The following is a 72,089-nucleotide window of genomic DNA, read 5'->3' as shown; positions in this document are numbered from 1 at the left end:
ATCAACAGAGTTAAAAGAAAAACTGTAAGTGGGCCAGAGTTAGCCAACAAGGCTAGTTTTCGTCCGTTGTCCCTGGCCAGATGTTAAAGGCAACCTAAAAGCCAAAAAAAGGGGCAACAATTAAGTACTTTCAAGACACAACTTACATAACAATCTAGTAATCTATCTAGTAGTAAAAGCTCATAATAATAACAAGTAAAACAGGTAAGAAGTCTGACATACAACATGACAAAAGCTCATGGCATGCAGACATAACATGCAGACAGAGAGAAGAAGAGCGAGAGGAAGCAAGAGAAGAAAGCACAGCTAGAAGCACATGCAAGTAGCACACAGAGCTAAAACATTAGCACAAACAAACAATATCAGACATTACAAGACAGGACATGAAACGGCATTAGGCAAGAGAACCAAAGCTAACAAATAAGCAAACAAACAGAATAAAAAACAAAAACAAAAACAAAAACAGGACATATGATTACAAGCATTGAGAAACAGCACAAATAGCCTAATGATTGATTAGTGATTTACATGATTAGTGATTTATATGATTAGCGATTACATGATTAGTGATTACATGATTGATTATTAATTAACCACTGCTTTAACTGTCTTTTAAAAGAATAGTGAGTGTTTGATTCTCTAATAGACCCTGGTGTTGAGTTCCAGTCCTGCACTGCTTTTACTGAGAAGGCAGCTTGGCCAAAGACACTTTTTCTCATGGGAACAACACAGTCTCCTCGAGCTGATCCTCTGGTTGCCCTGTCGTTGATTGATCTTTGGGTTATGAATGTTTGGAGAGGAGGAGGAGCAGTATTGTGCAGTATTTTAAAGACCAGGCAGAGATTTGCATACTTTATTAAATTATCCCAACTCAGAAGATCATGCTTTTTTAAGATGAGGCAGTGATGGTGGGAGTTAGGTTTTCGATCTAGGATCTTAAGGCTTTGTTTATATAATGTTTCAAGCGGTTTGAGAGTGGTCTTATTTGCTTGTGCAACACTCGTCAAACAGTATGTTAAACGTGAAACAATCATTGCATTTACATAAAGCTTTGCTGCATCCATGGTCATGAAGTTTCTAATAAATCTTAAATTGGATACACTAAATTTAATCTTATGACAGACTGTCTTCACATGGGATTTAAAGGACAGCTGTTGGTCAATCAGTATGCCAAGATATTTGTGCTTATTTACAATTTGAAGTTTTTCACCCAGTAGAGTTATGTCTGGATCTGGACTCGAAGTTGACTTTTTTGAAAAGAACAGTCCAACTGTTTTACTCGTATTTAATTTGAGGCAAGACTTATTTAGCCATGCTGTGACACCATCCAAAGCCTTGGTAAGTTTTTCTGCGGCCTGTTGTTTTGAGCTGCCATGTGCATATATCACCGTGTCATCAGCATAAAGCTGGGTCTCAACTTCAGGGCATACAGAGGGCAAATCATTTATATACAAACTGAACAAAAGTGGTCCTAAAATGGATCCTTGCGGAACACCAGTTGGACAATTTAAAGCATCAGATAAGTGGTTGTGAACCTTCACATGTTGAATTCTATTGTGCAAATATGACTTTATTAACTCAAGGGCTTCGTCTGAGAAATTAAATGTGGAGAGTTTGGAAATGAGCACTTTATGATTTACAGTATCAAATGCAAGAAAGCAGTTCGCAGAGTCTGTGGAGTAGTGAGTTCTAAACCCAAATTGCATTGGATGCAATGAAAAGGGGCTGTTATTTAGATGAGATGTAAGCTGTTCAGCTATCCACTTCTCTGCTACTTTAGATATTACAGGTAGAATACTGATTGGCCTGTAGTTAGAAATATCCTGAGGGTCACCTGATTTGTAGATAGGTGTCACAATTGCTGTTTGCCATGCTCTTGGAAATACCCTTTGTGAGATGGACAGATTGATATTTTTTGATATGGGGGAAGCTAATGAGTCCTTGAGGCTCTTAAGCATTGATGTGTCCATTCCGTGGATATCTTTAGCTTTAGACGATTTAAGTGAATTTATGATCATTTTTACTTTGCTCTCTGTGATATGAGCAATTTTAAAAGAGGGCAGACTAGCATTCACTGGAGTGGGATTCACACATAGGTTGGAAAAGGACTGTGCAATCTCTGCAATAGAGCCAGTAAAATATTCATTGAATTCTCTTGCCTGTTCCTCTGGATCTTGTACAAGTTTACCACATATTTTTAATTCTAGTTGCTTACTGCACCTTGGGTGACCAGTCCCTGTCAAATTCTGGATTTGTTTCCATATAAGTTTGGTGTTGCCATTTGCCTCTTTAATGATATTGATAAAGAAGTTAGCTTTAGCTTTTCTTATCTCTTTGGTAACCTTATTTCGTAGTGCTATGAAATTACGTTTGTCATATGCCTGTTTAGACTTAAGAACCTGTTTCCATGCACAGTCCCTCTCTTTCATCAGTTTTAGTAAGTCAGAGTTTAGCCATGGCAAAGACCTCTTTTGATTACTTTTGGTTTTGACTTTTTTGGTAAACTTAAGGGCTATCTCCTGAATTTTGTTTAATAATTTACTGCTGTCTTCGTTCGCATTCTGTCCCAGTAGAAAGTCCTCCCAGTTTGTTTGTTGTATAGTATTTTGAAAGTTCTCAAGTTCACCTCTAGGGATCCTAAGCTGCTCAGAAGATGCATAACCACTCTGAAATCGTTTCTTTGAAAGTTTTCTTAAAAAAGTTGTGGTCTGAGAGCCCTGTTACGAAGTTAAAAGTCTTTGTTACTCTCTCTGGTCTATTGCTAAAAATCAGATCGATCTGGGTTTGGGATGAGGTAGTAATTCTGGTAGGCCCATTGATCAATTGGGTGAGGTCAAAGCTATCTGTAATTTGTTTAAGGGATTTCCTACTTTTCTTATCTTGCCAGTGTACATTAAAGTCCCCCATTAATATTATTTCCTTACTGGAGTTGCACTCTTTAAGAGTATTTTTCAGTCTTTCATAAAAATCAATGTTTGAGGAGGGTGGGCGATACAGAACTATGAGCACAAAAGACATTTGAGGTGAGAGAGTTACAGTTAGACCTATACATTCAATTTCATTATCAGAATGCCATTTAATTTGCTCACAGCAAATAGACTCCTTCAGATAAACCATGACCCCGCCCCCCTTTCCCTTTGACCTGTCTCGTCTAAAAACCTTGTAACCTGGTACCTCTATTGCAGCTAATGGGGAATTACTATGTAGCCATGTTTCAGACAGGGCTAAAAAATCTAGGTTGGAATCATGAAGAATATGGTGCACTTGGTCAATTTTAGAAATAACACTGCGAATATTCAGATGACCCCCTAGGAGTCCTCTGGGTTTGGATTGTGAATCCCATATAATTTTAGAGTGGTTAACAGTTTTAAAAATGTTTAATTTACGATGTTTTTTGATAGCAGGATTCACACACCGGCTGTCAGAGTCATTGCAAGCTTTATGTGGGGAAATTGTTGTCCAGTGCTTTTTGTTTGTTGTTGTTGTGGTGATGTTGTGATTACTTCCGTGTTGTTTTGTGGCACCGTACTCACTCGTTACCGGGACTGACACCTTAGCTGGCACTGGACGTTCATTGGCAGATGGAGTTATTTGTTCTATAACATTCCCGATATCCAGCGTTGGTAATGCAGACCCACTCGCACTCGCGGAGTTATCTTGCGTCGTGCCGCCGGATTCCATGGATGTTTGTTTCAAACACCTGACGCTTGCTTCGGCTACTGCCTGGAGCTCCCTCCCGGTCGCGAGGCCTCCGTCCACCGCCTGGCTCTCCTCCGCCGCCGCCAGCACTCCCCCGCGGCCCGCAGAGCCGAGACACCCGGCACCCGTCCCGGTCACCGCGCGGTGGTCCATCCCCGTCAGGAGCCCATCCGTCGCCCGGCCTCCACCCGACGCCGAGATCCCAGGGCCCGCGGAGCACACAGAAGCAGGAACACCAGGTTGGTGCACGAAATCAATGCCTGTGAATGTTCTGTGATTGCGTACCTGTCGGTCCAGGATGTTCGTCCCCCGCTGCGGTTTAATGTTGGCACCGTTGGCGTTGCTCGGGCCGGGGCACTGGTGGACATCTCCGGATAAGAGTAGGCATAACGCTATTATGGTGTAGCTGTCCTTGTGGCGTTTGCCCTCAGTTTTATGGAGTTTGTTTTGATAGTGGCGTGGATGAACAAACAAATTGATGAGAACGGTTCTTCCAAAGCCGAAGTGTTTTCCAGGTAGCGTATGAGTTGCTTGATTTGCAAGCAGACTGGGCTTGGTTTCTAAAAGCGGACTATTGTTTAAAAAGTTTAAAATAAGTCCGTAAGCCAGGAGCGCTGCCAGCACACCTGACGTGCCTGCCGCCATGATTTTTCATTCATAGTCAGTTTTCCTTTACAGATCTGGAAAGTATACGTCTAGATAATGTATCAATGTCAGACCTTCCTTTTGTATGTTCCAGGAAGCTACAAATCAAGATGAAGGATAATTTTATAGCTACAAATATATGCAAGTCTTTGAATAGCATACGTAAACATTTTGGACTTAGTCAATATTCATTTTTAGCACCCATTGCTAATAACCCTGACTTTGAATATTCTTGTGTAGATGTGGGGTTTAGAGATTGTAAGGCTGCTTGTATCACAAAAATTGATTATATGGGTGATGTACTAAAGTCTTTTCAGCAACTACAAGAAGAGTTCAATCTCTCCCGAATACACTTTTATCGTTACTTAGAAATCAGGAGTTATTCAAACTCAACTCCATTTACAAAAGTGGCAGAAAGCTGAATATTCTTGATAGTCTTATCACTAAAGCAGCAACAATTAATAAGAAAGTGATGACTTATATATCTGACCAGTTGCTGATGAATGATAAGACTACAATGAATATTTAAAAAAGCTGGGAAAGAGACTTGGGTATTCACCTAGATGACCAGACCTGGTGCAAAGTTTTGTATAATGCCAAGAAAATTACTAGATCAGACAAATCACATGAAACATAAGATAATTAATAAACTGCATGTGACTCCTTAAATACGTAGTAAATATGATGACTCATGTTCTGCAGCATGCAGGAAGTGTCTAAAAAAACAATTAGGCACTTATTTTCATTTAATATGGTCACGTCCATTGATTAAAATATTCTGGTCTACTGTTCAAACAAAGATAGAGAACTTTCTTGGCATTAAAATAGTAATGGATCCTAAACAGTGTATTTTTGGTATCAGCCCCATGTCCTTGTCTGGTCGAACTGTAAAATTGTTAAATATCATGTTGTATGCTGCACGCCTTTCGATCCTGCAGGGTTGGCTTAATGTACATCCTCCTACAATATCAATGTGGTACGATAAACTACTATCAGTTCTTCCTTATGAATGGTTATCTCATGTACTGCAAGCAACCCTAGATGATTTTGTTAAAGTGTGGTCCCCGCTTAGTATTTATTTTGGTTGGTTGAGCGAGTTTTCAGGAAAAGTTGAGCGTGCACAGAAGGGAGAGATTGAGAGCAAGTATGCAGTGGTCTGACAGTGCAGCAAGTGTGTTATCATGCCCTCAAGGAGGTGTCCAACAAGGCCCGAGCCATCTCACTTCCTCCTCACAGAGAACATGACTGCTCCATTGACCTATTTCTGGGAGCTTCTCTGCCCAAGGGTCGTCTCTACTCCCTGTCGGCACCAGAATGCAAAGCCATGGACCGATACGTCTCCACCTCTCTCAAGGCTGGGATCATTTTGGCCTTCCTCCTCCCCTGCTGGCGTGGGGCTCTCCTTTGTGGATAAGAAGAACAAATTCCTTAGTTTTCCTCGTGTTTTTTGACCTGACTTTTGCCTCTGCCTGATCCCTTTTTGTGTATGTTTGCCCTGTTAACTGATCTCTTGTGTACCTTCAATAAAGACTTTTTAAAAAAAAAAAAAACCTGAACTGTCTCTAGTTGTGCATTTGGGTTACGTCTGGTGTGTCTGATCTTGTCACTGGCTTGTGGATACAAAGTTGTGCTGCTGGCAAGTTGGCCATTTCGGTGGCTATGGGTTTTCCATGCCATTTCTGGCACTCCACGCATTGCTGCTGATGTAGTCAGATCCAGTGGTTGCTCATCAATAAGGGGCGCTAGGACACCGCCCCACCTGTCCTACATGAAGAAGAATCATATGGACCTTCATTGAATGAGACTTAATGTTTTTAAATGAGCAACCTCAATATTAAACAGTTAGTGAGTAAAGTGTATAATCTGCAACAAAAACATAGATTAAAAATGTTCTACATTGTGTAAAGTTACACAAATTTGCTGGTCATTGACTTTCACTGCCCCAAGGTCGTGATAGACACTGTGAAAAGGAATTAACGTTGGAGCAGATGAAGTAGAAGTTCATAGAGACTTGGAGGAGCCTTGTGTGATAGAGTGAGTTGCGGAGAATAAATCAAAATGGAGAAAGAAAGTTAAATTCTGAAAACAACGCCGTTTGAGAGGAGAACACTGCAGGAAAATCCTAGAGTGAAAGAGCTCAGATCAGCCGGACATTGCAATAAAACAAGCACAAGAAGAAGTACACTCCGTCTTTTTCATTAGGCTAATTTGCTAAGAAGTTGTGGCTAACTGTTCCATTTTCAAACTGAACTGTCAGAACTGAACCAGCATGGATCTAGTCAGGTATGACAAATTTGAAGCACTTTGCAGAAAAAGTGAAAAGGCAGAGCCACATGGAAAATGCTATGTGTCTTGGTATATTTGGTATAGTAAATATTGCTGCTCAGCTTGATGAAGGTTACAGGATAGGGATCCAAAGACAGCATGGAGGTTGACAAAAACAGGCACATTTTTTCTAAAATAATAGACTGTGTTACGTTCTGTCGTGCTTTTTTAGCTAGCCCTGTGTGGCCGTGATGAAAGTGAATGCTCAGAAAATCTGGGCATTTTCAGAGGCATTGTAGCATCACTAGATGCAGCAGTACAAGAACATCTGCAGAATGCCACTGTGTTTAAAGGAACAGCTAAGACAGCACAGAATGAACTCCTTGACTCCATGCTCTCAGTTTTGAGAGAGCACATCACATACGAAATCAGGAGTGCTGACTTTGTTTTATTTCATTTTAGTCATTTTTCAAGCTAAAATGTCAAACATTTGCCGTTTCCAGCTTCTTGAATGTATTTTTTCGCTGCTGTTCTTCTTGTCATTTATGATAGTAAATGAAGAGTCTTTAGGTTTTTCGACTGATGGTATGACAAGCAGGGCTCTGGGAATTTGTAAATAAAAAAATGTTTGCAAAACTTCTTGAGTTTTTAATGAGGGTCATTTTAATGTGCTTATTATACTTTTTTGTGGAAAAACCATATCGGAAAAATATTACTGTACAGTACAGTACTGTTTGATTTTTTTTTTTAAATAGACTGGTGTGATGCACCTGTAGGGTGCTTTGGTGCATCCAACTGGTTATAGCACTTCTGACAAATTACTTTTACATACCCCCCCAAAAATTATATCAAATTATATCACAGCCACAAAACAAAAAACCCACTCAGGACCAGGGTGTAGGAGCTGAGGATGTGTTAAAATTAAACAAAGTATGTTGTCAAAATACAGTAGGTTTCGGTATTTTTCACTATTCCACTTTCACAGTAATCTATAGTTTTAGATTAAAACACATTCATTTCATAGCACATGCACTCAGTTAAAGTGCAGTGCTGCTGTCTTGTGACAGAAATACTGTGGACAAATAATGATACATGATGGTCAATAAGCACAGGGCATTCATTCATATTTAGATATTGCTCATTTCATGATTTCAAAAACAATCATAGAAGACATACAATACATTTTTACCAATGGTACTTATACACGCTATGTGATTATAGGTGGGTTTGTTTTATTCAAACTGGTCAAAATGGCAATACCATTAAATGAAGACTAAATAGTGTTGTCTGGAGTTTAAAGCGCAGTGGCAACTCCTAAACGAAGCATACAACTTCAGTCTGCCTTCTGCCTGCCAAGAAAGCTTTCTGAATTTCTCTGTGAAATTTTCTAAATAACTACCTAGCATCTGACATTTTTTTTCAGCAGAACATTTTCTACTTAAACTAGTGTTTACAACAAAAAACTAAGCTTTGGAAACATTATGTTTTTTCCCTTCAAACCTCTGACTGAATATGTTAATATTTGTATTTATCTGTACACCTATTGTTTTTTATTATTATATATTTAAAAATGGAAAATACTAAAGTCCGAAACACACAAGGTAAAGTAAACCGTTCAAGTGCTGTCCCTTTCCTATTTGTACCATTTGCAGCCTCTGTCACTCAGCAGCCTCTCTCACTCAAACACTTACCAGGTGATGAGTTCCAGACAACTCAAAACGTTTTCCAACTTCCTACTAGAACATATACAATGGAACACCAATTGAAGTCTAAATTCCTACTTGTAAACTTGGGGCACATCAATCCAACATGACTTCATGGGGGACCAGTTGTCTGACGACACACAACAATGGCAGCACCCTTTAGAAGGGGCTAGGGTGTATTTGTAGAATACAATATTTGTTTTAAGTTAGTGAATGAAATATTCAGATATGTTTCCAAGTATAAAAGTGCTGTAAAATGAAAAATATAATGGTACCTCGTGTGTCATTTTCTCTCCTCTAATTTGCTTATAATGCAAGGATACTGCACTGCTGAGGGTTCAATTCTGTGTACACTTACCGAAGAGAAATCTTTTCTCTTTAAAGACAGCCAAGTTTTTTTGTTCACTTTTGGCATCTTTCACCTGGAATGCTTTGAGGATTGTTGCTGAAGATTCTTAGTCATTGAGGTCATGGTAATTCTAAGTGCTATATTGAGGGCAACTGGACAGTTTCTTTAAGAATTTTCACCTTTCATCCAAAAGCCTTCTTCATGTCCAACTAAATTGCGGGGAGTTGCAGGCATTAAGCCATGTGAACCCTTACAGAGTCTTTAAGGTCATATGTTAGTTTTCAACACCATATATGAGTCATTGACCCAACCAGCATTCATGTGGGTCGTTCAGGATAGTTGGGTCCAGGTGTAAATGGGTCTGGGTTATGCCTGGGTGTCCACCCCAAGGACAAAACACCCAGGCATAAGCAGAGTAATGTAGTTTATGCTGTTCAATGCAGCCAAGTTTGGACACTTGGAGGACAAAACAACCCCTCCATAAGCAAATGGCAGGTCAGTCAAGACTCTGCTGTTTACTTTCATCCAGAGCCGGATTAACGCAAAGGCAAACTAGGCACGTGCCTAGGGCCCGATTGGCAGGGAGGGGCCCAGACAGAGGGACCAAAAAAAAAAAAAAACATAAATAAAAATAAAAATAAAATAAAAATATACAAATATCCTATCTACAATTTATTTCAGTGTTAATATATCAATATTTATTAATTAACTAAAGATAGTGATGTTGTTTAGGACTAAGCGGGACAATTAAGCTAGCAGGCAGGCAGCCAGGTCGTTTCTTGAGTAGGCTAACATTCAAGATGCTTTCAGGTGCAGCAAAACGTAAAAAGAAAAAAAAATGAAGAGGAACAAAAGAAGAGACAGCGGGGGACTATACAGAAGTTTCTGTTGGGCAGCCGCCCAACAGCTGTAAACCTGCTAGTGTTAGCAGAGCCAGAGGCCGAGGCAAGCCCGGAGACGCGGCCCGAAGACACAGCAGAATACGCTTTGGTGCCTTCAACATCAGCGCCATCACAGGAGAATGACAAAATGATGGAAGAACAGCAGCCGGCCAGAAAAAGTGAGCCCAATATAGTTTTGAGCCTCTAGACCCAGAAAGGGTATTGACAAGCTATCCATCTGATCCTGCAAAGTGGGACCAAATTGACGACAGGAGACATTGGGATTGGTTCACTATGTACTTTTTTTACACAATGATTCAATAATTACCTTCATGACCTCAATTAAATTACCTGTTCATGAGTTAACTTTTTTCCGTGTATAATGATAAATATTACAAGTTATTGCAAATGAAGTGCCCACAAAGAGACGGAAAAGGCTAGATATAGGCATATATGTAACTATAATTACCCCTTCTAAGATTGTACCGGTTTATTATTATTATTATTTGTTGTCTGCCTCTTGAGCTCAAATTCCTGTGAGCTGGAATGGGCCAGAAACTTGAAACTTGGCCCAATGGTTGGAAATGATGTGCATCAACTTTTATTAAAATATGAGCCCAGTCGGCCAGATGGTGGCGCTGTAGTTAAGGCTTGAAAATGTGTTTTTCAGAAGGCCACGCCCCTCACACCACAAGTCTGATTGACTTGAAATTTGACACACAAGTCAAGCTCAATATGCTCTACAAAAAGCCAATTGGACCATAAAGGTCCGCCTGTCTAGATTTTTTGCTAATTTGCAGAATGTGAAAAACAGTAAAATGAATAAAACTTTTGAAAGATTGACTCTATCAACACCAGATTTGGTATACAGCCTCAGGGGATGAAAATACAAGTTTCTATTATAAATGAGCCAGATTGGTCAAAAAACATGGCCACCACGGACCAATGAATTTCTGCAACGGGCGGAGCTTAGAAATGATTGGCCATAACTCCTACACCCTTTGCCCTATCATCACAAAACTTGGTGGGCAGGTTCACAACGGGACTGGGAATCTGCCTACCAAAGCATTTTGAGCTATAACCTATAGGGGGCGCTATAAATGCCACACATGCGTATCATAAAGACCATTGGACGGAATTTCACCAAATCTGGTATGCATGCTCTAGGGGTGACTATTAACTAATATCTTGACTTCCATGTTGATAGGTGAAAGTGGGCGTGGCCTGTTCGTCATTAACCGTCATTGTTTGCGTTTTAATAATTTACGGCGAGCCGGAAGGACCTAGAGACACGAAACTTGGTACGTCGAGTATAAATGACGTCCAAATGTTGCTCAAAACATCTGATCCCAATCGGCCTAATGGCCTAATTTAAACACATGAAACATTAGCCTACATAACATTTGGAGAAATCTGGGGCTTATCATGGGTATGTGTTGCACAGATCTTTGAGGAACACGGTGGCCGATGTCATCAGCTGCGGGGGATGAGGGTCAGGGTGGCTGGTTTGGGATGAAAGAGGTTAGAAGCCGCAGATTGCCGCTTGAGGCTATATTATTGTAATAATAATGCACAACCAACTGAAATAAGATGTGTAAAATTAAGGCTTAACCCACATATTTTGGCGTTACATGAACCTTTGTTCCCTGTGGGTTATTTTTGTGCAACCTTTAAAAAACCTTTTGGTGACATTCCCTAAGGGTTCTGCAAAGGTTTTTCAACAATTACCTTTTTAGACAACTCTGAGAAAAGTTCCCACTTTTTTTAAAAAACCTAAAGGAAACCATTACATCACCTGAAGATTACCTGTTTGTTGGGTAGTCTCATAAATAAATTGTTTGTCATTAGTATCAAGGGTCTTATAAAGTCTAGGGACAAGATCAATGCTGATCCACGAATTATCTTTAATTAATAAATGGGAAACAACTAGCCCCACTATGTCCCAAAGGTAACCCGCCTACCAGAGCCTATGAAGTTGTCGACAATAAAGTCGATTTAGCGAATGCAAACCAAATCTGATTCGATCTGAGTAATCCGATAAATCCACAATATACCGGCTGTTCATAATATTTACTCTATAGCAAAGTTGGGGGTCGAAACGAAAGGCTATTCCTAAAAACACTGTGTATGACGCCATTGCTGCGCGACGGACTTAGCGTTAGTTGACATGAGAGCAAAAAACTCTGCAGTGATCCGGCTCCGTCTCGCAGACCATGTAAAGTCGACAGAGATTATTTCTGTCGTTTTCATCCAAGTCGTTTACTTTATTTGCGTTTTTCTCTAACCCGGAAGACCTTAAAGAAATCAAAGTTCGCAGGGAGTTGACATCTGGCTTCTCCACACCTGACTTCATTGAATGAGGTTTAACATCAGTTAATGTTAGCATTTGTTTTGGTTCGATACCCATACACAATTAAACGAGCTCAACTTTAAGTCGGAAGAAGTTGGACAAACATTCATATAAATCTGCAGGTTAACGGTAAGCATACAGTAGCAACCTCTAGCTATGCAAATAATACCTTATCGTTATCTCGGGCATTTTATTTTGTTGTTGCTAACATGGTATGTGCCTAACGTTAGCTAGCTAACGACAACATGGCTAACCAGCTAGTATTTTCGTTCGGCTAGACAACGGATTATTGAGGAACCGTGGTCATTTAAGATTGTTCCTAATGATGGGGTAGCAGTTTCGGTTTCCCAATGTTACTAACAAAACAAGGTTTCGGTTATAGGGAATTGTATTGTGGATTAAGCAGTGGAACTATAACGGTGACACTGCTAGCGCTCAACGCGCACAAGCTAGCCTCGGTAAGGACTATTTCCTGCACGGAAAAGAATTGCTCTCATCGTAGAGCAGCTCATCGTGAGTCTCTACTGCGCAGGGCACAGGCCGCGTCATATTATTCACTATAATTTATAATTCTCCCAATTTATCAGTTATCGTAGCTATTTGTAGGCCCAGTAAATTCACTCACTCGAGCTATCAAGCTATCTTTATCCACTCCCCGACTGCTTGCAGATGGTGATAAGAGTCCGTTTCTGCATGTGAAAGGACAGGAACATGTGTTCTGGATGATGAGAATGGTATCAAGCATGTTGCTTACTTAACGATTGGGCTCTATGCTCGTGAGAGAAGAAGGCTTCAGTTCCTACTAGATCACTTCAGTTCCCACTATTTTGTATAGTATCTCATATCAGTGTGCCGCTGGAAGGTCACTATTACTGTCTAATGTATGACGTTATTCCAAGGAAACGTTATACCATTTCCCGCAAGTTGCGAAAACTTTGCAGCACTACAAAATATTGGACTGGAGTGAAACAAATTCTTAAATTAATAATTAAAAAAATGATTTTGAAATGAATTTAAAAATGGCTGGCTGGCTGAGTTTGCCATGACAGCAGCAAAGTACTGTGTGACACCTCAGACTTATTTTTCCAGACATAACAAATTTCAGATTATCAAACCAAGCTGTGAGGTGACTGTGTGGTTACACCCCTGCTGTAGACTGTTTTTGTTGTTTTTAGGTGACGAGCTGGCGCAGGTCGTGAGCTGTCCGTGGATAATGCGAGACAGTGGCGGTAGCCTGGCCCAGAACCGCTGGCAGGGAGACCTGGGTCTGACTGCTGTGGGGCAGGACGATACAGGAGGAGGTAGGCATTTTATGGTTAATAATATTTACATTCTAGTTAGGCTTGTATTGTTATGAATGTGTATGTATGAATAAATGCTGTAGAAAGCATACTTTCAATTGCAAACTGTCATGACAAAGCAGGCCTTTGAAGGAAAAGCGCACCAGAGATTCCAAAAACTATGAGCATATTAGCTGTAGCAACTAATTATAGTAATTCTGTTTGTCTGTCAGTAAGCTAATAGATTAATCAATCAATCAATTCAAGTGTTCCAGCTCAGACATTGCAATGTAACAATGTTCCTCAGGAGATGGTTTTGCAGTCAGTCATTAGATAGGAGTGGATTGAACAAATAAACTCCCTTTAGTTAACTTTGCTTACCTATTGTGTGTTTAGCAACCAAGAGAGAAAGTATTTAACATGCCATCTTGCTTCTTGCACTAGCAAATTTGCAGAGATGCCAGAATAAATTTCAGGGCAGTGCCTTGTTTTCCCAGCTCTTTTGCCATCGGTGTGTATGTGTTTGTGAATGGGTGAAGAAAATGTCAAACAAATTGTAAAGCCTTTTGTCCATTTTGGTAGAAAAGTATAAATGCAGTTGTTTTAGATTCAGATTATCTTAAGTGAAATGAATATGACAAAAATAACATTTAAATAGCAAATAATGCAGAAACATGTGCTATGCTCAGTTATATGGAATGTAATCAAATTTATAGTAGGTGAAAGATAACATTTGATCAAAGCCATACCAATTATCAAATCTGCATATTGAATCTGAATCCTGGCAAATCTCTTATCAAATCTAATTAGGTTTAGCTTTCAGAATTTCAGTGGAAAAAAGTAAAACTAAAATTATCAGTCAATTGATAATTTAGTAAGTTGACAGCATAAAATTGTGCAGTGATTTCGATTGTTGATTATACATTTAAGTAGTTTTACAAGCAACTATGCCAAGCGTTTCCTAGTATCAATTTTTTTTAATTATGATTTTCTGTTCACATATTGTTTATGAACTTCAACACTGTGATGTCAAAGCCCTACAGTCTGTTGAAATTGAATGAATTTCAGCAATATTTAATTGAAAACCTGTTATTTGCTGCTTATATTTGTGTTTAGGCGGAATTCCTGGAGACCACCTCATAGTCCCAGTGTCAGGACACAGTGTACCAAGCCCCATGCACCTCAGACTGGGGCAGAAGGAGAAGGTATGGACAGGAGAGTATGTAGATGCAGAGGAGGAGGAAGATGGGATGGGCAGGATCGAGGCAATAGGTGACGTGGAAGAAGAAAACAATCTGGATGAGGAGGACGAGCTAGAGTTTGAGGGCAAGGGTTGGGATAACAATGAGGAGGAAGAGGAGGTGGAACAGGATGGAGACCAGGCTGAGGTGGAGTGGGAAATTCCAGACTTTCCCTCCCTGTCCACCCAGCAAACTCATTCACAACAACCCCAACATTATGGACCACAACAGAAGGCAGAAGCAGGTTGTGATGTCACTGAAGAGAATACTGTCTCCCAGGCTGAAGCAGGTGACTTGTTCCGGTCCCACCTCAGCAGGTACAGGGCTCTGAGGAGGCTCAGGCGCTGGCAGCGTTTGCGATCCCACGGAGGCCTTGGATTTCGGCTCACCCTCCACTGGAAGAGCTGGCGCCAGAGGGCCCAGTTGGTATGTTACCAGGGGCACCGGTGGAGCCGGAGAGGACAAAGGTACAGTCTTTATGGCAAGCCGAGGAGGATAAAAAGACACAGGCAATCACCATACACTGATGGAGAGGATGACTGCAACGATGAGAGGTTCCCAGAGTCTAATAGAGGTACTGGCATACACTACATTTACTTCAAATAAAGGCCAGTTGATGTGGACATAATATATTTAAAGTGGCACGGTTCCATATTTGTCTTTCAATTTTCTCTGACATCGCTACTGTTATTTGATAAGAAGACAGTATTTTTGAGTTGTACAACAAATATTTAATTTGATGCGGCCATGGGCACAACATGCTTCATGTGCAACAGTACGCTTCCTGTTTATTTTACAATAAGGGCTCCCACTTGTCTCAATATATGATGACATGTAAACTCCCATACAGGCAGTTATTGGGCCACTTGAATATAATGCAACCAGTATAAAATATTATCATCATAATTAAAAACTCCCAAACAAGAAAAAAAAATTACACTTATTCCCAAGAAGGTTAGGTCTTGTGACTTTCTTGTAAAAAATATTGACCATAAATGCAACCTAAAAATTACGCTTCAAGTTCCATTAGGTCTCTAGTATTTTTGGTCCCTTTTTGACTGAAAGACCGACTATGTTCTTAATCAAGTTTCCATGTTCCGCCATTGTCCGTGCATTAAAGGGATCATTTTGAAGTGGTAATACCGATGCCTGGAACACACTGCCTGCGTGGGCTGCACATGTGCGCAGCGAAACCTCTGTTTTTATTTCGGCACACGTTAACAAGTTAGAGCGGCACACAGCCCGTTTGAGCTGCACGGCTGCAGCAGCATGTCAGGTAGAGATGAGTTATCTCACCTTTTTTTCAGTAGGCATTGGTGGAGTGCTTTGCACACAGTTCACCACCTAATAATGCAGCAACATTTGCTGGTAACGTTTTGCCATGGCCAATTTAAAAAAAAAAATCACAAAAGCAAAAAAACGTTACGTGATTAATCATCTGATCCACTGCCTCAATACATACACGTTATTATAAATGCTTTTGTGACTTTACCATGGAGCCCCCCGCTACCCCCCTATCCCCCTGGGAGAGAATGAGGGAGTGAGAGGGCACCTGGACTTCAGGCAAGAGGTGACCCATGACCAAATTAATATTGTTTACATGGATTAAAGTTCAGTATGTTAGTGATGACAGAAAGGTGATAACTCGCCATCAGACTGACAAGGCTGCAAAAGTTGCTGTTTGTATGATGTATTTTTCTGTTAAACGATAAGAGGCTCACTTTAAACAATAGGGTTATTAATAATAATAATTAATAATAATGATGATGAGAAGAAGAAGTAGAAAAATAGCGTACTGAAAAGTTCTGTAGATGATTGGTTATTTGAAAGAGTAAAACTTGAGAGAAGCTTGGCAAAAAAAAGACACATTGATTTCATAGATTGAAAATTACATTGAAAAGACAAAAAACATACATGTGAATAGAACAGCTGTTCAGATCATCCTCCTGTAAAACACTGTTGGTCAAATATTTAAACTTGATGTCTGCATTAGAGAACATGGTGTGGGGTGAGGCTGTAAATCTTATCTTATTTTTTTAGCATGTGTCAAGTAAAATGCCCTGTAACATGTTTCACAAATTACAAATTGGGAATATGACTTGGCTACAGCTCGAAAAAACATTTGAGCCAAAAGATTTTTTTTTTGCTTTAATCCATGTGTTTATGAAAATGCAGTGTTGTGAAGATATGAGACTTCTACACCGATCGGGCATACCATTATGACCACCTGCCTAATGTTGTGAAGGTTCCCCTTGTGCAGCCAAAACAGCTCTGACCTGTCAAGACATGGACTTAAGACCTCTGAGGGTGTCCTGTGGTGTCTGGCACCAGGGAGTTTTATAGTGGATCCTCTGGGTCCTGTATGTTGGGGGGTGGGGCCTCCATGGATCAGACCTGCTCCAGCATGTCTTACAGATGCTCGATCAGATTGGGATCTGGGGAACATTGTCTTGCTGGGGTGCCACTGCCATCGGGTAGTGTTATTGTGATGAGGCGGTGTACTACTGTCCACAACGGTGTTTGGATGGGTGGTGCGTGTCAATTGGCATTCACATGAATGCCAGCACCCAAGGTTTCCCAGCAGAACATCACATTGTGATGAGATGATCAATGTTATTCACATCACCTGTCAGTGGTTTTAATGTTGTGGCTGATCGGTGTATGGATGTGCATTCAATCCATGGTGCACTCGTTTATATGAGTCAGCTGTGATTCTGTCTGTTGGAGAGTCCAGTCTGTGATGAAAAATCATCAGATTTCTAGTCAGAAAGCAAATGTCTGTGTCCTGCTCATAGTTCAGTTTTAAAATAGCAGCGCAACTTGGAGCCTCAAAATTGCATCTTCTTTCATTCGTTAACCACCATCGAATGTTGGGATATTTTTGAGCAAGTGCAACAGCTAATATAAAAATATATTTATGTTTTCCCTAATTTATAATTCCTAATTAAAAATGCTACCAATGTGCATTTTTGTAAGCTTCTATATTTTATCCTGTTATTGTAATGCACAAAAAAACAAACCGCAAAAAAGACTTAAAGAACATCACACCTTAATGTTTCAGTATGATAGAACCAGCATTACAAGGAATCTAATAATGGAATAATATATATGATAATAAAGGGCTAAAACAAACAAAGCAAATCCTCTTCTTAGCCATAATCCCAGTAAGACAGGGAAAAACCCTATGTTTTAACACTATTTAAACATAGTCTAAACTATTTGTTATAAATATCATGGTTTTTGTAACATCTGGTTTTTTGAGGTGCAGCAGCCCCCTTTAAAAAGTCATGGAAAATGACTTTCTCTTAAAGCACTACTTGACTTTGTGGCTTTTGTCCTTTAAAATAAAAAGGAACATAGTTATTTCTGTAAATTATTGTAAGATAATAAAGATTTAAGCAGTGCCCCTCAATTTTGTGCTGGTGCTCCTAAAATGTTCAGGAAGGATCATCAGTGCTACTAGTGAAAAGAGTTAGTCTGGAGCCCTGCCATTACTAATCCAAAGATTCCACTGGATGCATGTCTGCTGCATTTCGGCTCCAGTACGGTTTTGCTCCGTTGTCCGGCAACCCCCACCGACTGCGGAGTTCCCGCTATAATTACATAATCACGTGCCCGGACCTGGTGGAAGCTAACACATAGACTAGAGTGAAACCTATCAGTTCCGCTGCCGTGGCAGAGCCGCAACGGAGTGGAGCTGGACTGGACACAGATCTGGTGGAATCCAGGGGTAAAACAGTAAAGACTTGTGTAGTTGGCTAAAAAATTTACATAAAACATTAAATCATTGCTTTGCTATGTAAGTGTCCTAAATTAATAGTGTTTTCTTGACGGATTACCAAATTTAAAATCTCTTTCTGAAGTGTGACCTGGCCAAGATTTATTTTTCTATCACCAATTTTACTGAGCCGAGCTGCGCTTATGATGGACCTGCTCCGGAGTAGGGCCAAGCCGTGCCTGCCCCACCTCCAAGCAGGCTGCACTGACATTTCACGCCTGTAACAAGCACTCGTCTCCCCTTCCAATCTATACTCGACTCATGTCTGTGCAGGAAACCTGAGAGAAAGATGTTTTTAAAAGTCTGTGTGTTCAGCTCTCAGTACTTTTTAAGCTTCTAACTGAATTGCTTTAGTGTCTCTCATCCTGTTTGTACTTTCAAACATCTGCTGTGTTTTACTGTTTTGTCGCGTTCACTTTCACGATCAATATCGGCCGATACTCAGGACATATAAGTGATTGGCAGATCGGCATTCAGTAGTCCCATTCACACTGCCGTTTGCATGCGGGGATCCTGCGCCAATTCTCCGCATCCGCCTCTGTGTGAACGTTTAAGATGCGGCGAGGGGTGAAATTTCCCTCCGCCTCTGATGCGCCTTCGGAGGTAGTATCAGAGGTGCATTATTGGCAAACTGAACCAGTGTGAGCGGATAAGCCGGTGGCGCGGAGCGAGGGCGTGTCGGCCTGATGGTGTTCACTGTCTGTTAACTGTACAGGTCCATCACTCAACAAAATATAGAGAAATGTCCCACAAAGCAACGTTACAGGACCAAACAACAGTAACGTAGTAACTGGACCTAGACCCGTCGTCACATTTCTGCCTGAAAAACAGCGTTTGTCCCCGGCAAAAAACTTTAACTCACCAACTGTTTGTCGCAATGAAAAAAATCACCGCGACGTCAGCCCTCCACCGAGACTTCAGTGAACTTTCCCCCAGAAAACAGCCTCCCTCCCCGCGAGTGAAAGAGTCAGACAGCGTCCAGTTTACTGATGGCGATTATGTAATTATGTAATTAAGAGAAAAACGTAACTTTGTCACTTTCCAGGATGTTTGGTGGGTCAGGATCCCAATCACAACACATTATAACAGCATCCATATGATTATAAACAGTCAGTGTGTACATGTTTAGATTAACAGGTAAACACCGGGGAAACACGTTGAAAAAACACATCATCACCATGACGCGTATCGCCACGCCTCTTCTGGAGCCGCGGTGCCGGCTTGCTGTGTGAACAACCAATGGCGGAGAATTGGCGAACCGCCACTGCGGTGATAATGCGGCGTCTCTGTGTGAAAAGGGCTAGTGTTTCCCACAGAATCAGACTTTAAATCTGGTGGTGGCTGTCCAGCTGGGCCGCCATAGAGCATGCACACACAAGACTTCCGCCGACCTAGTCGGCTAACTTCTGGTTTAGCGCCGAGCTAACTTGGATGGGGATAAAATGTAATCGGGCAGCTCTTCTAGGCTCTCCAACCAAATTGGCCAGATTCTGTAAAAGAAGTCATTTCGCGGGGGCTGTGAGACTTTTATTAACATTTTACAGACACGTCTTTCACAATGTTAGCTTATGGGAAAAATCCCCAGTGCATCACATGACGATGTAATTACACGGCTTGGTCACAAGAAAAACTGGCTTCAAGGCCTGGCGCTCTTTGTGGGGACGTGATCTCGATGATATGGCCAGCCGTCTTTTTTGCAGAGGAAGTTACGGTCTAGCCAACTGCGTTAAATAGTCCTCCTCCTCCTCTTCTTCGTTGGTTTTACCAGCGGACTAAAAACCACACCGCCATCCATTGTATAGCAGTATATAACATCATGCTATTCTGTCTTGAGTTGGTGAGAACGGGATGCGCAGCTCCAAAAATAGAAAATCAATATGTTGCGGCCAATGTTGATATTGTGGTGGACCACCACAAATAAAGTGTGTGGGAAACACTGGGCATTAATGCGTTCTAGTCGCCAATTGTGGCGCCAATACCCTGGGGGGTATATCAAAACATCCATTTAAAAACTCTCACACATTTATCTAGTCGTATGCTCATCATTTCTGGCAGAAAGCCCTACAGCCTGTGGTTAAACACTTTGGCGCATGTGCGTAGTGGCCAGGAGTTGCACAGGTGGTTGCTCTGGCACACAAGGTGTGACAGGCACCTTTTTAACAGTCGTGAGTGATCACTGCGGCCCTCTTGGAGCCCGGGCCAGCCCGGCTTGTCCAGAGCAGGTTATTTATGTTATTTAAGTCACATAATGTTATATAGGCTATGTAATTAATTGTGTATTTCAGTTGTCCTTATAGACTTACTCAAGGCGTCTATTGCATTGCTCCTTGGGAGTTATTTGTACTGCTCTGTTGATTGAATGGACTAAGTAAAAGTCAGCCCATTACGCCTCTGTAACTTTTACACATACGGTGCGCAGAATATAGGCACAAGATTCCCGCTTTGAAAGGGCAGTGTGAATGTTAGATAGATTCCGCAATAATGCTGCAAAAAAAGCTCGCCTCTACACTGCCTTTGTTTGTTTGTTCACACTGAACCAAGCAGAAACAGCATTAAGCTGCTCCAGTTTTTAATTTAATATAGCATGCAAGCGTTCTCAACCGACTGTTTATAATCATATGGATGCTGTTATAATGTGTTGTGATTGAGTTCCTGACCCCCACTGTGCATTGTGGAACGTGACAAAGATACATTTTTTGTATTAAATTACATCACATAATCACTATCAGTAAAGAGTGGTGGCTGTCTTGCTGTCACTCACGTAGAGGAGGTGTTTTCAATGGGGGGAAATTCACTGAAGACTCGGCCGGAGGGGCTGACCGTCGCGCTGACTTTTCATCATTAAATTTGATGAGGTTTTTTTTTTACTGTTAATGTTGTTTGGTCTTGTATCTTTGCTTTGTGAGTTGAAGTGTGAGACAACTCTTTTATTAAATGAGTGAAGGAACTGTTTAATTGTCAGACTGTGAACGGCATCAGAATGTCACACCCCTGCCCCGCGCTGCTTGGCTTACCCATACACTAGGGATGCAACGGTAGAGTTTTCCCACAGTTCGGTATGCATCACAGTTTTTGGGCCACGGTAACAGTACGGTTTGGATATCTTAATATAGAACTACTCACACTAGCAAAGGCAATATTGCATGTAAAAATAATTAAAAGCAGATATAGTCAAACCACAAACCTTATTATAAAAATGTAACACTTATCTTAATTGCCTTCCATAAAAAACATATGCAGTATCCAATCAAGTTAAACAGCAAACATTGTACTGTATTGTATTGTATCGTTTGCCTTTGTGTATTGAACCTAACAGGGCGTATTGAACGGTTCGATAAAATATTGAATATTGTTGCATCCCTACCATACACAAAGACGTCATCTTGCCTCTGTTGCGGCTCTGTTACTACCTACGCTGGCAGATCATAGGCGGAAGGAAACCGTCTCCCCATTCCACCTCTGTAACTTTCACACAGATGGCGGGGCAGAATATTGCCGCAAGATTACCGCCTTGAAAAGGCAGAGTGAATTGGGGTCATGTGAGTTGAGCATCGTCTTCAGTGTTTGACAAATATCAGTTAATAAATGGACAACAAGACACGATTGGACAGACAGGACATCATGATTAGATGAGCTACTTTGGTAAACACTTGTGGCAGTGACTTGACAATTCTTGACAATTGATGAGTCCACTGAAAGTGCTGCATTTTCCTTTATATGCCACACAGACGTTTGGGCTCAATTAAATCACTAATAAATTAGTTCAGTGTTTCCCACATGAGACTCATGGTGGGTGGACCATGGAGCCTAGGGCCCTGGAAGATAATTTTGCACATTTTAAAGTTAAATGCATCAATCACTTCACTGTGAGAGAAAAGTAAGAGGCTATCTCATAAATCACACGACCATGAGTGAGAAATTGTGGGAAATGCTGCCTGGTGATAAATCCAGTCCTCACAATTTACTCTAGTACATAGATTTGGCTATACAATGTTAACGCAAGCCTATGAGCTATAGTGAATAGTCAATATAAATCTATTGCGTTTGATCTTGCAGCCTTTTAGTCCTGACTTATAACTAAACCTTGATTAAAAATGTCCCTCATGATTGCTTATGAAGGACATCTTAACTATATAATGTCTGGTCTGTATGGTAGAGGTTGCTGCTGGAAAACATCATTTCAGTGAGTGTCATTTCATGTGGAAAAGGCGTTAAATGTTAGAGATTGTCAGCGCTATTATGCGAGGTGAAAAAACATTTTGGAACAATATGAGACTATGGTGCAGCAAATTAGACTGACTGGCTGCCAGAGTTTCGTTAATTAATGGGAAACACTGTAATTTTAGAGCATTCCAAACACACACTAAAGCAGGCAAAGTTTTTTTTTTTTAAAGTAATGTGCTTATGTCAAATTTTCATGCTGACTCCTTATTTCCTTTGCATATCATTGAATTGTGGCCTTCGTGAGGAGGACCCTAATGAAGGGTTGAAAAACCATTTTAAATAATCAGTATCCATAATCAATATCCATATTTATTAATACTTTCGCTACTTTTGATAACACTAGTACACAGATAAAAAGGAACAAGCCCAAAGAGGGAGTTATATATATATAATTAAAACTGCAAGCAGTGATGAACGGGCCCTCGACCCATGTATGTCGGGCTGAGGTGCCATCGGAGGGCGCGCGCCTAGATGTCTGCTCGCCCGTTGCCTATGGAAAGGTTCCTACCTAAATGGGATCCGTGTCACACAAAACGCAACAGTGACATCTTCAGTGACTTCCTGTGTCCAGTGGGTGGCGCTATGGATATGACACAGTACAGGGGTAGACAATAAAGGAAATTTGCCACTGGCCCGCTTTTGAAGATCACTGGCCCCACCATTGTAACCACTGGCCCAGGAATCGATCCCCATAATAACGAAAAAGAACAATTTGATTTAATAACATTTATTTTAATACTGCAATACTGAGGTCAAAAAGTGCAAATACATAAATCAAAAGTGCAAACAGTGCTGCATTACTCAAGCACAATCGGTTCTTCCTCCATTTCCTCCTCAGTTGGTTGATTTTTGCGCCCCCCTCCTGATGCCCAGGCAGTATATCCTGGGCGTCTGCTTCTGGGCCCTGACTGCCACCAGCTCAAAACAGCCTTCTCTGCATTGAAGGTTTCCACCTTTGGCCCCTCAATGGTCAGGTACATGAGACGAGTGAGACTTTGTGTTGACAGCTTTGACCGCCAGTTGCTTTTGGAAAGAGCGAGCTGTGCAGGTGGTGTGTTTACGTCCCAGGGAGAGCACAGCGCTGGCTGTCTTTGATCGGGATAACGTAACACTATGTGTTAGCGGTAATAACCGAGACGATTTCACAGAAATCATTGCAAAACACAGTACCACAGGGAATTAATGTGAAATTAGATGTTTTTTACCAAACCTTTTTTTTCAAGGCATATTTTTCACTGGCCCATGGATTAAACAGGAGACTCTCCGTGTCAGACAAGTTCTCACGTGCTGACTAAACTCAATTGATAACGTAGCAGCGCGACGAGTCCTTGCTAGCTAAGCAGCTAAACTTTAGCGCCGCTCCGTGTTGAGATCCCGCCCTGTGTGGGTCACTACACTATCATTGGTCAGGCGCACACATGCTGTTAACGATACCATTGGCTGTAGAGTGTGACAATCTGTCAATAAAAATCAGCCAACAGTTCTCCTCCGATCCTCAATGATCTCATAATGTATGTTAAAAAATGAAAATGGCTGCACGCAATCCAAGATGGCCGACTTCCTGTTGGGGCGAGAAAGTAATTCCTGTGTAAATCAGTGAGATCTATGAGTTCTGCAAATTTAATGAAGATTGGAGAAAGTTGTTCACATGACCCTACGTTAGGGGGCGCTATAGATATGACACAGTATTGATGCAGAGACGTATTCAGGGCGAGCCCCTCTACATGTGTGAGCAATTTGATGTAGATGGGAAATTGTATGTTGAAGTTATAAGGACTTCCTGCTTTTGGCAAAGCATCAAAATGGAGTGCACCGTCACGCCCACCAGGTATAACGGAGGCGAAAGCTTTTGATAACTTGCATCTTCAAGGTCTGAGGCTGATCCTGAGTGAATATGAAGTCTGTGGTGTTAAATCTGTAGGAGTTCGTTAAAGTACGAGGCATGGGCCAAGTACTGAATGGGAAAAGCCGTTAGGGGGTGCTACTGAGCTGTGGTGCCGCGCCTGAGGGAAGTTGTGGTATCGAATTAACGTACTCATGGGTTAGAAGCTACGGGCAAAATTTGGTGTGTCTGCGAAAATCCTAAAGTCACGAAAACAGTGTGGGAAAAATGTAAATTGCCGCACGCCATTCCAGATGGCCGATGGCACAAATTTTCTGATGTTAGATGGCGCTATAGAGTCCCCTGGCCACACCCACCTGTTTGCCATGTTGAATTATCAAATTTTTCACCAGATGTAATGTATGTTCCGAGTGTGGTGAGTTTTAGGGTATCTTCAGGCCGCCAAAACTGGGTTTAAAGTCGCGGATGAATAATAAGAATCTGAGCAAATACAATAGGGCCTCGCACTGGTCAGTGCTCAGGCCCTAATAACCAACAAATGTGAATGTCTGCAACATAAAGGCATAGACATTTAGCAGTAGCATAAAAAACAATTGGGTACAGCCAGCAATAAAACCTATAACACAGTGGTAGACCGTGTCCAACTTTTTTAAACACTGGTCATATGCATCCAGAAAGCGCAGATCATGTGGTTGAAATCAAGTGTTTCCTTGCCTGACTGGAGAAATAAGATTTGTTCTAATGGTTGAACGATGCGCTGCAGAACAGTTTTAAAATTTTTGCAATCATTGACCTGTCCCAGAGGTAGCCTAGTTGATCAATGTTCACTTATCAAGAGTGCTTGGCTGCTTCACTGGGGAGAGTTAGCTATGCTATCTTGCTAGCTTGATAGCTAAAATGTACAAACTTTGAAATCATAGATGAATATGTGAACGTTGCTCTGTCCAGTGTGTCTGCTTGTCCAGATTCTCACATTGTTTCTATGTTCAGCCGAAAATGCTATGGCGCTGGGCCTAAGCTGTGCTGTCAAAGTTGACAGGTCAAATCCTTTATTCATGGCTGATTAACTGGGCTTGCTGTATTCTTTGTTGTTGCAGATGTTTACCAGTTGAAAATGGCTAACATTGTTAGCAAATTTAAATCAGATTTTGCATCAGCATGTGTCTTGTCCAGTTTGTGCTTCCCACCAAGTTGATAAATTGGGAATAAAAATATTGGCCACCATATCTCTCAACATATAAAAATAACATTAGCCTAGTATTCGCCCACAATTCAGTGCTATAGAGCAACATTGGAAAGTAACTTACAAAATAATTGTCCAGTTGAGGCGTGAAAATCAACACTAGCAAGGCTTGATGCTTAATTTTTCCCAAGCAGCACTTGTTCCTTAGCTGGACAACTTAGAACACATAAACAACTTGGGGGCTTTTTTAAATCAAATGGCATGTTTTAATACGAGAAGATATTCACAAATAAAACAAGCTAATTTGTTTGAATACAAAAAATGTTGTTTTTTTTTATTCCACTTCAATGTTCAAACTGTGTTTAGTAATTATATAATTATTTTTGCTTTAAAGCAACATCACATAGAAATTGACTTTAAAAACCCCAAGTCTGCAACAATTTTTCACTTGTGTCCTGCATTTGCCTCAACTCATGTAAAGGGCTTTCACTTTTTCGTGCAATTCGTTCGAATATATCAGAAGCTGCACACCTTCCATCGCGTGCAACAGCCCCAACAAAACACCACGACACAACAACATTATTTTCGCTACTTTATCAACTTTACAGCCCATCCAACGGGAATGAGGATGGGATGATGACAAGCCTTACAGCACCACCATTTGCGCTCAAAAGTTAACAGTAATTCATAGGGGTGTCATGATCTTGATTGTATATGAAATCGGATATCGATCAAAATGACATCACGATCTCCACCTTCAAAATCAATGGTGGAATCAAGGATTTAGACACGCCCCCAGTGTCAAGTCTGGCAGGTGTGTCAAGATTGGATTCACATTGGATCCGGCGTTCAAAATGCAGGTTTCCCCACTCATTTTTAATGAGGGTTGTCCGTTTTGGCTGCGGCAGTGCGTGCCGAAAAAGTTCGAGAAACGAAGCCTGACGTCGCCTTGCGGTGGCCAATCACATAAGCTGGCTTTCACACTAAGACAGAAGCCACAATGGAGTGTAAAGTAATGTGTTGTGTGTATATAGTTTGGCTTTGTGCACCAGTTTAAAACACATCTGTGGATGCCACTGATCACTGTAGGACCGGCATATTTAACCCACTGTGGCAGAGGCATGACCAGAGAGCATAAGCAGAGTAGAATGTGTCAGTAGCAGGGCATGTTATTTTGCATGGATAAATACTACAGAGGGAACACAACAGACATTTTTCTTTGTAGTGTGAAGTTTCACTTTCACTTTTGTTCAGTCTCGTACCCCAGTTTAAAACACACAGTTAATAACAGTAATGACTTTACTGTTATTTTTAATCCATTGATGAGGACAAATAATCACAAGCAGAGCCAGCATGCTAATAGCATAACAACATAGCAGCTTTGCCTTTCGGCAAACTGATCAGTGAGGGGTTCTCAATACGTCACACACACCGACCACTGAGTGACGCTCCCACGGCACTTCATAAGCCTGTGGCGTTTCGCTGCACCACCTGATTTCATGTGAATGTACCCTTAGACTTTTGATCACTGGTCGGTAAAGACCGATACTGCTTCCACTAATCTGTGATTGGCCCAAATAATCATGATTGGAGCACTCTTAAATAAGGTTGATGTGGATGTTGGATCTAGCCAAAATAAATAGCTGTGTCTAGTTCAAACTTTGTGTGTTAATGGTATTGAATGCAACATGTCACCCAGATCTCACCCTTTTTAAAAAAGCAAAAAACAAAATGGAGTTTATTTTGCAGAGGAATAATATATTGGGCTTTATACACAGTAGTAATAGTTATACTGGGGTGAATTCATGGTTGGTTCGAATCTACACTTGGGATTTGAATTTAAATAGAATGTCACCAGACTTCAGAATTTCCCCAGATTTAAGTGAAAAATATTAACCAACTATAAGAATGTGCATAGAGAAAAAAAGAAGTGTAATTTCTTTTCTTTTCTTTTGCAGATAAACAGATACATGACTGCTCTCTAGACAAGCAAGAGAGCAGAGGGAGACTGGAAGTAGAGGTCAAACCAGTGGAGCTGGCCCTTACTGAGGAACACATGAGCTGTGTGACTGGTATGGATCAGAGGCTAAGGTTATTGGCTCATGTTGGTTGTTGTTCAGATAAATATAAAACTGCTCTTGTTCACAGTAGGTTAGATACATTTTGTCAACATTATAATGTTTACATAATTTGTCATACCTTTGTAATTGACTCTGTATTAACAAAAACAATGTCCAACAGCCACGTTAGGAGTGTTGGGCCAAGACCCAAGCAATGAGTGATTCGTTTTTAGTATGAATCCACATCCATAAATTTGGAATTTTTCAAGATTTTCTTAAGACTGAAAGATAGACAGCAGTTTACTTTTTGCCTTATGTCTTTTCTAGATGCTTGAAATACAGCCTGTTCCGCTTTTTGAGGGTGATTGTATAATTACAATGTCTTTCGGCTTTTCTTCTGTCTCAAGGTATTCTTGAAGAGTCTCTACAACAATATGGCAGTTTGATTCCCATTCATGTGGATGACATCGTGGAGAAGCTTGAGGACATCTTCAGTGAGAACTTCTCACAGCCACACAGGTCAGGATACATTTTTGGTCACTGTGCTGTCAGTATGGATTAATTTATCTATTCTTTTCTTCGTTCACAATTCTATGAAACAGAGAAAAGCAGTTTCCTCACAAATGGTAAAGTTAGTCCTTATCCCCCATAATACCCTCCATCAAATCATTGACTAATCATTTTTGCATTAATGTTGGATTAATAAATATTTACTTATGGAAACAGATGTAAGATTATCAAATCAGTATATGTCTTGTAACATTCAGCCTCGATTGGGGCTGTGCCATATAACCAAAATTTCAAAGAGAAAGTAGCTTGCAATATTTAGCTTTTTGGTTGATGGCAAAAGTGTTTGCTGGAGTAAAATGGCCAAATAGAGCCAAGTCTATTATTTGTTATTACAGCAAATTCTTTATTTGTAGTTTTATGATAGATAAAAAAGAATCCATAAAATTGATTCAGATTGTACATTTGTATTGCATTGTATTTTTGCCGTTCCCTAGTTCAGCCTTTAAAGGTATCGGTAAGCGTAGGTATTTGACTATGTGACAATGAGACTCAAAGTTCAACTTTCAGATCTTTTTCGGAATTGCTTTAAAGGTTTGCCTGAATGGTGTTGCTTTATTTGTCCACCTTAATGCACATACACTGGCTTGCCTTGCTTCTCTTTCTTTCTCCCTCCAAGTATGCGTCTTCTGCTCTGTTGACTTCCTGCATCAGCAGTATTAGTTTTATAAAGTTGCCCAAAAAACTCACCTCACATGTTGGATTTGGATTCATTGTGATTCAGTTTTCACAACAGCAGGTGAGCTGCGTTTTAAATTAACATGGCTGATAGTAGTCCAGCGCTGTGCCGGATCTTCGGTGTGACTGCGGGAAAAAAATTAAATTGGGGTTCACCTAGATCTAACACACATTTCTCTGGATCCAAGAGAAGAGGCCTACTAGCCAATCAGAAGTAGGGTGGGGGCGGGACTTGGGCGCTTCACGTGCTGTCGAAAGTGATCCCCATTCTAATGACGCACCACAACTCACAGGATGGACCGCAGGTTAATGAAAACAGGAGAAGACACCAACGAAGTGGACAAAGACATTAAGAATAAATGGCGCTGGGCGTGGATAGAGGAGGTGGGTAGTGATGGCAAGCCCTTTGGGAGCTGGTGCCAAAAGCTCCGGGAAACAGGGGCATGTTTTTGCATGTTGTGCGCAAGGCGGCTGATCTATGGAACCAGCGGCAAAAAAGTTTTCTCACAGCACGAGTCAGACTCAAGGCATAAATCAGCTGTCTGTGCCATTCAACACACCTCACGTTTGCCGGGGGCAACAGCCACGGCCGATATTCCGCCCTCAATGACTGATCGTGTGGCTGATTTAAAAATTTGTGTCTGCTCCTTCATTGCTGAGCACGACCTGTCATTTAACATCGCTCGACCCCTCGTCAGTTTGTCAAAGAAATTAGCGGAGGATAAAGTCGCCCTCATGCACCTGTCCCTTTTGAGGTAGCATGCTAGCTATTTTATTACACAGAGTATGCTAAAAGCAATGTGACAATATGGCAGATAAGTGGCAAGATAGTTCAAAGGGTTATTTTCAAATAATGTTATATATGTTATGTGTTAAAATGGTGCCGCATACATAGCACCCCCCACCCCTCTCCACCTTCCGGGGCACAGAAAAAAGTTCAGGCTTAGGATTTTTTTCCACTACCAGCCCTGAATTAATGATGCAGTCTATTGAAACTATCGAAACCAGCATGGTACCAAATGACATTGCAACAGAGGTGCATGCAAGATGGCAGCCGAGCCAGTTGCATAGATTCAGGGCTGAGCGAAAAAAAATTTGTTGACATTAATTGATGACTTTATTGAATGCAAACAGCTGGAACTGTTATAGCTTGCCCTTTTTGGTTAAGAAAGCAAATTTGGACTAATTTTTGACATCTTCTGCCTGCCGGTTCAACAATTACAATAAGCAACAACAATAACTTTTGCTCAACTGAGACAAAGTGGATGCTAGCTAACACAGCACTTTCGGCAAATTAAACTATGGCAGATAAAAGGCCACGAAAGCAAGGTGAAAAGATTAACAATGGACTCTCATTCACAAAAGTGGAGGCCTAACTAGTGGTTTCATGGAAGTTGTGAAAGCAAGGAGATACGCACTCATTATACTACTGCAAACCCAAATCCGGAGATTACTCCACTCCCTGATTCAGCACTGTGCACACCTGCCACAGAGAAAGGCTGTTGGCTGAAAAAAGCCTTGCTACACTGATAAAAAAAAATGCTGGTACCATTTGAGCCTTTGAATGAGTCATCAGAGTTTCTTTACAAAGAAGTGCAGGATATAAAAACTGAGATTACAGCAGTCAGGCAAGCCAAGTATGACCACCAGAAAAGAATAACAACAATGGAAGATAAGATGAATAAGATAAAGCGCTATCACAGGAGATGTAACCTGAGGCTGTACGATCTACCAGAGCAGGAGGGGGAAGAAGTGAAGCAGCGTGTGCTGGGCTTCAGCAGAGCTGTCATCCCCACTGTAGAAATGGAGCTGTGCCTTCACATCAACGTAAGTCATTGTGTTGTAAGGAGAGACAATGGCAAAACTCGACTGGTGATAGCAAGATTTACAATCAGATCGACAAAAAAAATGGTGTGGAAGCACGGAAACCGCTCCAATTTCTTCAAAATGAAGAAGCTGAGATTTGAAGAAGACTTCAGCACTAAAGACAAGAACACACAACACGCTTTGGCCATGAATAGTGGAGGCACGTAAGCAGGGGAAAAGAGCCTTCTTCATCGGAGCCCGAGCCATCATTGCTGGCAAAGATATTAGAGAGACTTGAGTTGAGTCAGTAGTGTGATGATAAATCACACAACAGCCTTTTGTGCCTTCATTGAAAACATAATGCTAAGTGATGGAAAAATAGCTCAAATCCGTTCCTTTTTATGTTTTCATTTTCCAACCACAACAACAAAATATTTTCTGCTTTTTCCACTATATTATTATAATCTGTTGTGTGATAAACTCTTTAAAGAAAACGCAATAGAAATTAAAACTGCAAGCAGTGATGAACGGGCCCTCCAAGAGGGTTTTTTGTGCGTCTGGTCATGATACTTATGTGTACTGAATTTCGTTCATGTATATGAATGTAGGAGGTGGGGCTTCAAGTTTGACAAAATGGCCGCTGTGAACCAAAAAGACTGACTTCCTGTTGGACTGAGGGTTTTGGTGCCTGGAGGTATTTTGTGCGTCTGGTCATGATACACCGAATGCATACTGAATTGCGTTCATGTATGTGCATGTAGGAGGCGTGGCTTCAAGTTTGAAATATTCCAGGGGGCGCTATGGAGCCATTTTTTCACTTAACACAGTATTGATGCATAGACCTATTCAGGGAGAACCCCTCTACATGTGTGACCAATTTGGTGCATGATTGTGAAGGATCGAAATTGACGGCACCACCACGCCCACCAGGTACAACACAGGCTGTTGAAAGTATGAGGATGCTACTGAGTGAATGTGAAGTCTGTGGTGTTAAATCTGTAGGACGAGTTAGTTAAAGTACGAGGCTTAGAAATTGGGTTCGTACAGAATGGGAAAAGCCATTAGGGGTCATCGAAATTAACCGCACCACCACGCCCACCAAGAACAATGTAGGCGAAAGCTTTTGACAACTTTTCATCATCAAGGTATGAGGATGATACTTAGTGACTGTGAAGTCTGTGGCATTAAATCTGTAGGACAAGTTAAATAAAATACGAGGCATAGAAATGGGTACCTACAAAATGGGAAAAGCCATAAGGGGGTCATCGAAATTGAACGCACTGCCACGCCCACCAGGAATAACGTAGGCGAAAGCTTTTGACAACTTTTCATCATCAAGGTATGAGGATGATACTTTGTGACTGTGAAGTCTGTGGTGTTAAATCTGTAGGACAAGTTAAATCAAGAACGAGGCACAGACTTTCCGTTGGACTGAGGGTATGGGTCCAAGAGGGTTTTTTGTGCGTCTGGTCATGATACTTATGCGTACTGAATTTCGTTCATGTATATGAATGTAGGAGGTGGGGCTTCAAGTTTGACAAAATGGCCACTGTGAACCAAAAAGACTGACTTCCTGTTGGACTGAGGGTTTTGGTGCCTGGGGGTATTTTGTGCGTCTGGTCATGATACATATGTATACCAAATTGCATTCATGTACGTGCATGTAGGAGGCAGGGCTTCAAGTTTGAAATATTCCGGGGGGGCGCTATGGAGCCATCTTTTCACTTAACGCAGTATTGATGCAGAGACGTATTCAGGGCCAGCCCCTCTACATGTGTGACCAATTTGGTGAAGATGGGAAATTGTATGTTGAAGTTATAAGGACTTCCTGCTTTATGGCGAAGGATCAAAAGTGACCGCACTGCTACACCCACCAGATACAACGGAGGCAAAAGCTTGAGGATATATATATATATATATATATATATATATATATATATATATATATATATATATATATATATATATATATATATGTACACACATATATATATATACAGGTCGAAAAGCTACCTAGTGTTGCTTTAACAAAACAAGCTAGCTTCACACAAAAGGCTAATTTGAAATTTATAATCAAAATATATATTTGTAGAAATAACTTAATATTCATAATTTTTTTGAGGTCATACCACATGATATCCGAATATGGCAACTACATACCAACCGTTAAAAGCGTTATTTTTTATCAAGTTACATATATACATGTAGATACATGTAGATACATGTATATGTATATACACGTGTGTGTGTGTGTGTGTGTGTGTGTGTGTGTGTGTGTGTGTGTGTGTACAACATCTTGGGCCCTTTATTGTGTTCCTTGAGCTGTTCCTGAGCAGGGGGCCACTGCCATCGGGTACACTACCCGTTGTGATGAGGGGGTGTACTTGGTCCACAACAGTGTTTGGATGGGTGGTGCGTGTCAAGTGGCATCCACATGAATGCCAGCACCCAAGGTTTCCCAGCAGAACATCACATTGTGATAAGATGATCAATGTTATTCACGTCACCTGTCAGTGGTTTTAATCTTGTGGCTGATCGGTGTCTATATATGTATGTGTATATGTGTGATTGCAACTAGTGGGGGGATTGTATAACTTGACGCTGTGGTAGTAAATTAATTACTGACTTACTCATGTGTCCATTGTTTTTTGTTCTTTGTAGGAAAGCAGTGGTCCAGCACCTAATACAATCCTTCCAGCGTTCGTCGGGATCAACTCTGGCTAAAACATTCAGGGTCAACTACAAACGCCATGTTCTGACCATGGATGACCTTGGCACTCTGTATGGACAAAACTGGCTCAACGACCAGGTACACACACTCACTGCATATATGTGTGTGTCCAAACACACCCTATATACATAGGGTATATAGGGTATATACATATACATATACCTATAGACATACCCTATATTTTTATATAGAGTTTGCGATTGATAATTTTCAATAAATATGTTGATGTCTTTTTCCTTTACTTTTGTTGAAAGAGCACGTAAGCTTGAGGGGGAAAGAGAGAGAGAGAGAGGGAGGGAGAGAAAGAAAAAGAGTGCACAGAACAAAAAACTGCCCTTCAACTGTTCTGTGTATTATGTTTATGTCCATGACATATTCTACAGATAGACATTAAAACTGTAGTTAAACACTGGAATGATGTCAACATGACAGTCTACAGGAGAATGAAATGAAAAGCAAGGCGTTTTGCTACGCACATGCGCTGCACACACTGCAAGTGTGTTCAGGGTCCTTGTACTAGGTGACCAACGGATTTTCGTTGAGAAATGAGAAAAACAAAATTGGGAAACAATCAGTTTTTTGTTCTAATGATAAAAATCGAAAAAAATTACTATGGAACCCACCTATGTCTGCAATGAAACACCGGACACTCCCCTCCGGAGCATTCAAGTGCTATGATTGGCCAGTCGTCCATGGGCCAGGATTGGCCAGCTGTTCAAGCATTCGGACTGGCCAGGCACCCACATGGCATCATGGGATGACAAGACAAAGCTATAGACTTGTAGGGTTGTACCGATCCGATCACGTGACTCGGAAATCGGGGCCGATCACGCCACTGAAGACTCGATCGGGACTCGGACGTTACGACCCGATCAGAGATCGGTTTTATATATATTTATTTAGTCATTATTTGTATTAGATTGTTGATATATGGGCTATTGGTGATTCAAAATAAAAAAAATAAAATGAGTATTTACTACCACTGTTTACGACATGCGCATGCGCAGAAGACCAGCACGCCAGTTTGTTTTGAAGCGGAGTGGCGAGTTGTGGCGCACCATGTCTGCTGTGTGGAAGTATTTTAAAGTGAGTGACGAGAACGATGCAGTTGCAAACTGTCAGATATGTAAATTTGGGATATCGAGGGGTGGTAAAATATAATAAAAAATAAGGGACACCTTGGATAGTTTTCTTCGATCTTTTTAATTTTTTAAATGTATTATAAGAGTATCGGATCGGGACTCGGTATCGGCAGATACTCAAAAATCAAAGGACTCGGACTCGTATCGGGGGCAAAAAACCCTGATCGGAGCATCCCTATAGACTTGTACTTTAGAAATCATGCTCACATTTTATGATTAATGGTGGACAAAGTACTGAACTCTTCTACTTAAATAAAAGGAGCAATACCATATTTTCTGGGTAAAGTTTTATCTTAATCATTAACATTACATCATAATTTATTTGTTGATTAGATTTTGTATTAAGCCTACTAAACTTTAATTAAGTTATTTATCAAGTAAATGTAGTGGAGTAATCAGTACAGTTTTTGCCTCTGAAAAGGATCAGTGTACAAGTTGGCACAAAATGGAAATACTCAAAGAACATGTACCTCAATACAGTACCACAATAAATCCAAACTGGTGATTTTTTTCTTCATTTTGTGCAACTAGCTCCTCCATAATTGCATTCGCTGAAAATGCGTGCTGGCGCTGATTGATGGGATGGGATGACGGTTCCCGGTTGGAAGATTTTAAGATATCGCCTAACCCTTATACATAATCATCAATAAATTGTTGTAGTACCACCTTGATTGTGTCTGTTGCTTGACTTGATTTGTGATCAACACCCTGTAGGGTTCACACGAGCCGAATTAACACTCTTACATATTAAGGGAGGAGTTCACCAGATTGTTTTAGACAATTCTTTGTTAGGGGTCAGATAGCCAAGCTGCTAGACTCTTAAATCGTATTTTGCTAAAAACTATCTTACAGTGTTTCCCCCTGCGTACAGTCATGATGCACCACTGTTAAAATCTGACCCCCGCTTCTGAGGAGGAGGAGGAGGAGGAGGAGGAAGAGAGAGGAGAGTGTATAGAGGGCTGCATTTTATCTTGGACGTTATATCTTTTTGCACAAGGGATGCTTCATATCTTGGTCAATTAACACACCTGCAAGTAATAGCGAGTAAAACAAAGGAACGGAGAGAACACCATCTCATAACATTAGTGACTTAAGTAAAATAAGATTCTCGCTACTGACGCTTCAGACCAATTCGCACACACACGAGTAAAGCATTTAGAAAATAAACAATTAACTTTACGCGTACCTTATTCTGTCAGCAACAACATTGGGTAAATGTCAACACTTGAAGTAAGCAATGCTGATCACAGAGTCAGGATCAATCCCTCAGAATAATGTTGCCTCCATGAGAGAAACAACATTTCGTTGATCCATGTTGATATAAAGATCGTATGTATTCCGCTGTCAATCAAAGACAATCAACAGATTTCCTCAGAGATATTAATGATTTTTTATACAGGGTTCATAAAACATTACCATGAATTGATGATGACACCCTGTCAAAAGCTTTCGCCTCCGATATGTGCGGTCAATTTTGATGACCCCCTTATGGCTGTTCCCATTCTGACGTACAGAAAAACACCTATGCACACCAAATTTTACACACGCATCACAAGTCACCCACATTGATAATTGATATGGGTCTGGGCCTTTTAAGTTAAAAGAAGGCTCCATAGCGCCCCCTGGAATATTTCAAACTTTAAGCCCCGCCTCCTACATGCACATACACTGAACAAAAATATTAACGCAACACTTTTGTTTTTGCTCCCATTTTTCATGAGCTGAACTCAAAGATCTAAAACATTTACTATATACACAAAAGACCATTTCCCTCAAATATTGTTCACAAATCTGTCTAAATCTGTGTTAGTGAGCACTTCTCCTTTGCTGAGATAATCCATCCCACCTCACAGGTGTGGCATATCAAGATGCTGATTAGACAGCATGAATATTGCACAGGTGTGCCTTAGGCTGGCCACAATAAAAGGCCACTCTAAAATGTTCAGTTTTATCACACAGCACAATGCCACAGATGTCGCAAGTTTTGAGGGAGCGTGCAATTGGCATGGCGACTGCAGGAATGTCCACCAGAGCTGTTGCCCCTGAATTGAATATTAATTTCTCTACCATAAGCCGTCTCCAAAGGCGTTTCAGATAATTTGAAACATCCAAGTACATCCAACCGGCCTCACAACCGCAGACCACGTGTAACCACACCAGCCCAGGACCTCCACATCCAACATGTTCACCTCCAAGATCGTCTGAGACCAGCCACCCGGTCAGCTGCTGCAACAATCGGTTTGCATAACCAAAGAATTTCTGCACAAACTGTTAGAGACCGTCTCAGGGAAGCTCATCTGCATGCTCGTCTTCCTCATCGGAGTCTCGACCTGACTGCAGTTCGTCGTCGTAACTGACTTGAGTGGGCAAATGCTCACATTCGATGGCGTCTGGCATGTTGGAGAGGTGTTCTCTTCATGGATGAATCCCAGTTTTCACTGTTCAGGGCAGATGGCAGACAGCGCGTGTGGCGTCGTGTGTGTGAGCGGTTTGCTGATGTCAACGTTGTGGATCGAGTGGCCCATGGTGGCGGTGGGGTTATGGTATGGGCAGGCGTATGTTATGGACAACAAACACAGGTGCATTTTATTGATGGCATTTTGAATGCACAGAGATACCGTGACGAGGCCCATTGTTGTGCCATTCATCCACGACCATCACCTCATGCTGCAGCATGATAATGCACGGCCCCATGTTGCAAGGATCTGTACACAATTCCTGGAAGCTGAAAACATTCCAGTTCTTGCATGGCCAGCATACTCACTGGACATGTCACCCATTGAGCATGTTTGGGATGCTCTGGATCGGCGTATATGACAGCGTGTTCCAGTTCCTGCCAATATCCAGCAACTTCGCACAGCCATTGAAGAGGAGTGGACCAACATTCCACAGGCCACAATCAACAACCTGATAAACTCTATGCGAAGGAGATGTGTTGCACTGCGTGAGGCAAATGGTGGTCGCACCAGATACTGACTGGTTTTCTGACCCCCCAGACCCCCCAATAAAGCAAAACTGCACATTTCAGAGTGGCCTTTTATTGTGGCCAGCCTAAGGCACACCTGTGCAATATTCATGCTGTCTAATCAGCATCTTGATATGCCACACCTGTGAGGTGGGATGGATTATCTCGGCAAAGGAGAAGTGCTCACTAAGAGACAGATTTAGACAGATTTGTGGACAATATTTGAGGGAAATGGTCTTTTGTAGGCCTGTCACGATAACAAATTTTGCTGGACGATAAATTGTCCTAGAAATTATTGCGATAAACGATAATATTGTCGCTTTGAGACCATTTTTCAACTAATATAATGATAATGGCAAAATAATGCAAGTACACCCTTTCAAAGATCAATAAACCTTTATTTCTAAAGAATATTTAATATTGGAATGTGAAGAAGACATTTTAAATATCCAAAATAAATAAAGATGGAGGTTGTGGCCAAAGCAATTAAGCCATGGCCAGCCAAGATTCCTTATTGCAGCAACAATGTTAGCACTATTGTCTGTAGTGATGTGGAGGTACACGTGATGATGATGACGTATATGTTTTTTTTCAAGGTGTTTCCCCGGTGTTTACCCGTTAATCTAAACATGTACCAGCTGTCTGTTTATAATCATATGGATGCTGTTATAATGTGTTGTGATTGAGATCCTGACCCACCAAACATCCTGGAAAGTGACAAAGTTACGTTTTTCTATAATTTACATAATTACATAATCGCCATCAGTAAACTGGATGCTGTCTGACTATTTCACTGGCGGGGTTCATGAAGTTCACTAAGTCTTGGTCGGGAGGGCTGACCATCGCAGTGATTTTTTTCACCGCGACAAACACTTGGTGAGTTAAAGTTTTTTGCCGGGGACAGACGCTGTTTTTCGGCCAGAAATGTGACGAAGAGTCGGTCGGACCGACAGGCTGACAGACACTTATCCACGAATAACTGCGGTATTTTTTTCCTCATATAAGTTGCCAAAGACACGACCAGTTACTACGTTACTGTTGTTTGGTCCTGTAACGTTGCTTTGTGGGACATTTATCTTTATTTTGTTGAGTGAAGGATCTGTACAGTTATCAGACACCAACACCATCAGATCGACACACCCTCGCTCCGTGCCGCCAGCTCAGTTCGCCAATACTGCGCCGTGATACCTCCGGAGGCGCAGCGAAATTTCACCCCTCGCCACATCTGAAACTTTCACACAAAGGCGGATGCGGAGAATTGGCGCAGGATCCCCGCATGCAAACGGCAGTGTGAATGGGGCTAGTGACTGACACGAGGAAAACAAACAAGCATGCAAATGGAAATTATCGAGGCCAGCAAAATTATCAAGCTCATTTTAATTTATCGTACGATTAATTGATTTATTGATTATCGTGACAGGCCTAGTCTTTTGTGTATATAGAAAATGTTTTAGATCTTTGAGTTCAGCTTATGAAAACTGGGAGCAAAAGCAAAAGTGTTGCGTTTATATTTTTGTTCAGTGTACATGAACGAAATTCAGTATGGATAAGTGTCATGACCAGATGCACAAAAAACCCTCAGTCCAACGGGAAGTTTGCCATTTTGGTTCAAATTTGAGATTTCGCCACCATTTTCACCCATTTTCACCCATTTCTATGCCTCGTACTTGATTTAACTTGTCCTACACATTTAATGCCACAGACTTCAGTCACAAAATATCATCCTCAGAACTTGAAGATGATACGTTATCATAAGCTTTCGCCTCCGTTATACCTGGTGGGCGTGGAAGTGTGTTCAATTTTGATGACCCCCTTATGGCTTTTCCCATTCTGTACAAACCCAATTTCTAAGCCTTGTACTTTAACTAACTCATCCTACAGATTTAACACCACAAACTTCACATTCACTCAATAACATCCTCAGACCTTGAAGATGATGTGTTGTCAAAAGCTTTCGCCTCTGTTACACCTGATGGGCGTGGTGGGGGGTGGTCAATTTTGATCCCTCCCACACACAGATATGCAGAGCTTGTGGAGGCGGACTTATGAAGACAGGCATGTTACATGTCATCATGCTTGCATTGTTTGACAGGGAAGGCTAAAATGCACACTCACAACTTGTAAATCAAAAGTATTTTATTGGAATAAACAATTAATGAAGCCTAAATAAGTAGCCGGCTGAATTGAGTAGCCAATTGTTTACTTTCAGGATGTAGCTCGTTCCTGGCTCCCTGACCCGTCTGTGGCTCAGCCAGATATTTAGCCTGTTAGATATCCAGTGGACATCAGCAACAGGCTTTCCTTGTGCTCCTGGGTGGCATCTTTGAACAGTTTACACATACCAATAATCGTTTACAGGAGCTCGTGCCAATCTGTGTCTGATCGTGGGCTCTTCTGTCGGTGATCATAGCATTGCATAAGGGATTTGAGATACACCACTGGAATGTATCACTGTGCCTTTTTGTAGCCTGTTGCTGTCATTTGAAAATATTTCTAGCGATGTCTATAACAACAACATGATGCCTGTATACTGAGAAAACCTAAATCCCTGCCTAGAAAATTAAGTTGTTCAGCACTGTGAAGCAGACTACTGCATAAAGTAGCTGGTCTTCTCTGCATTCTGATACACACATACGCACGTGCTGGAGCAAAGCAGCAGTCTTTCTTCCTACTAACATCAGTACAGTTGTCACAAACAGGAAAGGGTCTCAGATGGCAGAGATGTTCTTTTGAACAAATAAATTAACTAAATGGGTTAAATTTCACCTATAGTAATTACTGCTCACAGATTTTCCCAGATCTGTCTTTACATATGACATCTTCCTTTGTTGTTATTTTATTCAGGTTATGAACATGTATGGTGACCTGGTCATGGACTCCGTGCCAGAAAAGGTAAGGAAATTATGAGTTGATGAGTTGACTTGCCTTAACAAAGTACAGGACTTGACTTGCTCGAGAGTTGGACTAAATGACTAACATAACATGTCTGGGTATGGGATATAAGCTTTTTGAGACTGTGGCACCCCATAAGGGCAGAATGGTCCAAGATATTGTATCCTGACCTTGTAGAAAAAAATTGGTACTAATAGAACAACGTACTAGTGATAACTTTTGTGCAGCTCAATCCAACACCTTTTATGTATGAAGTGTGAAGAGTTTAAAAAGTTTTGGACTAAATGATGGGAAAATGTCATTGAACAATGTGTAATCATCATCATCAAAGGATTCCAGGGAATAAATGTTTTTTTCTGTCGCATATGGTAGGAAGTTAAATTGATCAAAGTTGGTAGTGGTTGGTAGTATGGTTGTAAATTAGGGCTGTTATGTAATTAACATCATTGGAGAGACAAAACAACCCCTGCATAAGGAATGGCACAACACAGGAGGGCCAACTCCTCAGGTCAAGACTCTGTTGTCCATTTACATCTGAAGGAGAAAAATCCATCCTTTGAGGACAACAATGTTCACATCTTGGCCAGAGAAAATACAGATGGTTTTAAAGAGGAGTAAAAGTATCCATCTATGTCACACTGGAACAACACAGTGAATGTCTTTGAACAGAGGAGGTGGCCTACGACACCACCTATCACCCACCTACAATGCAGTACTGAGTTCCCTCCCCAGACAGCTGACCAACCATTTATACCTTGACTCACCTAGCCATAGCGACCCCACATGAAGGCTGGTTGGTTCAACAACCTACAAGTGGCCCTAAAGACTCCAAAATTCAGTGTTCACACATGTCCTTAATGACTCTGTAAGGACACTCCCACACAGAGTTTAAAAGCCTGCAACTCCCCTCCAGTTAGAACTGAAGAGCCTCTTGGATGAGAGGTGAAGTCTTCAAGAAACTGAAACAAGTCCAGTTGCCTACGATATAGCACTTAGAATTAACATGACCTGGATGACTGAGAACCTTCACCAACATGACCTATAGTTTTCCCAGTAAACACACCACCCCCTTTAACTGTTGCAGTCCCTCCTGACTGGTCAGCTGCTGCTATTCTTGAGCTCTATTCCTCCCCTAGAGCTGTTTTCACTGCCGGAGTGTCTCTGGAAAGTGGACAGGCTGAATATCAGAAGGGCCGACTGCCCCTCCACAGCCCAGTGGCAACGCTGCCTTGTCAAAACCAAGTATGATTTAAGATCAGTGTGTATAGAGAGGCAGTCCTCCCTGCACACACAGCCTGCCCACTCTCCCAAGCCCAAAGACACAACTTTGAACTCTGTGTGTTTTGAAGTGAAAGTACAGCTGGCAATCCACACAAAACTGCCAGCAACACAAACAGGCCAGTGCACATGTACATTAAGTCATGTTTACTTTCCGTCCACACCAGAGCATAGTGTGTTAGCCTTATCAACACGTGTTTCTGTTAATGGTAATTGGACTTCTAATGTAAAATGTTTCTTCATCGCCACCATCTTAAAAGCAGTTTATACACCACTGTTGCTGTGAACAAAACATTTCACCATGTGTCATTTAATGTTAGGGTTAAATGGGAATGAGAATGTTGTTGTTCAGCCGCTTTGCATCATATGTTTATTTTAAATGGCCATGTATGAGAAACAGAACTTGGCTTAGAATAATGTTGGAGTCTTTTGTTACAGTCTGTTACTGTTGTTGCTGTCTGTAAATCGTTTCAACTATTTTACTAGAGTTGCTATGACATACGAATAATTATTGATAGTAATTATTAAAATTAAAATAATCAAATCATTAAACGGGGCACCACCCTGGAATCAGGGACAGATAACTAGACCAAAAACTGTCTCAAAAGAAGGGTTCACTTTAAATATAAATATTTGTAAAATATTTAGAATTAAAGGAACAGTGAAGGAAATTAATCTGAGGACTGACCATCACAACCAGCAATTACCACAAAACATATGCACAAAATAATCACAGAAAACTGCTCTGTACAATATAATATAATTTATAAATGCTAGCAAATTGATCAAATCAATAATACCTCAATCAACAAAAATCCATCATTCAACTACAGCAGCTAAGCAGCTACTATGAAACAGACAAACTCGAGAAATAAACAAGTGGCAGGTGTAGAGAAAGAGAGCCAAGATGTCCGACGCGATCTCTTGGAAGATGGCGTCACGGAATGTTCAAGCCTGTGCAAGGCTTGAACAAACCATGATGGAACACTGTCATTCTCATGTGCTCTTTTGAATACACACAAGACATTGTTCCAAAAAGGTGGTGGTGCTACCATAAGATAACCATATCTAATGTCATAGCAAGGTCATTTAACCATAAGTCTCCAACAAGTCGCTCATAAGATTAGGTGTATGTATCACTCGTGTATGTGTGGGTTAGTAGAGAGAGAAAGAAAGAGCTAAAGCTCGGAGCATAGCAAAGAGGGAAAAACAGCTGTGGAGACGCAATACTCGCCTTCCTATCATTCAGCGGCCGGTGAACGAACTCGGGCTCCAGTCACCTTCGGCTGATCCTTTATAGGAATGCGGCTTATTATACGCTCACATGGCAGCAAAGCTAACACTTTAGCTCCACAGAGTGGAGAGGCTCGAATCAGCTCGTGATGAGCACAAAGAAAAGCAAGCAACAAAGTGTTTTACAGTCTAAAAGTAACAACAAATAAAAAAAAGGACTCGGCGGTCCACAAACTCACAATGTAGCTGAAAAGCATACAATACATGCTAATTTCTAGTACCACCTACTGGAGGGATGAGAGACTGGGGTTGTACAGCTCTTCTCTGGATCGGTAACATGTCTGGTAAACACGGGGCAGTTTGGCTCGTCCAGCAAGGTTAAACACTGCGGCCTAGGCGGGTAAAATCCAAATGTTTGTGTGCTCCCTGTTAGCAACAGCTGAACAGACGGCCACCTTACGAGGGGACTGCTATGAAACGGGTGTGCAGCTGTTTTTATCTTATCCACGTATCCGGTCGCTGCGGAGCTTCTATATATAGTATTGCAACAATATTGTAGGGATGACCATTGGTACTTGACAAAATACACAATGAGATTTCCATCCAACAATCATCAGTAATGTGGATATAATGACTAAGTGTGTAAGGGCAAGTTTCTGAACAAGTTGAACAGTCTGGTAAGTTCATAAAATTACAACACATTATTGGAATGCAGCCTTTAAAACCAGGAAAAGACAACACTTCTGTCATACCTTAATAGAAAAATATCCAAAATCTCAGACGGTATATACACATTGAGAGAAAGAGAGAGGAGCACAGTGCATCGTGGGAGTTCCCCAGCAGCATAGCTAAGGGCCTGTGCATTCCCTAACTATAGGCTTTATCAAAAAGGAAAGTTTGAAGTAGGTACACTGGTAGGGCAGGTTTGGTAATTAACAGTGAATAATTACTAGGGCTGTCAAAGTTAACCTGATAATAATGCATTAACTCAAATTCCTCTTAACGGTGTTCATATTTTTGGCCCAGCATTAACGCACACACGTTATGACCCTTAGCCCACCCCGTAGTTTGGGAAATCAGGAAGCAATGCAGCAGTAACATTGTGGGTGGCAAGCAGAAACAAACCTCCTTGAGCAGAAATGGAAAAAGAAAAGGGTCTTTTGAATGGCAAGTTCAGCTTCAAAGCCCTGTCAGATGATTCTCACGACAAGAACAAAGTTATTTGCATTTACTGGTGATGTGAAGAACTGAGTTACCACTGGAGTACATCGAGTCTCAAATACCACTTGCTGGCCAAATGCACAGCTGATGCAGAGAGCCATCTTCCCCCTTGACAAAGGCAGACTACGCTGGATAGTTTGCAACAGAGATGCCTGAACAACTCTACATGCAACAAATTTTCAACAGCGATAGCAAAATGGGTGGCTGCAGCTTGCAAGCCGATTAACATTGTTTAGTTAACCTTTACAAGTGTAAAGTTGGACACTACATGGTGTTAGTATTACTAAGGAATGTTTCATTCAGGTGAGTATGCCCATCTGTTGTTGCTTGTTGGGCTTGAGTTTGCCATGTTTCATTTTTTTTTTTTTTTTCCAGCATTTTTTTTTTAAGTATGCAGTACCTTTTGAGGTTATTCTGTAGAATATTCCGGACAGTATTTGTCATTGTTTTATATTGTTGCAAAAATATCCCTTTAAAGTACATTTAGGACAGATAATAACAATAATAATAATAATAATAATGATGTAAAATGTGCGATTAATTTGCTATTGATCACGAGTTAACTATGGACAATCATGCGATTAATCACGATTAAATATTTTAATCGATTGACAGCCCTAAAAATTACTAATAGTAATTATTAAAAATTAACATTAAAATGATTGATGTGAATTAATAATTACGGGGCACCACCCTGGAACTCCTGACCTTCACAACCAGCTGTTAACAAAATACACATGCATAGATAATCATAGACAACTGATCTGTTTAATACGAGCAAAATTGATCAATAATACTCTGTGGTTGCAAATGGTGTATGTACTACACATGTGTCTGAGTCGAAGCAATCTGTTCACCAGAGGTGAGCGTGGATGTGTGTAGGTGTGTACATGTGGGTTAGTAGAGGAGAAGGAGAGAATGAAAAAGAGCCAATGTGCAAGGAGGAGAATATGAAAGCAGAGAGACACAATACTCGCCTTTCTATCACTCAGTGGTTGATGAACAAACTCAGGCTCTGTCACCTTCCACTGGTCATTGTTCCTTGATAAAAATGCAGCTGATTGTGCCCTCATATAGCGGCAAAACTGAAGTGCAACACCACAGGCTCCTCAGGGCAGTGGAGCGTCATATGACGTGCCTAATATGCTGGGAGCTGGGAAGCTGGGAAAAGAAACTGTAATGGCTGAACATAACAGTGATGACAGTTACAAAACCAGTGAACCGCCACCTCAGATATCGCATATTGCCTTTTTTTTTCTGAAATGAAGATGGCATGATCCATGACAAGAGTTCTCAAAGTTTTGATGTCTGAATGACAATTTACACCGCAACTGGGCTACCTTCTTGAAGGTGTGTCTTAAACCAATGACAGTAAAACACAGCAGGACGAGAGAAACAAGAGATTCAGTTAGAAGCAACAAACCACAGAATCATCCAGCCCATCCTACTGTATTGTTCCTCCTGCTTTTTCAACATGCTATCTGTTAAAAACTGGGCCAAACTCACACATAACCAACACAGCCGCCAGGATTATTGGTCACCCCACACCCAACCATACAGAGCTGAACAATATGGCCATTACACGCATGGCAACCCCAATAGAACAGGACATTACATATCCACTCAAAAGCTGAAAAGCTTGATCCCCTCAGCCAAATCTGCCCTTAAAAATAGGGCCTTGCTGAACAGACCCAAGTGTGGTTTGTAATTGCTGTTTGTTACTGTCTGTTTTATGTACTCACTGGCTCGGTGCTGGGAAATAGAATTTCGCCATGGGATAACTAAGTCTTAGTCAAGAAACATTACAACTTTTATTGTCCACCTTTTTACTGATATTGGCAAATGCCCTGAGATATTAATGGGTCCATGATGTTGACAGGCTTTTTTCATTTCCAAGTCCATTACAATGACATAGTTTTTCTCATATGGCACAGTGAACACTTAAAGCATGACAACAATTTCTTGTCATCTACCCTAATTTTTACTTTTCTCTGTTTTCTTCCTCAGGTTCACTTTTTCAACAGCTTCTTTTATGATAAGCTAAGGACAAAAGGCTATGAAGGAGTCAAGCGATGGACGAAAAATGTAAGTTGTTATCAGAACCTTAGTTCTGGGGCAGGATTTTTTTTTTTTTTTTTTTTTTGAACAAATTTTTTATTGTTTTTCAACAAAGACACAGAACATACAATTTGCCATCATGTCAGTTACAGAAATAGATAAAATAAAATAAAATAAAATAAAACAAAATACAGTATTGCCATCCATCAATTCTTCCAGCCGACCACCCCCTATACACCCTCACAGCACATATAGGTGCCCCTCCCCATATTGCTCCGCATACACATAGATTTCACCCATTAATGTAGTCACAGTCATATCAGTATCCTACGCAGTAAGCAGTGATAAATCAAACTGATTAAAAACAAAACAATATGGTAGTGTGTAAATGCCACACTGCAAACAAGGACACTTAAGGATTCATCTCAGGTGGGCGTGACCATTGTAAGGAAGACTGGCCCCTCTTCACTAGCTGAGTCAATTCGTCAGGCAGGATATTTTTTAAAGGTCAGGTTCTGCAAGACATGTTTTTTGTTTTGTGAATGTGTACCCATCTAGCCATTTTAAATCACAAAGTAAAATGAAAAAATGACTGTATTCATATAGCGCTTTTCTAGTCTTGGCGACCGTTCTTACCGTCCTTAAAGTTGGATGTGAATATAAAGCAAGGTATCCAGGATTTATCTTTATCCTATGTCCAGACCACCTCAATGGGCTCCTTTCATTGTTAGGAAGCAGCAGTTCAACTTAAGGTTTTGCTTGATGTCAATGCTCCTCATCCCATGTCCAACCCTGAAAGCCCTACACCTTTCAGCACCCTGGAATTACAGTGATTTAGTTATGATACTCATTGGACTAAAATGATACATATTTTTGACTACAATGTCTTTATTCACCATCAGTGAACTAACTACAAAGGGTAAGGCTGAAACAGGATGTGAAAGGTTTCTAATTTCATAAAATGTTATAGTTCCAAGGTCCATTTAATTGTCCTTCTACAACAAAGGCAACTACATGTACAGTCATGCTCAAAAGTTTACATTCACATGTAAAGAACTTGTGTAACATGGCAGTCTTGAGTTCCAATGATTTCTACAACTCTCATTTTTCTGTGATTGAATGAGTGAAACACAAACTACTTTGTTCAGAAAAAACATTCATGAAGTTTGGTTCAATAATGAATTTATTATAGGTCTTCTGAAAATGTGACCAAAGCTCATCTACAAAGCATCAGTCCAAAAGGTATACATACAGCAATTGAACAATTGATTTTGGTGATTATAGAAAGTTGTGTGGATCAATTTTTTTTTCGTAGCATGGCCTCTTAACTTATTGTGAGTGATTCTAATTGATAACGACTTTTCTGTGCCCATTTTAATAGGGCTTGTTTGATACACCCAGTAGACTTAGGCACAAACACTACAATGGTAAAGTCTTAGGGGCTCAGCATTCATCTAAAAGAGCGCAATATTGATTTGAATAAGTCAGGAAAGTCACTTAAAACCATTCCAAAGCAGTTATACAGTTGTGGTCATAAGTTTACATACCCTGGCAGAATTTGTGATTTTTTTGACCATTTTAAAGAGACTATGAATGATATTACAAAAACTTTTCTTTCACTCATGGTAAGTGGTTGGGTGAAGCCATTTATTATCAAACAATTGTGTTTGCTCTTTTTATATCATAACGACAACAGAAGCTACCCAAATGACCCTGATCAAAAGTTTACATTAGCGCAGCTTTCGGGCTGATGAGTGCAAATTTTCCTCCAGTATTTTCTGATAACATGCTGCATTCATCTTGCCATCAATTTTGACCAAGTTCCCATGTGCCTTTGTTGCTCACACATCCCCAAAACATCAGTGATCCACCTCCGTGTTTCACAATAGGGATGGTGTACTTTTCATCATCAGGCCTTGTTGACTCCTCTCCAAATGTAGCGTTTATGGTTATGGCCAGAAAGTTCAATTTTGGTCCCATCACTCCAAATAACTTGTCTCTGTGCTGTTTGGCGTATTGTAAGTGGGCTGCTTTGTGGCATTGGCGTAGTAATGGCTTTCTTCTGGTGACTTGACCATGCAGCCCATTTTTCTTCAAGTGCCTCCATCTTGAAACAGCCACACCACTTTTTTTCAGAGTCCTGTATGTCAGCTGAAGTTATTTGTGGGTTTTTCTTTGCATCCCGAATTGGGATGCACGATAATTATCGGACCGATAAAATATCGGCTAATTTGTGGGGTTATTACGTCATTTTTTATCGATCCGATATGTACATTTTAACCAATAAAAAGATCCGATAAATTAATGAAATTGGGGAAATTGTTTGCAGGCCGAGTAGCCCCAAAACAGGCCATGACGCGCTGGTTAAGGACCCAAGCCTGGCCCCATCACTGCCTGACTATTAATGAACATGTCTTCATCAGTGTGGTCGTTTTTCTCAGTGGCAGAAGATGACAACAGCATTGCTGTAAAACTTGCAAAACTTGTTCAGCGAGGATTTTGAGAGGAGGAAAGAAGACCTCAAGTTTTAATACAGCAAATCTTATAGCTCACCTCGGCGTCATCGCAGCGAAGCGGTATTGAAAGAATACAAAGCAGCCACGGTAGCAGCTAGCGGTGCTAAGGCTAAAACAACAACATTGAGTGCGGATGTCTCCATTCAGCAGGCATTTGAAAACTGTAAAAGCTTTTCAAGAGACAGTGAAAAGGCTAAAGCCATTAACAACAAAGTGATGGAATTCATAGCGCTCGACGACCAGCCTTTTTCTGTCGTCAAGAACCCGGGTTTTCGTAAGTTAATAGCACATTTGGAGCCACGATACACCCTCCCAAGCCGTCGCTTCTTCTCGGATGGGTCCCTCCCTGCCCTCTATGATATCGTTACCACACACATCCACAACTTGATCGACAAAAACGGACTACACGTAAGTTTTACCACAGACATATGGACTCGGATGTTAGTCCGGTCAGCATGCTAAGCTTAACGGCTCAGTGGTTGGATCAAGATTTTAATGTGCAAAAAGCAATGCTGCACGCACAGGAGTGCCCTGGGTCACATACAGGGTCAATGATATGTCAAGCTTTTGAAACAATGCTCGCACAGTGGAGTATAACAAAAGACCAAGTGCATGTTGTGCTCAGGGATAATGCACAATTCTGTTATAGATAGGCCAGAGCTACTAAAATATCAGTTTGTCATCACTGCATCCTGCACAAACTGCAGATTATATGACGGTTATATTAAATATAAAAATATGAACATATCGGTTATCGGTATCGGCCATGAGAAGCAGGAAATTATCGGTTATCGGTATCGGTTGAAATTTTTCATATCGTGCATCACTAATCCCGAACAATTTTCCTGGCAGCTGTGGCTGAAATTTTTGTTGGTCTTCCTGACCGTGGCTTGGTTTCAACAGAATCCCTCATTTTCCACTTCTTAATTAGAGTTTGAACACTGCTGATTGGCATTCTCAATTCCTTGGATATTTTTTTATATCCTTTTCCTGTTTTATTAAGTTCAACTACCTTCTCCCACAGATCCTTTGATAATTCTTTTGCTTTCCCCATGGCTCGGAATCCAGCAACGTCAGTGCAGCATTGGATGAAACATGCAGGGGTCTGTCAGGAGTCCAGAAACTCACTGACTGACACACACACTGATTACAAGCAAACAGATCACAGGTGAGGATGGTTACCTTTAGTAGCCATTTAAACCCGTGTGTGTCAACTTGTGTTTATGTTATCAAGCCAAAACCTCCAGGGTATGTAAACTTTTGGTCAGGGTCATTTGGGTTGTTTCTGTTGTCATTATGGATTTAAAAAGAGCGAACACAATTGTTTGATAATAAATGGCTTCTCCAACCACTAACCATGAGTGAAAGAAAAGTTTTTATTATCATTCATATTCTCTGAAAAATGGCCAAAAAAATTTACAAATTCTGCCAGGGTATGTAAACTTATGAGCACAACTGTAGGTCCAAAGATCAACTGTGCAAACAGTTGTTTATAAGTATAAAGTGCATGGCACAGTTGTGTCATTGCCACGATCAGGAAGAAACGCAAAACTAACACTTTCTGCTGAGAGAAAATTGGTCAGAATGGTCAAGACTCAACTAAATACCACAGAAAGGCAAGTCTGCAATGAATTACAAGCTGCTGGAAGAAAGGTGTCAGTGTCCACAGTCAAGTGTGTTTTGTATTAGCATGGGCTGAGATGCTGCCATGCAAGAAAGAAGCCCTTCCTCCAGAAGGGCACCTTAAAGCTCAAAGGAAGTTCTGCTGACCACATGGACACAGAAAAGACCTTCTGGAAGAAACCTCTGTGGTCAAATGAAACAAAAATTGAGTTGTTTGGCCACAATGACCAGCAATATGTTTGGAGGAAACAATGTCAGGCCTTTAATCCAAAGATCATCATACCTACTGTTAAGCACGGTGGTGGTAATATTATGCTGTGGGGCTGTTTTGCTGCCAGTGGATCTGCTCCTCTAAAGAAAGTGAATGGAAAAATGAAGGAGAATTATCTCCAAATTCTTCAGGAAAACCTCAAATCATCAGCCATACAGTTGGGTCTTTAAAGCAGTTGGGTGTTCCAACAGAACAATGATCCCCAACACACATCAAAAGTGGTGAAGGAATGGCTAAATCAGTTTTGAAATGGTCTTCCCAAAGTCCTGACTTGAACATGTGGACTGTGCTGAAGAAACAAGACTGTGCCAGGAAGCTAACAAATTTAAGCCAGAGGCCCACTCGAAGCTTGTGGATGGCTATCAAAAGCACCTAATTGAGGTAAAAATGGCCAAGAGAGATTAAACCAAATATTAGAATTACTGCATGTATATTTTTGACCCAAAACATTTGGTCACATTTTCAGAAGAGACCCATAATAAGTTCATTATTGAACCAAACTTCATGAATGTTTTTTGTGCTAAAGTAGTAAGTGTTTCACTCATTCCATCACAGAAAAATGAGTTGTCCAAATCATTGGAACTCAAGACTGCCATGATATGCAGGTGCATTTAAAAACATGTCAATATCATGGAGAAGTGAATTTTTTCTTCTGTAAATTAATTCAAAAAGTGAAACTTTCATATACTCTAGATTAATTACACTAGAGCTGAAACTATTACTCAAGTAAGTCGAATAATTCGATTACAAAAAATGGTCGAAGCAAATTCTCTGCCTCGAGGCTTAGTTTAATTCCTATCACCCACGTTATGTGGCCTGCTTAGCTCAGGGATCATTTTTCCACACGGACTGTTATTGCGGACACACACCACTACATTCAGAATTGAGTGGGCGCGATGGCGGAGAGCCAAGAAACTGTCCGTAAAAGACAGAGGAATGTCCAAAGTTTGGGATCATTTCACACTTAAAAAAGAAGATAACAAAGTGCAGTGTGTCTACGGCAATGCAGGACTGGCGTACCACAACAGCATGTCAACAATGATTTAACATTTGAACCGAAAGCATCCAGTTGTTAACACCAGCTCACCAAGGGTCGCCGACACAAGCTAACGTAAACATTGATGTTAGCTAATTCAACGTAGCCTACCATCGCTAGTTAGAGCGTATGGTATTTGTAGAGGCTGTAGCCTGATGTCGCTATGACTAGATATCATGTTAAGATGTGGAAACTAATTCGTGTTAAATTGCAAGAGAGTAATAGCCTACACCAAATAACTCATTTACACACACACGCACACGCACACACACACACACACACACACACACTCGGCTCGTCTCTCTCACTCTCCCTCATGCACGCGTGCACACATAAGCAAACACACACCCTTACTCCCGGTGTTAGGAATAGTTGGAATAAATACCTGTATGTTTTTTTTCAGGAATAAAAACCAATTGCTTGGTCTATTTAACAAGCCTGTCATTTTCGTTATGCATTATTTGGTATTGTTGTTTAATAATGCAAAATTATTTTTTATTAGATTACTCGATTAATCGATGGGATAATCGGTAGAATACTCGATTCTAAAAATATTCGATAGCTGCATCCCTAAATTACACATTAAGTGAAATATTTGATTGCGGCTTACTGCTCATGAAAGTCCAAAATCCAGTAACTCACATTATTAGAATATCATCCTTGCTTGTGAATGCGACATCTCAAGAACGCTTTGAGGTGTTTTCTCCTAACTTTGCACAAATGTCCATTCTGATTCAAGGATGATCTGATTAGATATCTTACCTTGTGAGGTGGCTGCACGGAGCGTCGCCCAGAGTCTAAGACACAGTCTGCAGAGTTGTCTCTGTCTCTGCCAAATTTATGTCATGGAGAATATCTTGTTTGAATGAGTTTATTTTAGAAACTGAGACAAAGTTGTGTGTGTGTTCCTCTTAAACAGAATCAAAGAAATGATAATGTGATCATAGGTGGACCCGTTTCCTGTTTTCCAACTTGACAGCCCAAAGGTGTAAACATCCTTCCTGTTATCCACCCAATAGAAAAACCAAATGAAAAGTAATAACAAACTCAGAACTTCATGTGAATTTTGCTTCAGCTATGTTCTCACATGATACATACTGGGCCTTTTCAGGTATGATGACCCCTTATGCCAAGTTCACACTGCAGGTTTTTTAGATCTTGACTTTGCGCACATTTTTCGGAGATCAACGACAAAGACCCCAGATCAAAGACTGATCTGGTGTGCTCTCGTGAATGACAATCAGTATGTGTGAACTGTTCCAAGACTGGTCAGGGAGCTTGGGGGCAGCTTGCTGGTGTGTAAATATTTTAGCTGAAAATGGAACTCTGCTTGGCTCTCAAGGAGCAGTAGCTTCTGCTAAATGCTTAATGTTTGTTGACACTGCTGTTGTGGTTAGCACACCTGCCTGCCCTGAGTGCACCCACACCATCAGATACATTGACTGAGCTTTCCTAAAGATACTGTGCTACTAACCGACACAGCAACTGCTGCTTTCTCATTTACATAGTTTATTACATTGCTTAAAACTGCTAAGTGGAACCATGCTGGCTTGACACTTGACACTGACTGATTGACTCTGTACTTTTAAAGGAGTAGGAAGCGAAAATTTCATTTACATGTGTTATCTCTTCTATTCTTACTATTTTGTCTCATCCTCTTATTTCACCGTCCTTTACTCCTGTCAGGTTGACATTTTTCAGAAGGATCTCTTATTGATCCCCATTCACCTAGAGGTCCACTGGTCGCTGGTCAGTGTTGACATTCCTCGCAGATCCATCACTTACTTTGACTCTCAGCGGACCCTCAACAGACGCTGCCCAAAGGTAGGACTGCACAGCAACACCAAACCCTTACACTGGTAGATTATTTTTGATAAAAGTAATTAGTGCTGGGCGATATGACCAAAAATATATATCGCAGTATTTTTCAAAATTCTAACTGTTTCACGGTATATGATGGTATTTTTTTTTTTCATGCATAATCAGGTGTTCACAGCATTTTCTACTGGTTGAGAGAGGAATTACTGCAGTAAATTGACTTAGGATGGTCTATTTTACTGTCATGATGAGTGAATATTGTAGAATAATTCCAGACTAGTAGTAATACAGGTTTGCATGGCCCCAGAAAATGATGCTGTTTACAAAAAAGAGCCACTCATGATTCTAATGAATTGAGGAATCAGAATGCAAAGACAATTGCAGTAAAAATACAGAACTTTTACTGTGCAAATTTCACAAACATCTTTTATAAAACCAATACAAAAAGTAGTGCAACTTGTAATAATTATACTTTTGCTTCAAGTTCAAGCCCAGGTACATTACACAGTATTCAAGTAAATCTAAAAAGGAAATATAAAACAAGTGTGACTTAGTGAAGAGGCCGCGGCTCCAAAGGAGGCGTGACGGTGACGTCATGATGATGACGTATGTGTTTTTTTCAAGGTGTTTCCCGATGTCCTCCTGTTAATCTAAACATGTACCTACTGCCTGTTTATAATCTCATGGATGCTGTTATAATGTGCTGTGATTGAGATCCTGACACACCAAACACCCTGGAAAATGATAAAGTTACGTTTTTCTCTTAATTACGTAATTACATAATCGCCCTCAGTAAACGGAACACTGTCTGACTCTATCACTCACGGGGAGGGAGGCTGTTTATGGGGAAAAGTTAACTGAAGTCTCGGTCGGGAGGTCTGACCATTGTGGTGATTTTTTTCACCGTGACAAACAGTTGGTGAGTTAAAGTTTTTTGCCGGGGACAGACGCTGTTTTTCGAGCAGAAATAGTCGGTCGGACAGACACTTCTCCACGAATAACTGCGGTATTTTTTTCCTCATATAAGTTGCAAAAGACACGACCAGTTACTACGTTACTGTTGTATGGTCATGTAACGTTGCTTTGTGGGACATTTATCTATATTTTGTTGAGTGATGGACCTGTACAGTTATCAGACAGTGAACACCATCAGACCGACACACCCTCGCTCCTTGCCGCCGGCTTATCCGTTCACACTGGTTCGGGTTCGCCAATACTGCGCCTCTGATACTACCTCCTGAGGTGCATCAGAGGCGCAGCGAAATTTCACCCCTCGCCATATCTGAGACTTTCACACAAAGGAGGATGCGGAGAATTGGCGCAGGATCCCCGCATACAAACGGCAGTGTGAATGAGGCTAATGTCTATCCTATCCATCTTCACCGTAACGTAACACCAGAGCACTACTGTTTACTCTCACCACGCCTCGCAGTCGCACCATGCGTGTTTAGAAGTGCAACATTGAAAAGAGTCCGGTCTGAAACAGTGTCGCACGGCGCAGCGTAGCGTTCCGAACGTTGTGTAATCAAATACACCGGTATGGCGGTACATTAAAAATTCATATCATAACGAAAATATACACCGGTATTCGGTGTGAACCAGTATACCGCCCAGCACTAAAAGGAATGAATGTAAAAGCCATTGAAGTCCCTCACTGGGCGGGCTGTAGTAATGTGAACTAAAGGTAAGCCCTCTATCGAGGCAGTGTACAGCCCTGTAACTCTAACTTCAGTAACTGTAATTTTCAATTGTTCTATTTCTAGTTCTAGTGGGTTTTCAACAGGGGGTCTGTGATCCCTAGGGGTCCAGAGTTTCTGCAGGGAGTTCGTCAGTTTATTGTTTGATAATATTTTGGAAGTTAGGTTACTAACTAATGTTACACAAAATCACTAAGGGGTTCTATCCATTACCTTCAGCTAACTGAAGCTAACTACATATTAGTGAAAAATATTGGCCATCTAGCTGTACTATTGCAAGTACACATTTGCAAGTGCATGGACCTTCCTGTTAGTGACAATGGATTGTTTTGTAACTTATTGAGGGAGAGGCTCAGACATAGCCTCTGCCTCAGAAACAACTGGAGAACCTAACATTGCCCCTGACTGCCCTTCACTCAGTCTTCATGCACCTGGAGAATAAGAAGTGCAACATCAAAATGCTGTTTGTTGCCTTCAGCTCAACATTCAATACGATCTCACCCATGAAACTGATTGGAAAACTTAACCCTATGGGCTTGACTAGAAACATTCTGCAACCGGATATTGGACTTTCTCACAAGCAGATCCCAGAGAGTACAGATTGGCAGTCACACCTCCTCTATATTAGTGCTTAACAACGGATCTGTGCTCAGCCCCCTCCAGCTCACACTGTACACCCATGACTGCACTCCCAGACATCAAGAGAACTTTATGGTGAAGTATGCAAACAAAACCACCATAATCGGCTGCATTATAAACATCGATGAGAGTTTATATCGGGAGGAAGTCAACAATCTTAGAGAGTGGTGCACAGAGAACAATCTACTGCTCAAAATCAGCAAAACCAACTTTTACAGATGAGCAATAGAAAGTATCTTGACTGGAAACATCACAAACTGGCATAGTTTGTGCACAGCCCAGGACAGGAAAACTCTACAGTGGGTGATTAAAGCTGCCCAAAGCATCACTGGTACCCATCTACAGAGCATCAGTCCAAAGAATACTAAAAGACAACATCCAACCCAGCCACAGTCTGTTTACGCTGCTAGCTGGAAAAAGAAACAGAAGGATCTGCTGCCATACCACCAGACTATGTTCATAGCTTCATTCCCCAGGCAGGGTCAGGGTCATTTGGGTAGTTTCTGTTGTCATTATGATTAAAAAAGAGCAAACACAATTGTTTGATAATACATTGCTTCACCCAACCACTAACCATGAGTGAAAGAAAAGTTTTTGTATTATTCATATTCCCCAAAAAAATCACAAATTCTGCCAGGGTATGTAAACTAACTGAGCATAACTGTAGGTCCGAAAATCAACTGTGCAAACAGTTGTTTGTAAGTATAAAGTGCATGGCACAGTTGTGTCATTGCCACGATCAGGAAGAAACGCAAATCTAACACTTTCTGCTCAGAGAAAATTGGTCAGGATGGTCAAGACTCAACCAAATACCACAGAAAGGCAAGTCTGCAATGAATTACAAGCTGCTGGAAGAAAGGTGTCAGTGTCCACAGTCAAATGTGTTTTGTATTAGAGAGACGCTGCCGTGCAAGAAAGAAGCCCTTCCTCCAGAAGGGCACCTTAAAGCTCAAAGGATGTTCTGCTAACCACATGGACACAGAAAAGACCTTCTGGAAGAAACCTCTGTGGTCAAATGAAACAAAAATTGAGTTGCTTGGCCACAATGACCAGCAATATGTTTGGAGGAAACAAGGTGAGGCCTTTAATCCAAAGATCATCATACCTACTGTTAAGCACGGTGGTGGTAATATTATGCTGTGGGGCTGTTTTGCTGCCAGTGGATCTGCTGCTCTAAAGAAAGTGAATGGAAAAATGAAGGAGAATTATCTCCAAATTCTTCAGGAAAACCTCAAATCATCAGCCATACAGTTGGGTCTTTAAAGCAGTTGGGTGTTCCAACAGGACAATGATCCCCAACACACATCAAAAGTGGTGAAGGAAGGGCTAAATCAGTCTTCCCAAAGTCCTGACTTGAACCCCAACGAGAACTTCACTGTGCTGAAGAAACAAGACTGTGCCAGGGAGCTAACAAATTTAGTTGAACTTCACCATTTCTATCAAGAGCAGTGGTTAAAAATTCAGCCAGAGGCCCACTCGAAGCTTGTGGATGGCTATCAAAAGCACCTAATTGAGGTAAAAATGGCCAAGAGACATTAAACCAAATATTAGAATTACTGCATGTATATTTTTGACCCAAAACATTTGGTCACATTTTCAGAAGAGACCCATAATAAATTCATTATTGAACCAAACTTCATGAATGTTTTTTGTGCTAAAGTAGTAAGTGTTTCACTCATTCCATCACAGAAAAATGAGTTGTCCAAATCATTGGAACTCAAGACTGCCATGATATGCAGGTGCATTTAAAAACATGTCAATATCATGGAGAAGTGAATTGTTTTCTGTAAATTAATTCAGAAAGTGAAACTTTCATATATTTTAGATCAATTACACATAAAGTGAAATATTTGATTGTGGCTTACTGCTCATGAAAATCCAAAATCCAGTATCTCACATTATTAGAATATCATCCTTGCATGTGAACGCGATATCTCAAGAACGCTTTGAGGGGTTTTCTTCTAACTTTGCACAAATGTCTATTCTGACTCAAGGATGATCTGATTAGATATCTTACTTTTGTGATGCTGCTGCACGCAGTGTCGCCCAGAGCCTAAGACACAGTCAGCAGAGTTGTCTCTCTCTTCTTCCAATTCTCAAGGCGTTAATCACCAGGCAGCAGAGCCTAAGCTTAATCTTATATTTGATAATTATCTGCATTTTTTTTTATCCTCTTGCAATAGGACCAGCTGGATGGCAAAACAGTGCTAGTAGTACCTCAAAAGTAATTGGAATTAAAAAAATAACTCTTGACCATGCCAAATGAGTTGAAAAGAAAAGTTTTGAGTGAGGAAAAGAAGGGTTCATTCTGGCTTGACTGGCAGAGGGATACAGTGAGCCTCAGGTTGCTTCCAACCTTAAAGTTTCTAAGATGGCGGTTCATAAGATCAAGGTCAAGCAGCAGACATTGGGGACAACAAAGCTACAGACCGGCAGAGGGCGAAAACGACTCTTCACTGACTGGGATGACGGTCAACTCATTCAAATGTCACTCAGCAACTGTAGGATGACATCAAGTGTAGTGACCTACAAAGAAGAATGGCAAATGGCAGCTGGGGTGAAGTGCACAGTGAGAACGGTTCGAAACAGGTTTTTAGGGGCAGGGCTCAAGTCGTGTAAAGCTAGAAATAAGCCCTTCATCAATGAGAAGCAAGAAGAGCCAGGCTGAGGTTTGCAGAAGACCATAAGGATTGGACCATAGAGGACTGGAGTAAGGTCATCTTCTCTGATTAGTCCAATTTTCAGCTTTGCCCAACACCTGGTCGTCAAATGGTTAGAAGGAGACCTGGAGAGGCCTACAAGCCACAGTGTCCCGCACCCACTGTGAAATTTGGTTGAGGATCGGTGATGATCTGGGGTGCTTCAGCCTCAGCAAGGCTGGAATCGGGCAGATTCGTGTTTGTGAAGGACGCATGAATCAAGCCACGTACAAGGTTATCCTGGAAGAAAACTTGCTTCCTTCTGCTCTGACAATGATCAATCTCCAGACCTGAACCCCATTGAAAACCTCTGGAATGTGATCAAGAGGAAGATGGATGGTCACAAGCCATCAAACAAAGCTGAGCTGCTTGAATTTTTGCATGAGGAGTGGCATAAAGTTGCCCGATAACAATGTGAAAGACTGGTGGAGAGCATGCCAATATGCATGAAAGCTGTGATTGACAATCAGGGTTATTCCACCAAATATTGATTTCTGAACTCTTCCCAAGTTAAAACATTAGTATTGTGTTGTTTATAAATAATTATGAACTTGTTTTCTTTCTTTCATATGAGGTCTGAAAACACTGAATCTTTTTTGTTATTTTGACCATTTGTCATTTTCTGCAAATAAATGCTCTAAATGACAATATTTTTATTTGGAATTTGGGAGAAATGTTGTCAGTAGTTGATAGAATAAAACAAAACTGTTCATTTACTCAAACACATAAATAGTAACATCAGAGAAACTGATAATTTTGCAGATTTTTCCAGAGCGGTATATAAACATATACATCAGTGTTTTCCACAGTATTTTGTGAGACTATGGAGGTGGGCCGCGGACCCTCAGGGAGGTCCGGGGGCATGCTCACTCTGAAGAAAATATTACACATTTTAAAGTGAAAGGCAATCTGGTGCACTTGGAGAGACAAATTAGTCTCATAAATAACATGACCATGAATGAGAAATTGTGGAAAATACAAAATGTAGAAAATAATCAAATATAAGATTAAGCTTAGGCTCTGCTGCCTGGTGATTAGGACAGTCCTCACAATTTACTCTACTACACAGCTCTGGCTATATAATGTTAGCACAAGACTATGAGCTATAGTCAGTAGTCAATATCAATCTATTGATTTTAATCTTGTATCTTATTAGTCCTGACCTGTAACTAAATGTTGACTGAGAGACCAGATAATCATTGTCTTGTTTTAAGATGGCACTCACGGGCACTCATAATTTTAATTATATATTGTCTGGTCTGTGTGGTTGAGGTTGCTGCTGTAAAACGCGACGGTCATTTCGTGCGCGCGCATGTGAACGTGTGTGTTATTTTTCCAAGCTGCGGTTCATTAATCATTTATCAAACGTAATAAATAACTTGAGTTGTATTTAATTCTCACGTTTTTCAGGCACAGTGTCACAGAACAGCGCTGGAAGTGGCTGGTAAATAAAACAGACAGGGAGATAGAGGCTATTCCCACCACACGTGACTTCCAGGAAGTCCGAGTTGCTGTCGTTGCAGAATGGAGCGCCGTAGTGCAAAAAAATATTCCACGTCTATATTGTTTTTAGGAAGATTCAATGTTTACATTTTAGAGGTCATTAAATATGTTCTTTTATCTCACACACAGTTAAATGTTTATATTATGGCAATTTATTTTTTATGTTAATCAGCTATTTTCTAAAGTTAAACTAATAAACCCTCTGTTTTTTTCAGGCTTTAGTCATTATCAGGCCTCTCACCAAACCGGCAGCATTATCATATTATATATTTTAGGCGATTCAGCTTCTTCCTTCTGCTGAGTGCAAAAACTTGCGAATCACTGTTTGCGGCTATATTTACCAGCCACAACCATGTCGGATGTGTTCGTGTGTAAAATGGCATAATGTGGTCCAGAAGACACCTTTTGTAGTGTCAATTTACACAGAAGCAGTTTGAGTCTTTGCCAGGTGTTGATATGTCCGTTTGTGTGTGGACAGATTTTTGTCATGAAACTAAAAAGGTCTGTAGAGATCAAAATAAAGGCCAAGTTGGAAGAGTAGGGAGTACATATGCACACGGAATGTCAACATGTTGGCGGGCTTCACGGCTGGTGTGATAGCATCTCAGCATGTTCTCCAGTTCATCTTTGTTTTTTTTCTCATGTAGGTGATCAAATAAAACACATGACAACGCTGTAATGCATTGATTTATCTGTGTAGTCATTTCATTGAATCCTTTGTTGTTTGCTTTTACAGCACATTTTTAAGTATCTGCAAGCGGAGGCCATCAAAAAAGACCAACAAGACTTTTTGACAGGATGGAAAGGCTTTTTCAAAATGGTAAGATGCTTTGTTTATTTTTTGAGTTTCAAACAGATTCAGGTTACTTAATTCACAAAGCCCTCTTAAGATTAAAATTCATTATCCCTGTTTAGAAAAGTGGGTTGTTTCTGCTGCATTTTAAATTACTACATATATACATTATTACTATTATGTTTTGCATTCGAACAATGATACTGCGCATTACTAATGTATTTTGCATTGAATTTTGCAGAATGTGGGTCGTCAAAACAATGACAGTGACTGTGGGGCTTTCGTGCTACAGGTGAGTTTCTAACGCCCATCTTCCATGTGAAGATAAACTTGAAATTTTTTTTTTGGAAACAGACAGATAGCCCAAACACGTAATTTGCATAACATCCATCTGTGTGACTTACTTGAGTTAAGTAGGTGGTCCTTGACTGTTACCCAGGACACATTTGTGTACACTGCTAAAAGAATGTGGTCATATGCAGCCTAGACCACCTCTGAATGTGGTCTGCATGTTTGTGTCTCAAAAGTGTCCTCAATGCGTCTTGAGGGCATTCATACCTGTACTTAAAGCTGTCCACTTGTCATTGAATCATTAAGGAGGGATGTTAAATAACAGGTCCGAACAGGGCCGTTGAAGCTGGTTGCTTACCATCGTAGGAATGCATATCTACTGACTTGCATGTTGCACTATTACAAATGTGTTTTAGTTAATCTGCTGTCCTTAAGGACCAACTACTTTTTTCTCTCATTTCCCCCTCCCCATTTTTCAGTACTGCAAGTGTCTGGCACTAGGGCAGCCATTCAGCTTTGGCCAGCAGGATATGCCCCGGCTGAGGAGGCAAATGTACAAAGAACTGTGTCACTGCAAGCTCACCCTGTGACCCACACATATAACCCAGCCCCACCATCTACACCTGCTCCCACCCCTGACTCGAGCAAGATGGAGGGATAATGATATAACAAGAAGAGGACAAGGGGAGCAAATGATTGACTGACAAGAGAAACTTTCCAAAAAACTTAGTCTTTCTCTGCCAACATTCAGAGAAATGTGTTCTTCTATTGTAGGTGATGTAATTGTTTCACTTTGTTTTGTCTCTCTTTGCTTCCCCCTCTCCACCCTTTGAAAAATCAGATTTAATTTCCATGTTATAATTATTCCCTTGTGGTTGACAGAGGCCAAGACTAGCTTCCGTTTTGGAAATGTGCTAATCTACCATCCTATTGCAGTCAACTTGTATTTTTCTGTCTAAATGGGAGCATGATGAAGATCAAGAAAATGTCTAAAGAATCGAGTCCAGATGAAGGTTTGGGCCACAGTTATTCAAACCTGACTACTACTTTCATGTAAGATGCCTGTCCAGTGGTAGCGTGGGTGTACCGAAAAATGATTTGAACCAGTCTGTTTAAGCTTGTTTGTTAAATAGTACCAGTGGATTTTCATGCCTTCTATCCAACCAGTCCATATGTTATATTGTGTTCCATTCCAAATGTCAAATGTGTGATCAGGCAATGTCTTGGAAAAACAAGAAGAAACACCCAACATAAAATATACTCCGCCAGGCTACAGCCAATGTTGTGTTCACGATGCTATCTATCTAGTCAGCACATAATGTTTCTCACTGCTGTAAGACATGACATTCCCGATGTATAATATTTGTTTAACAATTTCCCTACATGATGTTTATATGAATTTAAAATGGAACTGAGAATGATTAGTTAAGGCTGCCATGTTGACGTCAGTTACAGCTCCAGTGTGTGAAGAGCCATTCTATTGCATTTCAGAATTGACACAACATCTTTGGAACACAGCACTAATTGACCCATGTGCCAGAAATGTCCTCTACTCCCATCACTTTTCCCAGTCATACAGATAGAACATGTGTGAATCTACATACTTGGATTAATGATCAAACAAGCCAGAATGACATATTGGCCCAAAGAAGGGGTATCTCTTACATTACATTTATCTTTTTCAGTGTTTTCTCTCTGTCAGTAAATGTGTTGATATGCTTATTGCTTTAAACAAATTGTGTTAAAAGGAGGACTAATAATTTGTGTTATTTTGGACTAAGTACCAACAAGAGCCTCTGGTTAGTATTTCTTTGAAAGTTTGAGAGGCATTTTGGTGAGGACCACAATTGCTACAATGGATCCAGTATGTCCACAATAGAGTTACAGTACCCTCCTCTTCTTTTTATAACGAAAGACTAATTTGTTGATAGCTGTGTGTTTTTGATTCTTTTTCCTCTTTTTTTTTTAAAACAGGAGTTGATGCAACAGAGTTGACAGTTTTATATATCTTCTACAATGCATCATGGTTGCTAAAAATAAAAATACACAGCAAACAAGGGATTGTGCATTTTATCAATGATACTGCATTGGTTACACTGATATGATCTACATGTTATCCTGACTCCAATGGTGGAATGAAAAGTAGTAAATTACTTAAAGCAACAAAATGTAACTTTCTGGAGAAGGATAGTTGATTGTTGAGTCTTATCCTCAGGTTGTCAAATACGGACGCTTTGGGTTGGCGATGAATCCGAGCCACCAACACAAAGTGTCAGTATTGAATGACCTGAGGATGAGACTTAAAAATCAACTATCTTTTGCCAGAGACTTGTACTTTGTTGCTTCAAGTACACGAATAGAGGACTTGAGGATTTCCATTTCGTGCCACCTAATACCTCCACTCCACTGCATTCAGACGGAAACATACTTTTTACTCATCAATTTATCTGACAGCTATAGTTACAAGTGACTTTTTCAAATTAAGATTTTAACATAAATGCATGATGGACTTCTGAAATATACTGCATTGGTACCCACCTAGTACCCAACAGTTTTCTATTAGAAAGTACAAATTAGCTCTGGAGCTAAAGTAGGCTGTCAAGGTGAATGCCACATAACTGCAATGTCGACACCAATTAACTTAAAATAAATCTTGAATATATCTATTCAGCATTCGCAGGGCTTGATGATTTGGAAAAAATGCTATCATAGCCTATTCATACTAAATTACTGTCGTCTGCCTTTTGGTATAAGTAACGGACTCTTAAGTTCAGCAGTATATAAACAGAAAGGTGACAGCAACAAATGCAGATGCCCAAACTCACTTATCAAACTCAAAAGGGCAAAAACAACAGTATAAGCCTTGAAGTTAGAGATAAGTAATAACTAAGACAACAACAGCGGCAGGACAAAACAAATAAACAAACAAACCAAAAAGAATATACACAATCAGAAAATCATGCGCAAAACATTTTGTGTGCTACTAGAACAGGGACCGCAGGTTTAGGCCAGGGGGTTTAGGATAATGGTGCAGTGTTAGGGGACTAACTACCATCAAGAACCCCTGAAGGGAACTGAAGTGCTCTACAAAGAGTAGCCAAATTTGAGAAAATTTAATGTTGGAGCCACAAAGAATTTTTTTATTTTCTCCAATTTCATTTAATGTCTTTATCCAATGAGTATGAGAGGGGAGATTGGGACTTTTCCACTGCATCAGAATTACAAGCCCTGCTAATAGTGTGAGAAAAGCAACAAGTTCAGCAAAGTAGGATGGCAATGAGTGGTCAGTAGGCAGGACACCAAAGAGGCCAACCAGGGGTGACGGGTTGATGTCAGCAGATGTGATGGCTGAGAGTGAATTAAAAGACTGATTTCCAGAACACACAAAGAAGGACAAGTCCAAAACGTGGATGAGATCGGCTGGTCCGAGGTGACATTTATCATACTTTCGGTTGATTTCAGGGTAGATACAAGCTAGTTTGCTTTTACAACTGTAAGCTCTATGGACTATTTTACAGTGTATGACTCAATGACGGGCACGAATAGATGATGTGTGGACACGTTTCCAAACTCCAGTCTCTATCTCTATGTTGAGATCCTCAGACCAAGTGATATGGAGTCTGTCAAAGGCTGAAGTTTGGCGTGCAAAGAAAGTGTCGTACAACTTTGAAATTGTACCTTTAAGGTGACAGCACAGAAACAAGGCAATTGTTTGCGAATGAAGTCTCTGACTTGCAGGTATCTGAAGAAGTGAGTCCTCAGCAGGTTATATACACAAGTTAACTGATCAAATGAAGCAAATATTCCATTGATGTAAAGGTGCTTTACAGAGACAATGCCGTGATCCTCCCAGATTGCAACGGTCCTATTGGTAAGCAGCTGTCATTGCAGCCTAGTATTCAAATAAAACATTTGGTAATGCTAAACCGTCCATTACCTTGGTTTTTTGTAAAATGCTTTCTCTAATTGTGGGTCTTGTTCCATGATGATAATGAAACAACAGTTAGCATCTGATATGACAGTGGACACAGAGAATGGGACTGATTTATGAATTTATTTATGAGAATAAGTATGTTTAGTATAAATGTAGTGCAACGAAACAACGAAAGACAAAACACAAATACAGAAACACACCAAAAACCTAACCAAAAAAAAATAAACATGCAGAACTGAGTATAGTTTTTGTTCTCATCATTATCTTCTTTCTTATTTTTCAACACTATTATTTCTTATTTTTTCCACTGAACGTGTTTGTGTAGCAGAAACCATAAGACCAAAACTTGACATTCACCCCAAGGTGGTGCTGTAATAGACTTAAGTTTACGTTTTTTGCAATTATCTTAAAAATGTCTTGGCCTCCAGTCAAAAAGCTTTCGTCATTTATCATTTTAATCTCTGAATTCATTTGCATCTTTTCTCCACTGGTATTCAGTTTCCAAAAGTGTCCAAATGTGGGATTTTTTTCCTCAGAAAACCATTAGGCCAATAGTCCTGAAACTGAATCAGGATCATGGACTTTGATGTAGGGTGACCAGGGGCAAATGTTTAAATCATGCGAACACACGAAAAATGTACTTTCTATTGGTAAATAAAATGTATATAAATCCACGGGCAGTGAGACAGTGCGCATTGGTACGGATCTTTTACACAACCACGTTCCATGCAGATTTCCGAATGTATAAAAATCCACAGAGGAAGAGAATGTGCGTAGGGGAGAGTGGGGTAATTTGTTCCAAGGGGCAAGTAGTGCCACCCCAGTTATCTAGAAAACCATAGAAAAAGTTGGTCATGTGACCACATATTTTTGAAGAGGCATCCATTTCACTCATCCTGCAAAGAAGGGAGACATGTGGCTTGAGAGGTAAGCACATTTACCTTTACAATTTTTTGCCCTCCAAAGTAAAATTTCTATGATCAAGGTTTTTTGATTGCTGTGTTTGAACAATTATAGACAACTTTGAAAACAGTTCATACATGTTTTGGTGCTTTAGTAAGCTACACCATGAGTCTATACAGTTAACATGATGCTAGCTCAAAACAGCTGGGGGATGCATTTTTTTCAAAATGGTGGGCTCGGGGTGATTTGTGCCAAAGGGCCTGGGTTAAGTTGTGCCAGTGCACAACTTGCCCCAACTTATGATTATTTACAATATATATCTTTATTGTATTTTATTGTTATTGTACGTTGTATTCTTACATTTGATCACTAAAACTATGTGACATTAATTAATTAATTAATTTTAGACCAAAATCCATCATGACAACACTTGGTGGCAGGGACGTGCACATGATTATAGAGGGGCAGGGGCTCAAAGTCAGAAAAGGGCAGTATGTGCACATGCATAGCGCACGCCAAATTTGTTTTCAGGCCTTAATAACACAATACGTAGATTAATGTAAAATTAATCAACTAAGTTCTTATAGAAAGCTAACTACTTAGCTGTGTATCCTGTGTAGCTGTGAGTGATATGCAATTGCCATTCCTTTTGTGTCAACAAATTATTGTCAACATGAGTTTATTCACATTATCATAATACAGAGGTTTGGAAGACATGCAATTCAGCTGCAATTCTAAAAAGCAATAAAACACTGGTTTATTATTAGGCTATTTATTGTTGAAGATAAAGACTTTAACATTGAACATTGAACAGTGAAACATTTAACATTGAAAAAAATACAAAAATAAATAATGGAAAAAAACTAAAATGTGAAAATCAGTGTCCTTCCTTCCTCCCTTACAGCAGCAACACACACACACACACACACACACACACACACACACATAGCTAACTTAGCCTGACACCTATATTAGCTAGACAATAAGCTAGACCAATTTCCCGACTTCCCGAAACCGAGTCATGACTTCCGAACTGGTAGGCTAAGACTAATATGATATTTTTTCCAAGGTTGCACATTAACACAGCTTGCATAACCAAAAGAAAATCATGGGAGGGCAAGTACAAACTAGAAATACAGGCTACACATCTAAAAATGTGACAAAACCAAGAAATTACTACAGTGACTGCTACTGTGAATGTTAGTAGGAACAGCAATGTTTACAACAGCAAAGTCACAATAAACTCAATATCTGGAAGAAGTTTAAGATTTGTGGCAAGATAAACAGTCTACACAGTCAGCTGTCATATTAGATTATTCACAACTCTCATTAACAAGCAGTCAGCTTAACAAGCACAAATGGGCGCTTTTCGGAAATATGACTCGTATTTAAGTACGTTGAATAAGTGGAAGGCGACTTGTTAGCCCCCACAAGGAAGTTATGTTAAGGGATTTATAACTCACAAAGGTTCAAGTCGCTCCACTGTCACGTCTCATCTGTGCGTGGTGGAGTTCTCTATGAGGCAGCGGCTTCTCTCTCTCTCTCTCTCTCTCTCTCTCTCTCTCTCTCTCTCTCTCTCTCTCTCTCTCTCGCTCAATTCAATTCAATTCAATTCAAAGGGGTTTTATTGGCATGAAAGTTTTAACAACAATGTTGCCAAAGCATCTGTCCAAACACTCGGACAGAACACAACAAATAACAACATGAACACCAACACAACACCAAGACATTCACTGTCCCTCAAGTTGTGGCATGTTGACACATATTGGGCAGCAGATATGCCCTGTCTCCTTCTCCCAGGAGTATTTTTAATTTTGAGAGGTCATTCAGCTCTTTGAAATCTGAGATTACAGAGTTGAACTTGTTAAAATAAATGTTCCTTGTTTCATTGAATGTTTTACATTGTAGGAGAAAGTGCATCTCTGTCTCACCCTCACCTGTCGAGCAGTGACCACATGTTTTCTTTTGGTTGCCATGATTGTTTGTGTCTTCCTGTTTGGATTGTCAGTTTGTGGTCACTGAGCCTGTACTTGGTGAGGATCTGTCTCTGCTTTCTATCTCTGACAGTAGAGAGATATTCTGCTAATTCATAATCTCTTTTTAGGGCGAGATAACATTCTAATCTACTTTGGCTTTTAGTTTCTTCTTTCCAATGTTCCAGGTAGCTCTCTCTCTCTCTCTCTCTCTCTCTCGCCCCTCTGTGAGAGACAGAGCTGAGCCGCAGTGGACAAAGAAGCGGCTTTAGGCTCAACACACACACCGTATTACAGGGAAATGCGTACGGTAGGTAACCGTGGCGTTTTATACCGCCGTTTTTTTTTTACATCCCTATGCACAACAGGAATTTATTTATTCATTAAAAAACACACAAAAAGGACACTTTTTAATACGAGGCAAAAAGGTCAGGGGCTCAAGCACCCCTTGGGCCCTATGTGTAGACGTGCCTGCTTGGTGGTACAGCCAGAAGGGAGCATAAGTTCACATTCCCCTGCAGCATTGACAAGTGGGATGTTCAGTAGTAGGCTGAATCTGTGAAGAGATTCAGATGCAGATGATTTGCAAATGATTAGGTGCTCATTTTGGAATTTTTATTTTGTTCTGAGTATGTGTTCATGTGACACTAGGCCTTCATTAAGCAAATTGGTCTTTGATGTCATAAACTATCTTTAAGTAAACCACCCACACCACAAAACTTGGTGGTACAGCCAGAAGGGAGCAGAAGTTCATATTTTCCTGCAGCATTGATAAGTAGGATGTTAAGTTGTAAGCCTAGTAGGCTGGATCTGTGAAGAGTAAGAGTCAATTAAGTGTCTGATGGTATAGGCCTTGTTATAGAAAAGTGGCCTTTGATGTTGTTAAAACTATAAATAAATGTTAAATAAGTAATTTTGTATTGAATTTGTCTTGCTTTTATATAGAATTATCGTTTGTGAGATTAAAATGATCTGTTTTACTTCAATTATCAATGGCACAATTTACCCCAGTGTAAAGGGGGCAAGTTGTGCCACAAAAACACTTTTTTTTCTAAAGCTATATTTCTCAAACAGTTTATTTAAGATCCAAAGTGACTGTTCCCAGGGATGCACAACATCCTAAACTATATGTACATATTTTAGTTGGAGGCATTACTGTAATCCCCTTGATTTAAAGGCACTTTAAGTAAAAATTGACACTACTTCCCCCACTCTCCCCTACTGGTACGCATCTTTAACACCATGCCTACCATGCACACAGTCTTTTTCAGTCTGATTATTGTGATGTTGCGAGTTGGCAAAAAAAAAAAAAGTGTGACTAAGGGTGTCATTTTATTTAGACCTGTTTTTTTTTCACTAAATTGTGTTAGGATTACATCTATAGTTTAAGAAACCCTTCACTATGATTACACAGTGATGTGCGAGTTGTTACCCTTGTTTTTTACTGTCTTCTGTAAATATGTTGTATGTGTCAGTATACATTATGATAATCATCTTTATGAAAATTAGCAAATAAATACATGATCTTTATATACGTAAATAAAGATTATTTTCCTGTATTATTGGGGAGTAAGCCTTCAGGTGTAAACGGCACCATATAAGGGCTGTAGCTACATGATACAATGGCTGCTTTGGCATTGCTAGAGGACATTGCCAACGCTCAATTTAGGCTTGAGCGAGTTTTGGGGATGTTCTGGACCCTGATGATGACCGCTCATCAAGCGGAGAGAGCGCAGGGATCCCCTCTCCTCCTCCAGGACCTCACACACTCTTGTGCATAGTGATGTGTCTCTTGGCCTATCGCTTCATTTTGTTGATAAAGCCAGAAGCTATGGTCTACATTCTGAGAAAGATTTGAAAAAAGCGTCCGTCTGTCCGTCCCCCCGAGCTCGTATAGATACAGTCGGCAAGCAAGGGAACGCCCACAAAATGTCACATCCGGTTCACACCGAGGGGGAAAACAAATTTGATCACAATATTATTAGCCCTGTCAATCATTTGGGGGAAAAACATCACTTGTTAACCTGTTAACACACTTTAAAAGAGACAGGAGGAGTAGGCTCCCAACACATACTCTTAAAGACTTCTATTGAGCACAAATCAACTAAATGAAAGTGAAAAGTTGTGTTTATGGCACTTTTCACAAAACAAAAACCATATAAAGTAAAAAGTAATGAAGAGGTAAAAAAGTAATTGTTCACTATGTGTGCCGCCATAGTGCTGTGATATAATGTATGTGTATGTCAGCGCACTTGGGCTATGCGGTTCTTGCCTGAGTTTCCAACTTGGTATTCTGACTTGGATGATCATTTCATTGCACTTTTCCGTGTGAGAGGTCATTTTTATTCCAAGTTCCAAGTGCAGTGGAACACACCATTAATGTCAAAGGTCTCAGGAAACTACTTGGACAGGGTGAATTTAGGCCTCAGCTGATTTGGTTGGCATTCTTGTTTCTCTTCTCTTCCTCACAGGCCTAACACTGCATCTATTACTGACCGAGCTGATTTACAGTGTTATTTTTTATCTTAAATTGATGGTTAATATTAGTTCAGAAACATGACAACAGTCATGTGATTGATGATGATGAACTATTTATCTAGAAATGTGTAATGTTGATGAATATTTTATCTTCAGTGGCAAGGTAGAGTGTGGAAGTGTAAGTTAAAGAGTCTCTTCTTTCCTAAATCATCAGGCTGTGAAATTCCTAACATCCGCACTCCATCATAAAGAACAACATTGTTCAACGTTGGAATTGCAACCTTTTCCTGCTTGGCTCATCAGCCAAGGAACCATCAGCACTTTTTCTTCAAAGACTGGTAATGATGAACCGGGCCTAGATGCCACTCAGCATAGCATAGCACAGCTAAGCTCACAGATTTTTTCACTGTTCACTGTTTGGGTGTTATTATTGTGATCTCAGGTCAGGTTATTGGAAGTTTTTGCTTTGCTACACAGCTAATTTGACCTTAGTTGAATTATGCTTCACACAGACTCAGGATCTTTGCATGTAGGTAACCATCTTCTCTAACATGACACCACATCACACACACACAGACACACACACACACTCCTATCACACCCACATGTGATATCAGTGAGCACATGATGTGAGCACCACCATTGTTTCTTTGTTCTCTCCTATCAATGAAACAAGTGGGGATCCACCATCTAGTCCAACCCTTCGATCAGCCATCTCATAGTCCCTTTTGATCAGCCATTTTGTTTGTAGTCTTTCTTTGTCCATGCCGTGTGGCATGGTACTTTGAACCCTAGCCACCATTTTACTTTTGTTCTTCCAGACACACACACACACACATACACACACACACACACACACACACACACACACACACACACACACACACACACACTGTATATAGTACATTTTAGTTAGATTGTGTGTTTTCATTCATCTTTGTGTTAAATAAAAGACTTTTGAAGCTTCATGCTGTCTATTTAATATTGTGCAAGAGTGAATGTTGCCAACCTCTCCTCTGTCAAGGATTTCAAAATCCAAACATTAATCAGAGTCACCAACTGACAGTTTAGTACCTTTATATGAGACTGATTTGGTGAATTGGCTATATTTTCCCTTCTTCAAGGGTGGTGCCCTGAGGTGATCTAATGTAAATTGGATCTTATTTATCATAATTAATAATTATCCCTGATAATCATCATTATTATTGACAGCCAAATTTAACCCCAAACTCCCTATTAATGTTCCATTAAGCACAACACTCTTCATTTGTAAAATATGCTGTTCTGCTTCCGTTAGACTAAACTAGTGTTTATTGCAAGCCTTTTTTAATATTTATTTACTAAATCAGACTATCCGGAATTAAGACTACAGATATCAACAATGTCATTTTGACTAGTAGTTAATACCTTGTGACTAGCCCATTTTAAAAAAAAGATATTTGTGATGTCATTTTGACTAGTCAAAACAACAGTTAGATATCTGTAATTAAGTTTTGATTAATCATACAGATAGCCTATCTCTGTTAGAGATATCTCAAATTACAATTACAGATATCTCTAATTCAATTGTGATACAGATCTCTTGTGGTAACATTAGTTGGAAATGTAGGGTTTTCAGGCCATTGAATTAATTAAATCCATTTTCTGCTGACAGCTCCTGTTGTACATAGGCTGCAGCATTAAAAACCCTGGCAAAAATCCTCAGTGTGCTCTGACATCCTGGGCAAATCACAGTTGTGGCTCTGCTCAACTTGGCGCACTTAAACTGGTGATGGAAAAGCAAATCACTGGCCAAGTTTGCGAATGACAGCCTCCCTCGAGGAGTGAACACAGCCACACAAAA

The 72,089-nt window shown here is 40.5% G+C and overlaps 1 protein-coding gene across 1 annotated transcript; it reads left to right on the top strand.

Moving 5' to 3' along the window:
• The first annotated feature begins 11,662 nt into the window (after positions 1-11,662).
• senp3b (SUMO specific peptidase 3b) lies at positions 11,663-63,015 on the top strand. Its single transcript, XM_073475203.1, has 12 exons — positions 11,663-12,021; positions 13,068-13,193; positions 14,289-14,987; positions 27,400-27,513; positions 27,909-28,020; positions 33,214-33,361; positions 40,235-40,282; positions 46,022-46,099; positions 53,205-53,342; positions 60,611-60,694; positions 60,909-60,959; positions 61,438-63,015. Exons 2-12 carry the CDS (start codon positions 13,106-13,108, stop codon positions 61,546-61,548), a joined length of 1,671 nt encoding a protein of 556 aa, XP_073331304.1. The 5' UTR covers positions 11,663-12,021; positions 13,068-13,105; the 3' UTR covers positions 61,549-63,015.
• Positions 63,016-72,089: the final 9,074 nt, after the last annotated feature.

This window comes from Pagrus major, chromosome 10 (assembly GCF_040436345.1).
Source record: "Pagrus major chromosome 10, Pma_NU_1.0".
In the NCBI taxonomy this organism is placed as follows: domain Eukaryota; kingdom Metazoa; phylum Chordata; class Actinopteri; order Spariformes; family Sparidae; genus Pagrus; species Pagrus major.
Note: the sequence above shows the minus strand (reverse complement) of the source record. Positions and strands in the feature narration are given on the sequence as shown.

Bases quoted from the DNA above. Each gene is read 5' to 3' on its own strand.
- senp3b (XM_073475203.1), top strand. From the start codon at position 13,106: ATGCGAGACAGTGGCGGTAGCCTGGCCCAGAACCGCTGGCAGGGAGAC. The intron at 46,100-53,204 runs GTAAGTTGTTAT...TACTCCTGTCAG, and splicing joins TCAAGCGATGGACGAAAAAT to GTTGACATTTTTCAGAAGGA. The intron at 60,695-60,908 runs GTAAGATGCTTT...TGAATTTTGCAG, and splicing joins GGAAAGGCTTTTTCAAAATG to AATGTGGGTCGTCAAAACAA.